The sequence below is a fragment of the Diadema antillarum genome, unplaced genomic scaffold (genome assembly GCF_040938485.1).
Source record: "Diadema antillarum isolate AM-2024a unplaced genomic scaffold, OU_Dant_1.0 scf00000167, whole genome shotgun sequence".
Taxonomy (NCBI): domain Eukaryota; kingdom Metazoa; phylum Echinodermata; class Echinoidea; order Diadematoida; family Diadematidae; genus Diadema; species Diadema antillarum.
This window is the reverse complement of record NW_027271056.1, coordinates 1,071,606-1,143,694: the sequence shown is the minus strand read 5'-3', so window position 1 is coordinate 1,143,694 and position 72,089 is coordinate 1,071,606. Positions and strand designations below refer to the sequence as shown.

General features: G+C 39.3%; 2 protein-coding genes and 1 pseudogene across 2 annotated transcripts in view; 1 reads left to right on the top strand and 2 right to left on the bottom strand.

Moving 5' to 3' along the window:
* Window positions 1–3,867, bottom strand: part of LOC139722527 (zinc finger protein 830-like) — an 11,151-nt gene extending 7,284 nt beyond the window's left edge. Inside the window, exons 1-4 of the mRNA XM_071633814.1 lie at window positions 3,752–3,867; window positions 1,354–1,453; window positions 557–716; window positions 1–56 (exon numbers count right to left, since the gene is read on the bottom strand). The exon at window positions 1–56 is cut by the window's left edge and continues 14 nt beyond it. Of these exons, the coding sequence (XP_071489915.1) occupies window positions 1–56; window positions 557–716; window positions 1,354–1,453; window positions 3,752–3,861 (426 nt within the window). The 5' untranslated portion in view covers window positions 3,862–3,867. The remainder of the gene's footprint in view (window positions 57–556; window positions 717–1,353; window positions 1,454–3,751) is intronic.
* Window positions 3,868–3,937: 70 nt separating this feature from the next.
* Window positions 3,938–8,925, top strand: LOC139722597 (protein N-terminal glutamine amidohydrolase-like). Its single transcript, XM_071633898.1, has 6 exons — window positions 3,938–4,014; window positions 4,458–4,557; window positions 5,118–5,171; window positions 5,991–6,136; window positions 7,355–7,482; window positions 8,816–8,925. The coding sequence occupies exons 1-6, from the start codon at window positions 3,938–3,940 to the stop codon at window positions 8,923–8,925; spliced, it is 615 nt and encodes a 204-aa protein (XP_071489999.1).
* Window positions 8,926–13,454: 4,529 nt separating this feature from the next.
* Window positions 13,455–61,787, bottom strand: LOC139722595 (uncharacterized; annotated as a pseudogene).
* Window positions 61,788–72,089: the final 10,302 nt, after the last annotated feature.

The window sequence follows — 72,089 nt, the reverse complement described above, 5'->3', positions numbered from 1 at the left end:
TTCTGCGTCTGATTCCTCTTCTTCTTCCGACGAATCCTCATATGCAATACCAACCCCTGTTGGGCACATAAGAAAGAGAAAGTATTACTAAGTAAAAGACAAAATAGTCTGAGAAATCACATATTTTTAGCATGCAATTTGGAAGACAGAGAATGGTTCTATATACTGTAAAACCAGAAATGTTAGCATGCATTTTGATTTTGCAAATTTTGCAAGAGCTAAGATTTGCAAAATTAAAATGAACGCAAAAGTTCTCGTCTACACTATATGTACTAAATGCCAGTGGCAATTTGCAAAAATGCCATGCTGTGAAAATATCTTGCATTACAGTATGCAGCATTTTAATAGACTTTGCCTTGATGATTTCATAGGCAGCAAATTTGAGATGAAATGGGGCGGGGGGGGGGGGGGGGGGGGGAGGGGAATATAGATCGTACTCCCAATCTAGAAAACTGAATCATAGCAGTCTAGTAGATGGCATGTAAAATTAACTTCTTGGGTTGTTTGTAGGTATGCCTGGCTAAAGACAGACACCCTTGATGTGGCATAACGGTACCTCTTGGTTTCTTCAGTATGCCCCTCAGTGGCTGAGTGCCTGTGGATGGGTCTGCTTTCCTCTTGACCGGAGCGATGACCTGAGCCTGGGGTTTGGGTTGGATAGGCTTGTTGACCACAGCATTTCCAGGAGTTTTACCAGCCTTGACAAGGAGTACATTCTGTGCAGTCATAAAGGAATGAATAAATGAAAAAGAGATTAATAAGTAATGAACAGAATGAAAAAGACAGGTGAATAGGGTGAACAATGAAATAAGAAAATGTGTTTGCAAAATGTCTACCTTCAAATATGTATCAAAGTAGATATTCATGTACATCATGAAATAACAGAAAGTCAAATCAAAGTCTTGGTAAACAATGTGATACAGGCTGTATTACAACTTATTTCCTTCATGCTCTACATGAATGAAGAGTAGAATCAAGTCATCTATAGCACACAGAACACCCTTCCATCTTCTGTATTTCTGCGATTTTAACAGGTATGCTAAATCCTGACAATATATCTAGACTAGCTGTAAGTAGTAAAATAAGTATGTATACACACTTGTTAAATGTTACAGAAAGATACTACTTCCTTCTACACTTGGACATTTACCTCAAGTTTCAAAGTGATAAATATTTTAGTGCATTTCTACATTCATACACATGAATGCTCAACACTTTCACAAGCACAACTGTTTTTTTTTTTTCACATTCCTCAACTGCAGAATAGATTTGTTTTGACAAGTATTTTTGTTCTCCTTTACAAACTATCTTCTTAGATTTCAAACCATCACAGTAAATCATGTCTTTACTCACATCTCTGTGCTTCTTGCCCTGGATGTGGGCATTCCACAGGATCTCATTCTTGACTGGCTGGTTGCAAACCACACAGATTAGCTGCCCAATGTTGTTGTATGTGTACCAGACGGTTAAAGAAAAGTCATCAGTGCCACCCCTGTGAAATGATTGACTCTATCTTCTACCATCATAATACTGTCAAGAATCTGCACTCACTTTTTCTGATAACCCTGTCACCTCTTTCTTGCATATTTCTAGTTTATTATCTTAAATTAATTACCTGGGTTCAGTAACTGGCAAACAAGGTAGAAGACTTGCCTGGCCCGACCGTATTATCACATATAGATATGCATTGATCATGAGATCCACTATCTGCAATGGTATGGTACAGACAAACCTTTTAAAGCCAAGACTCTAAGAGGGACTTTTGTGCCAGTATCATGTAGTATATTACATCATCACATACCAGGTACCATATTTGGGGGATTGACAGACTAGCTAAGAGTAAATTACCTTGTACATCACAAATATATCTCCTATAAGACAGTCGATCGCTTGGAGGAAAATGACCATGGGCCTAGAGCACCTGTGATACTGTATAAGCTGTTAATTTTGCGAGGGTTTAATTTTTGCGAATTTCACGAATCACTGTTGGACCGCGAATGTAACAACACATGAAAATGTCGCCATGCGCTGGTGTAATAATGCACAAGTTTACGACAGCTTCCTGTCAATTCGCAAAAACAACATCTCACGAAAATGTCAATGACCTCCTCATTCGAGAAAATATCTGTGCGCGAAAACAACAGCTTATACAGTAAACAAGATCAATACAGCTCAGTAGATATCTGGTTGGTTTCACAGAATAGTCCCATTATCAAGCTTCATCCCTGTATAGCTTTACATGTAAGTTGCATCAAGGGAACTATTGCATCAATTTGATGTGACATTACATACCAGTACAGCTTGTAAGGAAACCAAAACCCACATATTATTATGTGGATAGCTTTAAAGCAGAAATATCAATAGAATGCATAGTAAAAGTTTGAGAAATATCAGACTATATAGATTGGAAAGTTATGAATTTTTGAATTTCGGTGGAGTCATCGTTGGATAAGAAACTACCCTGGTACACTTCATGACATCAATTTGGGCAACAATATACAAAATATAACAAAAATTCAATGTATTTTTATTTTTCTAGCTTAATGAAAGAAAACTGGACTTTCCTCTTTTAGAGAGCAGGGGGAACAACATTACCCTTGGCCTTAACATACGTCAGTAACAAGTTGATGGAATGTGTTCTTTTTATGAAAAATGACATTGTGTGGAATTTTCCTGAATTGTTGTCCATAATGAAGTCATGAATTGGTACTCAGTAGTAGTTGTTTTCTTTTTCAGCGATGACAGCACCAAAACTTTATAACTTTTGAAGAAATAGCATCTAATCCAATTTTCCTTAAAAAAAAAAAAAATCACTGATGTGTTTTACTTACTAAACATATAATTGCTTTCAGTAAATCTCTACATTTGGGTTTGGTTAATTTTAGAACTCCTACTTTTAAATCACATGCAGCTGCACCAAGGTTCAACCTCCAGTGCCAAAATTTGACTGTGTGCAAAAGTATATTATATTCATGTGCACATTTATGTTTCTACATATACCAGTGGTTGATTTTTGGACAGCATTATGCCTTTATGGTCGAATTGTGGGCAGCTTGGTGTAAGTTTAAATTTTACAGGATATTCAAGACTCTAGGCTAGATTCAAATTTTAATCAACAACAATAGGCCTACCGCTACACAGTTATGATGGTGACACATTTATATTCACACACCGCTGCATGTTCCTACTAAATAAAACCCTACCAGGTACCTAACCCTATATACCCTTAGGCTATACCCTAAACCCAATGGGTGCATTCACACTGTGGTGGCGCAGCGGTGGGGACTATATCACGATTATACCGCCAAATCATGATATCGGTCCCCTCTTGTTCTGTGTGTGCGTCTCCACTATGTGCAAAGTCTATGGAGGTTGAAAGAAGTCCCCGGCAATGACGAAATGAATGGCGGTGAATGGAGTGGTGGACTATTTCGCGATATATTAAATGCCATATCTATATTTCCCATACTGTTATCGACTAGATAGAGGAGACAGATCTATGAAAGTGTAATGTCCGACACACAGCATTTCGCGTTAGTGTGTCAGATAACACTAGCACTGTACTGTCTATAGATCTAGCAGAACAGAAAGGACAGACTGCTTCCCACTCCATCGCTAACATCATTATGAACATGTAGGACTAACCCTTATCTCACTTGCAGGAAACTAGAATGTAAAAATTAACAACGAAAACGGTTCTTCTGTGTCAAATACTGCCTCGTTTCCATTGGATCTTCATTGAAAAGGATATTTTGCTAACGGTGATTCAATTCGTTTGGTTGCAGACTGCCTTGCGGTCCGCTGCTGCCTCATCAACTCTCGGATGTCGACCTTTTTCTTATTGCCACTGGACGCTGCCATTTTGATTTGAAGAAGAGGCCAACACTGTCATTGCTGCAACACATCACATGTCGACTGCTGGCTGGCGAAATTCAGGATGGCCCAGGTTCTCAACTCTTCAGTCAGCAACATTGTACCGCCGAGAGATGAATGCCTATATACAAAATGTTACTGGTACGATATACTTTTGTAGTCCAATCAAAATGTCAGTCGTGTAAGCGATGATTTCTTAACAAACTTTTCACTGGTATCGGCGAGTGTATGATGTCGGTCTTGCCATACTGTAAGTCCCACATACGTCAATAGGTGTTTGTCTTGTTTTGTCTTGTCTCTGCTGGCAGGCCCTGGGACTCTCCCATTGGCCCATCATAGTCTAAACAGGGGAGATCTACTACATGTAAGCATGTATATCTATTAATAGTTTTGGCTATTTCCTTTTTTCTAACACTTTCAAACCCACATAGTTTTTTTCCCCTTTGTCTTTTTGTCTCCATCACAATTTTTATGAGTTGTCTGCCTATATTATACAGTCCAGCATTGTGTAAGTATCCCATACAGAAAAATTGAAAGACACTACTTCACTAGTCACATAAATGTCTCTTTTTGTCTTTTGATAGTGAAGAAAATGTGTGGAAGTTATGTGACCACATTCAGCAGCATTCAACCGATGAACTCCAGAGAGTGTATGCAGTGTTTATTTCCAACCAAGACAGAGTGGTAAGTTCCTGCTATGGAATGATTGCAGTTGTTTGTCACACCACATTGAAGACAACAACATCCAATAAAACTGTACATCAGAGTGAGTTATAAGCCTATGGGAAACCAGATACCACTCACATCCCTCATCAGACTGCTGCCATACACATGACATTTTCTTCAGGTTTCATTCTCTTTCCACATGCAGATGAATATCCAAATATGATCTCATAAAGTTACATCGCTACTGTTGATATCAGATGAAAAGTAGTATCAATATGTAGATGGAAATTAGATTTCATAAGTTACTTCTTCTACTGGGCCTTGAGCACGTTAGCTATGTGGAATTGGCGCATTGTAAGTACCTGGTACCCTGTATTATTATTATTATTATTATTATTATTATTATAAAACTATTTTCAGTATTTAGTGTACATGGGACTTAAAGCTCATACATATCATATGTGCATGTGATGTTAGTATCTTTATGTTGAAATTTAGTGTATGATGTTATGTTTATTTTAAAGTTCTAATTATTTTGCTTTGTTTTCTATAAAAAAAAATGCTTATTTTCTCCGAAGATTCCTCTGTGGAAGCAGAAAGCTGCTAAGCAGCCCGGTCAACCAGTCTTATGGGTACGTCAGGAATGGAGTCTGCGAGTATCTCTCACTGACTTGTTTCTGTCTGGATATTACATTTTTTTCAAGAAGCTCACTTTGTCTCTTTTGCTAGCTGATACCGACATTGAACTCTAGAACACTGACAGATATGTTTATTATAAAGTGCTCTCACTGAACTAATGAACATGATGATAATAATGATTTGTTTACCTAGCAGAAAGAGTGGAAGGCAATATTTATTGCTACAATGCTTATTTCCGTCAATGTATGGCAATTTTTTAATCAGTTGAGAGACATCTTTGTTTGCTTTTTTCCTCATTCTGGAATATTTTCTTACAGACTTCACACTGTAATTTCTTTTCTGTTTTTTTTTTTTGTTTTTTTGTTTCAAACTAACCTTTGGCAGTCTTATAGCTGGCTTGCATTGAAGAAATAGACTATCAGAATAACATATTTTTTTTTGTACCAAATATATATGATATCATTCGGTTCTTCATGAGTTAGTGTATGTAGGCAAGTCATCTTGATCATCTATCATGGTGATTACCAATCAGCCTTTTTCTCACCCGTACCTAGACATGATCTAAAGTAACTAGGTAATTGAGCTTGCTTCTGATTGTTCCTGTCAATTTAGGTGTATGAATATTGAGCCTGATACATCATTTGTATCCCCTGTCAAAGGCAAGAAGCTGTTCAGAGCAAGGGAGTTTTGTTGGTGTCAATCAAAATGCAATGTAGTTTGACAGACAGGAATATGTTTGAGACCAAGCCTTTCACAGGCTATTGCATTCAAACTTTTTTTTGCGTGTGTGTGTGTATAATTGTTCTTTGTAGGACTATCATGTCATCCTCCTGTACCACCAGCCAGCAGGGAGCGACATCTATGACTTAGACACTGTGCTTCCTTTTCCTGTCTCCTTCCGAGAGTACGTGGAGAGAACTATTGGCAGTAATGAATGCCTGAAGGAACAGTTCCACAGGTTAGTTAGACAGTGAACCTTTCAGTCACACCCAGGCATCCCAATGTAACTTTGTCAAGAGGAATCAAAGATTTTGAGACAAGTTAAAGGGATCGTAAAGTTTTGGTTGAGACCTAATTTCAGGTTTCTAACATTTTTTGGTGAAATAATGAGAAACCTCGTATGAAATATGAAAGAGCATGTAATTCTATGAGGAATTAAACGTTTATTTGATGAAAATTGGTTTTGAAATGGCTGAGATATCCAAAAAAGAGCGATTCTAATAAAGTGTGGGACCCACACTTTACTACGATCGCTTTGTTTTACCTTGTTTTTCGACGTTTCAGTCATTCCAAACCCGATTTTCATCAAATAAACTTTGAATTCCTCTTAGAATGGTATGCTCTGTACTATATCATAAGTGTTTTCTTAGTATCTCGCAAAAAGTTAAAAGCCCAATTCTCATCTCCACCAATACTGTACCATCCCTTTAAAGTACCAACAGAAGGATGCAGAAAGAAACTTATAGGTCATCAGTACTCTGACAACTTATCTTCATTGGCAAATGTTGTCTCTCTTCCCTTTCCCCAAGTCTGATTGTACACACTGGCTCATCACACTGAGTAACTCCTCAGTTTTTAGGGGTTGGGCTCATGAAGTGTCCTGATTACAGCTTACATGTAAATGCTCTCTGATTATGAGCTCAAAAGTAGCTAAATTGCTCCATAGTATTTAGTGATAAAGTGCATAGTTGTTGTTGGCCAATGGCTACACTAGGTAAGTGTATAAATATTCAATTGCATGATAGATTTCAGAAAGGGTATGCAAGTGTTATAAGTTGCTACGCATTCAGTATGCTGTAGAAGTGGAAATTTTTGCAGTGTTGAAATTTTCGCGCATTTCGCGCAACCGGAATCTAGCGTGAAAATGAAAGCATGCGATTATTTTTGCTTGCCATATGTTCCTGTGCGTGATGTCTTGGTTCCGCAGAATTAAAAACATGCAAAACTCTTCTAACCCGGCCAAGCGCGAAAAATTAGTTGCGCGAAAATATCCACTTTTACAGTATGTGGTTGTTCAGAAAGTGTGGTATCGGTTGGTGCATTTTTCTCCTGCATCAAAGTTTGGGTCACAAGAAGTGATTGTGGCGGACAGACAATTAAAAGTGACGCAAAATTATGTATGACATTAGTATATTTTCCTTGAAGGCCAGTACCATTCTTTCCACTTGTTTTTCAGATTTTTCAGGGTAGTTCCGGCAGCGTCATTCCTGAAGATGTTTGCCTCTGATCGATCCCACATGAGGAAGGAAGACGGAGAGTGGCAGTCTCCTCCACCGACATACCCTTGCATAGTGGCACAAGATGGTAAATGCTGTACTACCTGCACTTTCTATACTGTTTACCATGATGAAATGCAGGGCTCGACACTAACGGTGGCCCGGTGGCCCTGGGCCACCAAAAACACAAGTCGGGCCACCAAAATTTCAGAAATGAAGAATTTGGTGGCCTGATCGGGCCACCAAAAAAGGTCGGATGTTTGCCTTTGGGCCACCAAAAATAAAAGTTAGTGTGGAGCCCTGTGTAATGGAATTTTTTTCCATTGAATTAAATGTACTTGGCTTGGAAAATTGAAGTAATTTGTTGTTTTTTCTCCCAGTCATTTTTCTGTATAATATGATACGTATGATTTGTCGATGCAAAATCTGATTAGTAACATACAAAAAGGTTTAATATCTTTTATGAGTAAGTGCACATCACCACTCTGATCAGAGTATGATTAAATAAAACATAGTTTTGTTTGCATGTTTCTATTTACATGAGTCTTTAGAGAGTTTACTGAGCAAGCACTCTTTGATGATTTCTTGATCTTCACTATGTTTAAAAGCACAAGTTAACTTTTCCCAAACCATGGTATTGCATCTGACAGTAATTGTATCTATAATGTACTGTGGTAGAGTTCAAGGATTATCAAACTTGTTTCTCTTTGGTACATAACATAGTCTTCCTATTCAGCATTGCCAAAATATCAATATCACGACAACGCCCTCTTCAACAGATCTGTACACAGAATCTTGCTCATTAGTCGGGTTGCATAGTGAAATTATTGTTACATGGTGGATAAAAGCACCAAATTTGGAGACATCCCCCCTCAGGACCTACTCATTGATATAACCACCTCCATGTTTCAAATGCTTTGCTGATCATGGAATTCAAGATTTGATTCATGTTGTATAATTCCATGAAAAATCAACAAAATTACACAAATCTGAACCTCTTTTGTTGTTAATACTTCCTCCGATACATAATACAGTGTTATTTTTGCGACATGAAACTTTTGTGAATTGGAGCCAACAGTCTTTTTCACTGCATGGAACTTCCTTAAGTTGCCACTGGCATTCAGTGTGTTGTTTAGAATCGCGCACATTTCGCTTTCACAAATCTTAGCTCTTCACGAAATTTGTGAAAGTTTCATGCCCGCGAAATTTTCTGCGGAATGAAAATCAGCGTTCATATTATGAAAACAAAAATTTTCCAGAGAGCTCCTACTCTTATATCAATGAGTAGGTCCTGAGGGATTGTCTCTCCAAATTTGGTGCTTTTGTCCGTCGTGTAATGATAATCTCAAAATTTGACATTAAGCGGCCTAACTACAGTACATATCAACCTGTTCGAAATATTGTATCTGCTCTCTGCACAGGAACACAGATGAACCTGGACAGCTACATCAGCATGGAGTGGGGAACAGGTCCAGGGGAGGTCATGACCTTACAACAATTCTGGTCAAAGTTCAGTGCATCAGTTGGATGAAGGATGCGCCAATGATGTCGGGGAAAGCAGTGAATCCACCATGCCAGAGGCACTCGTACTCTGGGGAAAGCACATCTTGCAAGAGATAGCATGGTGAGGCGATGGGTGTCACAAATTCTTCTGTGTGTGATCCTGTTGTTTGAAGATACAGGATACCGAGTAGTGAAAAACTGGACCATCGCTGATGAGCATGCTAATTTGCTTGCCAGCTGTTAGTTTCGAACTGAGGCTAGCAAGAATTTGTAAGCGGAATTTTGATCAGTGTCCTTCAAGGAGATGAGCTGCTGAAGCTCAGTGGGAAGTCAGGATATGAACAGTGGCAGGCTAAGTCTACAAGTGGTACCGTTTTGTCATCACTGACCACTGTTTTGCAGCAGTTTGAAGAGCAAAAACTTTGTCCCTCCAAAGCAGATATTACATGTACCACTGGACTAATTCGCAATTGCATGACACACATTGAATGTTTTTCAATAAATGTATGTAATTCCACAGATGTAAAATGTCAGTTGTGTGGATCTATTTGCAATATCACACAATGAGATACCAGTGCAAAACTAAAAATTTGCAAATGTTTTGCTTTGTATAGTTTGTCCATATGAATTTATTCTACAACTTTGTGCTATACACATGTTGCATGGCTGATTGGTATAGAAATGTGTGAATTCATCTGACAAACAACATGAGAAAGATAATTTCACACAGTTTTCACCTTTACAGTAGGTGACAACACTGATATAATACTAGTGCATTGTGGTATTGTGAATTTGATTTGACAAGGAACTATTAAAATGAAATTGAACATCTACATCATACTTCACACAGTTGGTATAGCATCTTAGTAAATTACATGATAGTTCAGAGCCTTGTTTTATGAAGAGTTGAAATTGATTTTAAAGTTGATTTCTATCATAAGTATCTTTTGATAAAACAGGGCCCTGCTTTGACAATTGCGCAGTATGGAAGATACAGGGGAAATAGTGTGCAATATCATGATACCTTGAATCTACCCAGTTATTTTATTTTTTTTTTAATGCAAACAGTGATGATGCTTAAATACAATACACGAAATTGCAATAGATTTCATATGTGGGTAGTAAAAACAAATCTGGTTTCAAACTCTGTACGTCACCAATTTCCGTTAATCTGGTATTCGATTCCTAGAGATATTTGTTCACGCAATAGCCTGTCCTCTTTTAAGAAATTTTTGAAAATATACCTTCTAGCAAATCACACATAGTCATAGTCAATTTATCATATCATTTGTCTTATGTTTTTGTTTTGTTTTGTTATGTTATGTTTTGTTGTATTTGTTGGTTTTCCGTCCATGTCTACACTTTGTACCTTAAAAATCAATTATTCTGTGCATAATCGTAAGGGAACTTACTTCACAAGGCCTTTTTGGCTTTTCTCAAGTTCTCTTTTTTCATTTTCACTGTTATATGTAAATGATTGATTATCCTTTTGTGTATTGTAAAATCCAATACTGTTGTATTGTTTTATCCGAAAATGAGATGAATAAACGAATTGAATTGAAAAAAAAAAAAATTAAATTTATATTTCGTTTACATCGCCACAAATGGAAGGCCTTATACATACAACTTCTGTGTTTCCACAGGGAAATCACAATGCTAACCACATGGCACCAGCGTCTTGTTTAATTCAGTCTATCAGCCTTGTGCATGATTTTGTGTGTACTGATCTGTGAATGTCCGTAATTATTGATAACAAATATGACGAAGCTTTTCATAAAATATCAGCGAGTTGTTTGGTCTTGTTTCCTTCCAGTGTGAATCCTATCCAACTCTGAATCCAGTCAAGAGGAGGTATATCTCTGCCCCAGTGTTCCCAGTCATATTTTGGTTATTGGAGTTTCATTTGCCGAGCATACTTCACTCCAGGGTGAAAATCATGGCTCCTGGCAATAAACTGGTATAAATACATCAAGATCTATTGTGCTATGGATATAGCATATTGATGATGGCGTTTTTATTGCGCATTTTTTCTTACTTGTCTTTTGTGTGTGTGTGTGTGTGTGTGTGTGTGTGTGTGTGTGTAAATGTGTTGTTACTTCGAACATGTATAATTGCATATATATACGTGTACAAATGCATATCACAACAGACACCCATATATACATAAATCTTTCTTCATTAGTCTATGATGCATGTGTGCCTGCACACACACACACACACACACACACACACACAAAATTCCCACCACCTATCTAGAAGAAAAGAAACTACTATTACCACGTGCCAAGGAAGTCACAAAACATTTAGTGAATACTCAACATACACACACAAATAAAGGACATTAAACTCACGTCAGTTTCCAGTACAAGTACATGTTAATTCATTTATTCCCTTCTTAAATCCATTTATCTATGACGCCATGATTGCTCTATAAATAGTCTACAACAGCTGTGCATGGAAGCAACTTCCTACACAAATCTGTACTGTTTAAGAGAAGCATTAAAAAAAGGGGGAAAATGGCCTTATGCTGAATCCCATCCATCCAGCATGTTTACAAAAATTTCAAAAAGATTAAAAGGCTTTAAGAAAAGGACAGATGCAGCCACTAAAAAATGAAAATAATGCATGTAAACTAATCCAAAAGCACAGACTGACCCAGGTCAAAGTTATTCTGTATCACTTCAGGGAAAGAAATGTTGGGAGCATAAAGTAATATTTGTCAGAATATTCCAAGTCAGTCCAGGAGAAATTCCATGAACTTGCATTAAAAAGTATGAGTTGTCATCTGAATTGCAAGCAAATCCTGCATTGCTATGAAGGGGATAACTCTATATTGGAGAAATCTAACTTCTAAGGAGTAGCTGAATATGACCCCCAATACTTTTGTTAGGGTCTGGGTAGATTTGGGCCCAGTTTTCATATGGGACACTTTACCAACTTTAGCTGCATTGTACACAGTCATCCCATGAGCCATATCTGCTTCCTGTCAAAGGTGTAACAAACATGATTATTAGTTTTGGCTTCTTCATGGTTGACTTACAATAGACGATGACAAAGAAATTACAAAATGAGAGAATAATGGACCAGTGGGAACCAGCCACAGGAACCACCAAAATAAGATTGTAAGGGCCCTCTAAATGCAACTATATACCATGCATATTGTTACTATATCTACATCGGTTGTTAATCACACAGTGCTAGTATGCCCATTACAGAACACACTTGGTGTTAGCATACAGCTTTCTGATTTTAAATTATACAAATTACATATTCACGTAGCTTTTCTGCTTGATAGCGTTTCTCGTGCTATCTTGCACTCCACTTGCATATACAACACGCTGCCACATATATTTTTTCCCCCCGCTAAAATCCCCTTACACCGGTAGAGACAACCCCCTTCAGTTCAGGGCACACTAATTCTCATTTAACACAGGCTTTGTTAAACTGTTGAGGCCTGGCATTGTGTGCACTTTACAAGAAACTCCATACACAGAGTAAATTCCTTTAAGCAATTGGTAACAGTATAAAAGCACTAATGCCATGGGGCTAATCAGGATATTTGGACTGTCATAACCTTTGTCAATGCTTTTAGCGGTATTTTCCCCTTGCCCTATGCTTTCTTGAAAAACTTAATCCCAACACTGAATTCCTCATTAAGTGAAGCTGAACAACACAAGCATATGCTCATTTTCCTTTTCAGTCTGCAACAAAACAAGAAGCATCAACGGTTATTTCACAAGATGAGCACTATCAATCTGACAATAAGAGACTCATCTTGTGTCACCAGTTTTGAGTTGCGTGCCGAGTTGCAATGTACTCTGCGTCCTTCACTTGCAACTGATCTTAATCCACTTTCATGAATCAACTAATACACAATATCACCTCACAGCAAAATTGGTAGTAAAGTAGTGACCTTGACCACTGTGTGCTGTTTGTCAAACTTGCTTCAAAAGAACAAACTTTTCCAGTAAATTTAAAAAAAAAAGCTACATGTATTTCTTGTGGCTTGCTTGCAAAATGTTATTACTCTCAAGTTTTTTTTTTTCACTGTATACACTAATGAAATACATCTACAATAAACTACACTCACATACTTTTCTTTGATATTTCCGGTTCATCTGCCCCCATATAAAATTTGACAGCACAGCAGTATTGCCGACCTGCTCGATTAGCACTTTGGAGGGGGGAAAAAAAAGAGAATATTTGCAAAATGAAAAAACAAAACACAACTCCAAGATCTAGCCACTTCTCTTGCATTCAGTTATGTAACTGCCTCTTTTTCCTACGCATGAAGAAAGCACAACAATGCAGTAAAAGAATAATTTTTCTCTCGGTAAACATTTTCATTCACACATATATATTAGGCTTGTCACTTTTTCCCTTAACCAGGCCAAACTGCCCCTCTCTACACTGATGAACCAGACTAGTCTACGACAAATTCTCCTCATGGCAGAGAAAACTTCAAACGAGTAGTCCAAGAGTTGAGACATACATGACAAACAGATAACGCTATCCTCACAACATCATATTGAGGACCGCATGCCCTCAATATGGCACTCAACATAGGTTAAAGCTCTGGAGGTTACTTCAGCAACAGTAATATTCGTTAAAAGCATTGAGGGATGTTTGTTAGCAGCTTGGAACACCCTGGAAATTTACTAACACCTACTCACAGGATCTGGCCGCGATCTCGGCTTGAATTAACATCGCACATCTCTTGCTTGTGAGGCACCCTCATTCTACACTGCTCCACAGTCTCAAGTTGATATCATTCACGTGATTCAAACACAGATGATCTTCTAGCTGAATGTCTGAAACAATTTACTACACTCATTCTCATGTATAAACTGTCGGTGATACCCACACAAGCACCCAAGTACCGGTAGCACTTTGAGCAAGTTAAATCATTATACACAGTATTTCTACAAACCCAGAGATGTCTTTTTATAGGATTCCCTGTTGCTATTTCCTTTATAAATTTGCTGTAAGAAAACAAAAACGAATGGAAGATTTGCTAGCATTCAACCAGTAATAACAAAATGTGTATCTTGTGGCTTATCATACTGGAATCTAAGGGCTATAATGTTATAAACTTTTTAAAGACAGCTTCACTCTCAGTAAATGGAAAGGCAATACATATGATAATTGGAAAATCAAAATTCCAAAAAATATAACTGATGTTGGGGTAGAATATACAGAATTACAATGTGTATGTCATCGACAGTCGGTAACTTGAAAATTTAAGAAAATACGGGAAATTTCACATCATGCACTATATTGGGTGAAAGGGTGGCTGTACATAACTGGCATAAGAATTAAATAACAAGTTACTCATAAAAATACCTGAATTCATGTCAAAAATTTCAATTTTCAATTCTCATCTGATGATCTCTGGATGTAAATTTACAAACTCTTTTACAAATGGTTCTGGCCCTGATATGTTTTCAAAATCAGGTACTGTTAAAAGTCTCTCCCTCTCTCTCTCTCTCTCTCTCTCTCCTCTCTTTCTTTCTCTCTATTTCTGTCCGACTATTTCCCTCTACTTCCCTATGATATATCTGCTTCTCAAATACATGCAAATATACATGCAATGTACACGTGATGTCATTAGCTAGTCTAATCAATGGTTCTCTACTTTTCTGTTTTACACTTTGCGCAAGATATCGAGTACTGTCACTACGTAATCTACGAGAGGTTTATGTCCCGAGAACTCCTGCTTCTCCCATATGGACACCTGGCTTGAATATGACCAATGGGGTAAGCGCGTTACGAGAATGGCACTAAAAAGGGTGTGATGATGAGAGAAAAATGGAACAGATTTGCCATCTGTCACATGATCTAACCTAAACTGCATCAGTGCCACGGGAAAAAGCAACACTGTATGAAAAGCACAGTCCATCTCCCAAACAAAATGACATACAAAGGTTGAAATATATTTATGATTATTTGATTGTGTTAGAGTTTTGCATTCTAATCTTTCAGATAATTCTTAAAGGGGGGGGGGCTGGGTCCTACAAATGTGCATTGTGTCTCGCAGAAAAAAATTTGGTCCTTTGAGCAAATGTGCAAATGAGTGTCTACGTAAAATAGCAATCTGTCCCTAGTTATGCTTGTCTACCAAACTTCTCACACAGAGTCAACAAAAAACTAAAGAAATTCAAGATACCCCACTGAAAGCTTACAATAGCTTTGGTATTCCAGCTGACTTTGTTCTAATCAGTCTTGCAAGCACATGACCAGGCATTGAAAATTCATGATAATAGCATATGTAAGAAGAGGAAAAATGAAAACACTCAGTCACTTTGAAGTCTGTTCGTTACCCACAATACTTGACACAGTGTGAACAAAAGAAAGTGATTCACGTTTTTCAATGTTACAGCCTCTTGATCAAAACACAATTTGGTCACTTTATCATCTTTCTTTCATCTAATCCTGAATGCATGCTTTCCGGATTTACTTGCTTTTCTTAAAGAATAATTTCAGACAAATAATGTGGTATCTGACATAATATGAAATTTCTTCTTCTTTGTGGTTAAAAAGACAAAAGAAACCTGGGGTAAAATGTAAAACTTTAGTGCAATGTGTACTCATGGTTTCTGTTTCCTCTTCAAACTGTTCTTATTCTCCAAACTATCTTTGAAGGAATCTAAATGACAGTACACATTTTAGCTCATCCAACATAGCATTCTGAGTTTGCTTGCATCACCCACATGTGGTGAGACCACAGGGTAATCATTACCAGCAATACCACAGTTACTGCAGTAAGTATTTCTCTGATATACCACAAGGCAACTAGAATTCTCAAGTAAAACACATTAGTCCTTAAAAGCTTTTTAAGAAGGATATGGAACTCCATGGAGTAAAATCAGCATTTTGCTCAAATGAATCACATAGATAAGATATGGTGTCAGCATCAACATACTAGCAAATGTTCACTCATAATGTAAAAATCTCAAAACGCTGTTTAAAAAAAATCCAAAACCAACCACTGTATTACAAGACATCAAAATAAAGTATTATTTTCCTGTGCTGATAACATGACCTGTATGGCCTTCCTTATGGAAAATTTCAGGGGGCAAAGGTTTTAAATTTCTTCCTCTTTTGTATTAAAGTCCATTATACCGATACTGTGTATGTGTGAGGAACATAATGCCTAATGATATGTCAGCCCAGCCTCAATAGAGATATTGGTACAGACTGGTCAATCCCGGATTATCGATCTAACTTGTGACAGAAGAATTCCTAGCACAGCTCTGAGAAAACTGGTATGTGAGTGATCACATTTTGATCACTCACTGCACATTCAACCTCTCTTTATGTGTATACCATTGTCACTTTTCTTACCTTTTTTTTTTCTTCCATCAAACATTTAAAAAGAGTAATCTCTATTAGCTATGTGCATTGATTTATGAATGTTCACAAATTTTACATTGTTTGACATTCATAAACTCCCTGGTATTCCATGTCATTTTTATTCCACATTAAACAAGCAAGCTTCCAAAAATGCCTTAACTTTTACAAATTTCCTCTCCTTTACACACCGTCTGTTAAACCTTTTCCCCCCTTGGATTTGTGTATTCCTTTGTGTCATTTTCTCCCTCGCTCTCTCTCTCTCTCCCCAACATTAGTAAACATTACATACATTCATCTCTCTCTTAATCTGTATCTTTTTTTATTCTCTCTGACTCTTCACCCAAGCACACAGTAAAGACTCTACACTTCTTTTGGCATCCGGGTCTCAATGTCCACTCGACATATCGGGCAGCGCTTGTTGGTCACCAGCCACTGGTCAACACACTCGGCATGGAAGAGATGCATACAGGGGAGACGTCTGGAATGACAAAGACAGGAATACAAATTCAATTTCTTTTCTTCATCAAAAAAAAAAAAAAAGATTAATGCTTAAAATAGATGACACAAAAACGATGGACTTACATCTAAATCTACACGTCTGCTTACACGATATATCAAGACCTGACTATGTCAATGAGGTATGTTTTGCTACCAGCAAATCAAACTGGTTCTGGTTGTGAGAGTTGATGTAAGCCCTCGTAACTTAGTGATTGAAAGAGCCATGTGGGTAAATCTAGGCATCAAGTCCAGTTGAACAAATTTCACAGAAATGAACAAGTGTGTCTTCTTTGTGTGGCACAATGCGCATAATTAATGTCGTTTGCCGACTATTGCTAGTCATCTGGGGCAAACCTTGAGGGGTCAGCATCATTTGCCCATTTTCTGGTGTGGATACGTGGGTGGACTACTTCACTAAGATAGCACCCTCCTCTTTGAGATGAATGTATGAAGTGGGATCTGTTGTGACTCCCTCACACACCAGACCTCCATTTAATGTCATATCCAATGGACACAATAAGTGTATGATAAGCTACAAGTCATACTGAAGTAACATTGAGGCAGATCATTCAGAATGAGACAAGCACACAATTTTTTATGTGAATATGTAGCTACAATTCCTGTTGACACCTCTAGTTTTAATTTAACATGCAAGCAACGCCTGCATTTGCTGTAAACTATCTTTCCTTTTTTTTTTTTTTTGCATTACCTGACTTCCTCATCGTCTTCAAAGTATGAAAGGCAGATTGTGCATTTCTCCATGTCATCATCTTCTATCTTCACGGCGCCCTCAACTTCACCAGTTTCCTGACTGCTGTCATTCTCCCGTTGATGGCGCTGTGAAGCATGCGATAAGGAATGGGAGGAGCAACAATGAAAAATGAATCCAACTCTTTCAATACTAACACCAACCTGTTAATAAAGAATGTTAATGGAATTGACAAATTGCCTTATTTACGTTGATGTAGGGCAATTTGTCAATCAGTTGCAATAAACAACTTTTTGAGACTCTCTAAGCTGTGGTGAAAATGAGGGCTGTTTTCTTCCTTTTTTTTAACCATATTATGCACAAGTTCCAAGGGAACAAAAATCTGATGTCTGATTTCTGGTATGCAAATAAAGCATGCTTGATACAGGTATCATACATAAGAAATATATATTTTTGATAAAATATTGCGATCACAATACATAACTGTAGCTAATGAACAAGACCCGTGCTCAACCAATCCTTAGCATGGACAGATCTTATGGCAGAAGGATGTACTAACACAATATTTCATTTTTGTCACCCTCATCTATTGTTTCTTTTTGTTTTGTTTGTTTATTTTAGGAAGGAGGTAGGCATAGAATGGAACTTACCAGTACCAGAAAGAGTACAACTTAAATTTCATAATTAAGCAAGAAACAAAAGCCCCACATACAACAAATAAATCCTTCAATATATTACACAAATGCTAGTGCCTTTGAGAGATTCTACATGTACTACAGAAACAATAAGGACATTAAATCACACATTCGACCAGACACTCAATGCCTGAGGCTAAGATTGTCTATCTTCGCATCTTTTGAGGCTAACTGTTGAGGAAGTCCTCACCTTGTATTTGTGCGGTAATGTATTCCTCTCTATCGTGCTTCGAGATGCCCCACGATTCACCTGCCTAGATGATCTCACCCAGCTGCACCAATTCCTGCGGGGAGAATTCAACGTGATGTAAGTTTCTTGGAAGGATGTACAGATCGAGCACAAGAAGGGGGTTCACACATCGGTCGGCAACTGAGACTATGCAGTCCTGGGGTTATTACTTGTCAAAAGGTAGCAGATTTTGGAAAAATCTTCCTTACATAAGGCACAGTGTGCAGAGCTGATACTATTTGTAGACTATTGCTTGTGACCAGGGGCAAACCACAAGGGCTCAGTATCATTCACTCTGTTTTCTGATGTGGCTGTGTGGGTCTTTTACATGCACAAGTAATGGCTCCCTCATATACAGGACCTCTATTTTATCATGTCTTCCTCAAGGGACAGAGTGTTTTGTCACTTACTAGAGGGGGTGGCATGATTACACACAACATTGCTCAGCTAGGTTCAATGGGACTTGAACCCACGACATTTGATTGCTAGACTGATGCTCTGCAGACTGAACCACTGGTGAAATCATCCTGATGGTTTGTCACAAAGAGAAATGATCCTGGTGGTTAGAGTCCACACACTTGGAACAAGAAACCATGGCAAGCTTACCTCATACATTGGGCTGACCCTGAGTGCTCTCATGACAGACAAGGGGTGTGCCTGGGTGAAGAATGGGTGGACTGGGTGTATGGGGGGAATCTCTGGAACCAGCTGCAAAGGACACAACAGAGGAATAATATGTCATGAGTACCAAGTGCTGTGTTGGGTCCATTTGCCTCATCTTCAGTAAGTTGGCGTCTTGAACTTTATTTTTGTTTTCACACCTACCTGCATGCTTATTCTCTCCATTTGAAACTGGTTTTCATAGGTGTATAGCACATGACATAAAAATGATTTTCATAGGTAAACCCATAGTGTTCGAGACAACTTAACGCCCTTCTCATTCTCAACAGACGATATATTGTTGAATACCTTGGGCGTATATCATTTCACATCCATGCCAAATAGTGACATTGCAAAATATCAAACGCTTGGAATGATAAATAGGGTCCTTGAAGAGTAATAAGTAAACAGACAAACAAATAAACAAAACAAAATTCACAACTCCAGGAGATATCATAGTAGGACTTCCTACAGAACAGTACACCAGTGCAACACAGTTGCTTGCTATATCTTGTCATAACTACTGATAACCCATTAGTACACAATGTCCCTAACATTTTGATGCATTGGTTTTCAGAGGATTAATGAGCTTTAGATTTGAATATTGTATATCTCCTCCTCCCTTGTCTATTATTTGGGTGAATAGCATATGTTTCCCTTAAATTCATTTTGTCATCTGCTCTGTTTTTGCTTCTTCTTTAGAAGTGATGTGGTTGTTTTGATCTACAGATCTAGAATGGAACATCAGATTTTTTTTATAGAGATCACCTTCAATAGCTTTAACTTGACTACCTTCATCTTGTGCACCTCTACGTTTTATAGACTAATGAATGAATGCATCAATCTATCACTCACCAAATTAGAGATGAGAGGTGCCACAGTGGTGCCAGCCATGTTGGGGGTGCTGAAGGGGTCGGGATGGGGGGCATTGTGGTGGTAGTGGTGGAGGTGGTGATGTAGGTGGCGGTGCTGGTGCTGCCTCCCATCCGCTCCAGCTCCAGTGCCAACTTCAGTAGTGTCTCTGTAAATCACATGACAAAATGACATCATAAGATGTGGGAAAGGCAACTCGAGTTCTTGTCTTGACAAAAGCCTGAACTTTTCAAATTGCTATCTTTTGCTTACAGCTGATACAACATCATATTTTCCTAAATGAATTTATCAAACAAGAGTGGTTTTGAAGTATGACAGTGTACTATCATGAAAAGAATATGTGGACGTCTGGTTCATGAATTACACCCACATCAAGATCTCAAGAAGAATGCACTATTCATCACCAGAGTGAATGGGGAGCATTGTTTCATATCACCCATCAAGGACACATCTTACATCGAAATAGAAGACAGGTGGAAGGAAATAGATCGCATGAATTATTGAGCACATTCACTTAAACTTTATCAAAATGTCACGTAGTGAGTATCAAAATGGTCTACCCACTGAGTATGAATAAGGCATTGATTCTGTGCTGAGTCTATGTCTTGAACAACAATATTACTCTTACCTTACTATATACCTGTATATATACACGTAAGAGAAAAAAAATGCAAGGTGATTGATAGTAGAGAAGAATATGTAACTCACCTCTGAGACCTGAGGACGGGGTGTCTGGTGCAGAAAGGTGAAGGCATCTCCCTAGCTGCTCTTGGGTGACCAGGTTGGGCCTGGGGGTCACGATGGATGCGGATATGGCCCGAATGCTGCTCGCCTGGTGGGTGTTGCGTCGGCAGCTGCTGTGCTGGTGGCGCTGGTTGCAGCTGCTCGGGATCTTGTTGCCGCTGTGGTTGCTGTTGTTGTTCTTGCTGCTGCTGCTGTGGCTGTTGCTGTTCAGCGAGGTGTATGCGTTGCTGCTGCTGCTCGGGGCAATGCATGTGCCTGCTAGGAACCATGAAACTGAGCTCTGGCATCATGCGGCCATAGGAGCGGTGAGACATGTGCTGCACAGGCTGCACCTGGAGGCAGCGGCGTTGCATCTCCACCAGGTACTGCTGACGCTGCCGCAGCTGCTGGTGGGTGACCGATGCCGATGGGGACTGCTGGGGCAGCTGGATCTCTGCCACCAGCTGCAAGGGGTGTGGCCGGGGATGGGGATGCTGCAACTGGCTGGGGTGTTGGAAAGGTGCTGGTGGAGGGGATGTCGTGGTGACCAACTGAGGACCGCACCCCTGCTGCTGTTGCTGATGCTGTTGCTGCTGCTGGGGCTGCTGTGGCTGCTGCTGCTGCAGAGAGTGGGTGGGGTTGTGGGGGACTGGCCGGGCAGGACCTTGAACCATAGGCCGATGGCGGGGTAGGGAAGAGGAGATGACATTGGAGGTAGAAGATGACGACAAGGAGCGCGAGGAGTGGTTGTGGTGGGGATGGTAGTGATGGTGGTGATGGTGACCCAGTTGTTGACTTCCAGGCACTCTACTTACATGTCCACGTTTGTCACCTAAAAAACAAAAGAAGAAATTCCAAATTTTTAAACTGCTTTCCTCTCCATAAAATGTCACACTACAATGAATGAATTAATTCTCAGAAGTGTTTTGTCATAGGATTCTTAAAAGCCATCTATCAATCATTCTTGTGTGAGGCTGTAGTAAAATGAAACATAAAGCACTTCATTTACAGGTACATCAACTTAGGGAAGGATCATGGATGGGGGCTAAGGATTTGCTCATTCAAATAAGCAAACCAACTGAGACATAGAGAAGACTTACAGACATACAAATCACGTTTGCATTGTAATCAGTTGGAAAATACAAGTGATAATCCTGTGCATATATGCTTATACGAAAACAAACAACAGAAAACATGTATCTTGTTCCTCAGCAGTGAAATCACTATTCCATCATCAGGTGTAGTCTCTTTCAAAGGCCTTCACACTGTGGTTAGCCCTGAAAATCATGAACAAAGAGCGAGAGAGGAAGCGGAGCTTGAGGGCCTTTTGAGATCTGCAATAGTGATTATCAATCAAGACCTGGAGGGAGCCTAAACCAATACACCACTCCTACTGAATATTATTCATTTAGTCACTTTGACTAATGATATGGTTCCATCCGCCCATCCTCAGTCAATGCAAATGTGTACACTTCTTCAAATGATGCTCTGCTGATTGGTAATGATTTTTGCCACCAAACACTGATAGAAAAATGTGGAAATTCAAAGGTGTAAGTCATGAAATTCAGACAGATTTCCAAAGGCTGTCTCACTAGCACTCAGCTTTGGCTGTTGGTTTGAGCAGTCTCCTGTAATGACCCTCTGCTTGCTACTCCTACTATCGCTACAGCAGCATGACCTTTCGTAATGGCTACTCTCAGTGCAGTTTCAATTTATAGACAGAAAACTACAACATGGGCAACACTAACCTCTACTGTGCATAGAGCCCTGTTGCAGACCAGGAGAGTGCAGCAGACGGTCAAGAAGGCTTGGCCGTGAAAAACACCGGCTACCACTCTCCCGTTGGGCATGGCTGCAAGCACTATTAACTGCCTGCGAGCTCCCCGTTGGCAGCTGGGCAGACACACCGGGTTGGGACTGGGCATCTGGCTGGCGCTGCCTGATGCTGTTGAGAGCAGACAGCTCCACCCCTGCCTCGATGTGACGCCGAGTGTCCCTTGCCCACTGGAAGAAAGCGTTGGACGTTGAGGCGGATGAGGCAGAGGAGGACAATGAGGAAGATGTGGAGGTCATTGGCTGGTCGTTGTTGTTATTGTGCTCCTGGATGCTACTGGACACTCGTGCCTATCAAAGAGAGTCAGAGTTCATACAAAGTCATATAATATTTGAACAGAAATGTCTCATGAATTTGCTTTGACCTAGTACTCAATTTTTTGTCACTTCTCATGAACTTCATCATCACTTTGAAAGTAATTTGAGAATGCAGTCTTCCTGTATTAAACTACTGGAAATCAAAGCCATTGTGTGGCTCTGTTACAACAAGCAAGATGTCATATTTACTGCATGTCCAATTGCAGCTCTTCTGCCAAACACTTGCAAAAAAAATAAAAAATGCTGTTGGATGTGTTCACATTTTCACAGAGTTCACATAAGTTGTGTATTTGAATTTCAAAGGAGGAGGAACAACAGCAACAACAAAAAAAGATTTATCAGCAGAGGTGCCTATCTCTGCATAAAAATCATACTGATGCACAGAGAAAACCCTAAAGCATAAAAAAAAAAAGATGTTATGAAGGCAGCAAAATACTTTTGGTTGAAATTTTGGATACTACACATTTTAAGCATGCTGAATCCAATGTTGGACTAAAGAATCCTCCAGACACATTTTTCTCATGAAAACTATATTTCTATACTTTGAATGCACGAAAAAAAATCATACTCAATAAAGTCAAGTAAAAACCTGTAAGTTGTCATCTCCATAAAAGATGGTGGCTGCAAACAAACAAACAAAATAAAACAAGGCAAAACCCCCAGGTACCTCCTCTGATGAATCATGAGTGGTCTCGCCCGTTTCCGGTTGCTCCCAGCTGTGTCGAGTGGAGGAGAAGGCCGACCGTGAGCTCCCAATCTCCTTGTTCACTGCTGGGTGGTTGGCTCGGCTGCTGGACAGTGCTGGATGCTGACAGACGGGCCTGAAGTGGTGGGATACAGAGCAGAGTTCAAACATATGATCTCTTCATCTCTTTATCAACATGTTTACTGGAAGCACAGATCTCACCAGGAACACATGATGCATTGAACAACAAGCAAACAAAAACATCTTCAGCAAATCTTTAAGTAATAGCAACTACATGTATCTACACCATCAATCTGCATGCTACTATGGCAATGCATAACCTTTACTGGCAATTTCACAGTACAATGTAAGATCTCATTTGCCAATCAAACTGACTGGACCATTCAGTTGTCTTTATCTTCAAAATCATGTGTATGTTGATTTAATCTAAATTCATATTTGCCTCAGATACTACACTGTGCTATGAAAAGAAAATACCCCTCAAAAGAAAAGAAAAGAGAAGAAAAGAAATAAAGGAACACACATGAGTGTTAATCTGCATAAATCATTCAAATATATAAAGATTGGTGAGAAGCACTCCAAATGGTGATAATACAGCTGTTGCCTATTACGAGTTCCAAAGGGGAAGACTACATTCAATAAAAGTAAAAAGACTTACAAATCTACAAAAAGAGATTCAAGGAAGACATTATTTACATAAGAAATTGAATCAGTTACAATCACATTACTGACAGATAAATGAAAGGATACTACTCTCTTTTTGTTATCTCCTGAGATTAATGCATTCTTCATTAACGGTAAATTCCATGAGCCAAAATGACAAATATGTCATCTTTCCCAAAGGGATTGTGGTACACTATGGGAGCATGACAGGAAGTAGCTAATGGCAAGGGAAGGTGCACATCAGTCTGACCCACTCCCCTCCCCACCTCCTCTGTGCACCCCTATTCCCCTTACCCCACCTTTTCATGATGATGAAGATGTAGATACAAAATTCTACCCCTGCACATGAAGATCTCTAACTATTCTAGAGAATGAGATAAGATCTTTATCATGACAACAAATCCACATCCTTCATCTTCACAGGGATTTCTTTGCTTGTGCGATATGCCACTTTTCCACTTACTCAGTTCATCCCTCTGTACAGTATGCATGTTCTCAACTTTCTGCACTTCACATCTTTTTCTCTTTCTAATCTCATACACGTTACTTTATATGGTATGTTTATATAACTCACAAAATGGCGCAATGCACATTGTCACTTATTTTGATAAAGTTTATTCTCATATCTAATTCCTTCCCAAACCACTTCTCTCTTTTTTTCTTTTCTTTTTTTTTTTGCTAAATGACTCATGTCACACTATCCTCAATTACATATTTACATAAGATAAGATGATAATTATATCATCTCGTTGCTTTCTATTCCCACACCCAACACACATAAAACATTGCGAAAAAGCGCAAGCAGTGTGTGACAGTGTGCGTGTCATCTGGTTGAATGTTGACACACGAATGACCACTGGTTTCCCACTCAGTCATCACCACGTTGCCAAGTTGGCAGGAGTCCAGGGCAAGGGGATGCCCCACAGCGAGTATCACATGACTCACACCACCCAACTTTTTTTTTTCCCCTTCTCTCTTTCTTTCATGATGCATCCTTCTCACTGATAACATCAACATTGGTTTTAGCAAGAGGTTGTCCATTATGTCACTTCCTTTTCCTTTGCCTCTAAAAGATCTCATTCCACGTAGATTCTGTCAAGGGAAAACACCATGCCCCAAGGACAGAGAGAGAACTATCAAATGGTGCCATTTTCATGGGAAACTGCTTGGAGGTGCTCCCCTAGACACATCACATGTATTCTTGTACAAGCACTGGTGGTGGAAAAGCTACAAAGGACTACAATACATCCATCTTCTCTGTAACCCTAGTGGAATTAGACGAAGTGATGTACATGCAAACGTCATGAACCGGTGACACCACAATCATACCGATACGCATTTATACACACTTTAAATGCAGCCATCTCTTCGGCTTCTAGCTGTAGACTTTCAAAAGCTGAACAACACATAGGCACTCACAAAAATGCACATCATCACGCAGAGTTCTTTAACAGATTAACGCAAATGCATCCCTAATGCTCATTTCCTAATCACGGCTCAGGCCCTCTTCTCATTTTTTTTCCCCTGAGGCCAGAAAAAGAATTTAAACTTTGACATACTTGTACGACTAAGTTTTTCAGGAGGGGGTTGCTTTTTTGAAGCTTGCTCACTGGAGAACACCATTCAAGATATTGCAGTCAAATAAAGACTTGCATGAACTTTTAAAGAATGTGACCTACCTGTTCACTTGGTGAGGGTGATGGTGGTGGTGGTGGTGGTGTCTCCTGCAGCTGGAGCTACTCACGCTGATCGATGCATTGGTTGGACGAGAGCAGCTGCGGCAACCCTTGGCCACAGCGACCGACGCTGTTGCCCCCACCCCTGACACACTGGCCACACTTTGGTGGTGGTGGTGGTGGTGGTGATGGTGAGACCCACTGGAATGAGGCACTGCGGGCGGAGAGTCTGGAGAGGCCACGGGCGGGACATCCGGTGTCGCCATGGAAGAGGATGCAGAGGAATCGAGGGATGCTCCATGGGGAGGAGCGGGTGGATGTTTCCCGGAGGAAGAGGTGGGGAAGCTGGCTTCCGTGGAGCTACTGCTTGGACCAGCTTCTGTGAGTTTGCAAACACAGGAAAAGTGAAGATGTGCTCCCGGGCTGATGAAACTGGTCACTGCATTGTCAAGAATTGCAGTACATGCATGTACTATCGTTGGGCTCGATAAAATGAACAGGATAATCTCACTGGCTCGCACTGTTCAAGGACAAAATCATGTGACATGCTGTAACCAAACCTGATATCATAACAAAACCTATAGCTCTGGCACCTGAGTTACCTCACTTCTCATAACATATCCATTTCAAAGGTAAATGAGGGCATGTAGACATTATATCAGAGGAGTTTCCATTGGGGATCTATTTCAATTTCAAAATAAATCATGGACCATGTGACATGTACCTTATTACTTGGCCATTCTGATGTTGATTGTTTGTTTTTTTGACACCAACATCTTCCTGTCTAAATAATAAGAGCCATCAACAGTGATCTGTCATTCTGTGTTCATGAGAATACCACTACCTGATGGTAAGACATGAACTGTAATGAATCATACCAACATCATGTCAGTCAGCTAGGACCATTCACAAAATCTTTTTGCGAGTGTTGTCCTGCAATTCATGACCTGTTACATGTTGCTGTTGATACGCAATGGGGATCTAAAGCAACATCCCCTCCCCCTAAAGAAAAAAAAAATCGTAATATGGGAGTAGTTGAAGACTGAAACTTTGCTTTGGATCTCATTCTGATAAAGCCACTAAAGCCTGGTGACTTGTAGCGACAGAAAGGCAAAAGTCTGTCAGAAAGGTGAACCAGATGAAAGGCTGCTTGCCAAATGTTCTAATCCCTTGTGGACTCAACACTGTCACAGAAACAATGAGCTCCATACGATAGAATAGCACTAGATTAGCTGCACTTCCCCAAAGAGGTCACACATTTCCTCTCCTCTGTTTAACGACAGCAGGGATCTAGTCCGGCCTGTTGCCGCTGCACTCGATCGGCAAACTTAGGGCGGAATGAATGCTGTCTGCTGTACATGAGGACTGTGGGAAATTGTTCACACCCTGCAAAATGTTATACTCCAGTGTTTGGAAAAGCGGTAATGGCTCTCATGTGCCCAGCATCATGAGAACGTTGGGAAGGAACTGACTGGGTGTAGCCTGAAGTAGCTAATCACAAAGGGGTCCATGACACAACATTTAAAATCACTTCCAAAATCTAACATTCACTTGAAGTATTTTTTTTTTCTGATTGAAAAAAAAGAGAGAGTTGCCAACACTTTCCGAGTAATCGAAGGATATCTGGATGAAAGTGGAGCACATTGCTGGTGTGGTGTGGTGTGGCCTACCATAGGACTCCCACAGGGACATGCAGGCAAACCCATTTAGGCACTGCAGGGGCTCGGAGGGCAATGCCCCTCACAAACTCCCCGATTTATATAAAGCACCGAAGACCTTAAAATCACAGAGAGTGTCCTAGTTTTACCCAATTTTGGGTGCTTCTGTCAAATGATACCCATCTGATGCACCATCAGGACATTGAGCCTGAATAAAGATGGTATCATCCCCATGTTAAACGACACATTCATATTCAGATCCCAAGAAAAAATTCTAAGTAAGGAACATTTGACCTTCGGGTCAGGAAGTTTGGAAATTAAGGTAATAGAAGGGAATCTCAAATAAATCAACACAAATTGGCAGCTATGCTTAAAGGCATTCAGACACTCAAACAGCACATCCAAGAAAAGAAAATATTTTTCAGAAATGCTTAGAATTTCTCAGAAGACAATTTCAACTTTTATGAATTTTGAAAGGATCTTAGAATAATGCCACTCTAGAATATACAGTCTGTCCACATTCCTACATTCAAGACTTCGAAAATAATCATGTTTCTCATCTTTTGTGTACATAGTAGTCACATAACCATGCAGGTATTTTATAAAAGGTCACCTGTGCAGATGTTATGGCCCTCATATCTGACTTAACTCACTGTCACTTACCTACATGTGTACTGCTCTGAGTTCATTAATTTCATCTATTACAGTCTTCTCTCTTAGAGCTAATCTTCCCTTTAACAATGAAATAGCCTCTTTTTTTTTTTAAAGTGGTAAAATTGTAGGAAATGCCAATTAAACTTGTCTCATAGGACACCTGCAAAACTATACTTGCATGCACTGGGATCAAAGTGGGATTTCAAACTCTCTCCATTCAATGGATTGAAAAAGTTGCAAACTTTGAGGGACACCTGCTCTTGGTAGCATAAAGAAAATGTTATGTGTTTTTGTTTGGTTTTTTTTTTCTATGGAATGGCAACTATCACAGCCTCCAAATACAGACACAATATTTGTGAACGCAATTATCGAGAAAACTGCTTACAACAGATCATTCTGATTGTGGATATATATACCAGTTTATGCCCTGTTTCTATCTGATCTACTTTCTGTTATTGCAGACTGAAATACAATGTACTTTGTGCATGTATGTGTCTGTGTGTGTGAATCTCACAAGCTACAATGTACAGTGTAGTTAAACATACGGGCAGAAGTGCACAAAAACAGTGTGTTGGCAAGCCACATCTTAATGCGTTGTAGACTAAACTTACCATCATCTGATTCTGTCAGGTCTACCACCACTGGAGAGCTGGATTCCTTCTTCCGAGATTTCACCCCACTGAGGATATCAAACAGAAGCCATTCAAATGTCAACACCACAGACACACTTCCTATCAATACAAGTACACAAGCACACGGAGATGCCATCATGATCTGCACCTACACTGTCATACAAATGTTAGCCTCTACCTGTAGCATTTTACACACATCATGTAGCACACTTTTTAATGTATAGTGTATGACCCAACACTGAACAAGCACAATATATCACAAAGCCAATACCCCCTTCCTTTCCATCCCCCTTCCACAAACAAGTCCCCCTGGTCAATAAAAATAAGAGTAATCTCCTGACAGACAGCATACCTATGTTTTTCTTGTAACATGTAATATACCAACACTGTAATTCCATGAGCATATACGTGATTAATCATGTGTAATGCAAGCTGTCTTCAAACATTGGTATGCTTTCTTATCATTTGAAAAAAGAGTATTTTACCTCTACACACTTTGCACATGTACATTAATCATGCAAATACAATGTTAGACAAATTCACACAGATAAGGAAAACTATCACTGGAGCAAATAACTTTACAGCAGGTGTACAAATTAAATTCTCAATATTACAGACTACACAAATTCTACATACATACTGATCACACATCTATGAATCATGAACATCATTACTGCCAGACAAAAACAGATTAACATAAAAGATACACTTGAAGGAGCAGACTGAAGAAATTATGCCATTGAGGAAACACGGGGAAATGGACAAGAGAAGTCATACTTCTACAGGAAGCTGCCATGTACGACACGCTCATTATCACAGGGTAAGGGTTGGCATGGCTTACTTACCTTTTGTACAATGGGAAATCTTTGCGAAGGTGACCAATGACCTCTACTTCGTCATCGCTACTGCTGGCACTGGAGGGAGAAAGCAGCTCCACCACCATATTGTCCTTACTTGACCCAGATCTCTGCCTGGATGGACCAGGCTTGTCTGACCTCCCGCCGTCTGAAGATGTCTCCGCCTCCCACCAGTTCCTCTTCTTGCTAGACTTCCCCGGTCGGGTTGGAGTCATGAGCAACAAACTGGTGCTCGGGAGGCTGGGGTCTATTGCATCATAGTCCGACATACACGCATTCCCGTAACCATACCCCGGAGAGTCTGCACAGTTCATGGGGTCATCAAGAGTAACAATATCAATGTCCGAGTCTTCCTCGCTGCTGGAATCCACGATTGTAGTAACGTCCCCAGCACGCGACATGGAGCGAACGGTGTCAGAGCCAATGGTGGCTCCGTGACTGCTGAACGAGAACTGGGATTCCACATCGGAGGTGTCCAAGCAACCGGGATCCTTCGCCTCAAAGGAGTTCTTGCAGGGAATCTTGCCCTCTGCAGTGGGCTGCCTTGCCACACTACCATCCCCGCCCTCGCTGGCCAGAGCCGAGGATGTGCTGTCGGCATCCGAGTACGAGTGGGCTGCCCTCGCCTCAAAAGCAGAGTTCTGGCTGACGCTGAACGTCGGAGAGAGTGCATGGTAGCCAGACTCACCACGACTAGATTGGAGGAGGGGGGTCTCCTCCCCCTCTGGGGTCCTGGCACTACTGCCTGGGCTGAGTGCCCACATGGCATCCTTCTTCAGCTTGGCATGTTTACCGTCTCTGCTGTTCTTTCGCCTCCTGCCCAACCCCTCTCCCTTGAGTTCACTGGGTAAGTTTGGGTCCCTACCCTTCTTCCCGCTATTCAGACTCCTCCGGGTATCACCAAGGGCACAGTGGCTGACGCTTGCACTCATGGCTGGCTGCACGTGGCTGAACTCACCCAGGCTGCGGCCATCAGCTGGGACGTCAAAGAAGAGGGCATCTTCCTGGAATGGGTTCTGCGGGAGTGTGGACATGGGCATCATGTTGAAGTCCAGATCATGGGAATCGTGGGGATCGTGGGCAGCGATCATTGGGTCGTTCCTGTGCTCGGGGTCTATAGCACCTGGAGCCAGCTCCACAGGTGAGGTAAGTCCATCATCCATTTGCCGATTGATGGCATTCTCAGCAGCTTGCTCTAATTCCAGTAGATGGTACGGCGATCGGCTGCCTTGGTTTGCTTCCACCGACACAACATCCACGGCATCCTCGTTGGGTGCCATGAAGAATCCAACACAAGGCTCATTGCTCAGGGAAACTACAAGTTAAAACAAAAGTAACAATGGATTGAAAAGGGTGATGTGAATGATTCATTGGCGAGTTGAATCATAAGGCATTAAATCAACAAAGTACTGAGCACAACACTGACTGGATGTGCACTACTCCCTACCTTCAAAATGTGTGAATCATCATATCAATCACTGCTTCTCTCATATCGAAACTTCAATAATTAATGACACATGGGTTGATCTGGCAGCATTCCCAGACGGTAATCACAATAAGAATACAAAATGTAACATTTATATGTATTTTTCTTTGATGTTGTTGTACTTGTTTAGTAAACAGGAATACAAAATGTAACATTTGTATGTATTTTTCTTTGATGTTGTACTTGTTTGGTAAACAAGAATACATGCATTCATGAGATTCTTAGTATGAGAAAACAAACAAACAAAATGCAGTGTACTGAATTGTAAACAAAATGGCAGGATTTGTTTTACCAAATTTGACATGCAACTCCCTGTGGATTTTAATATAACAGCACAAGATTTCATAGAATGCAAGTGCATCAGTCTTGCTTCAACTCAAACTGCAAATACATACTAAGCCATTAAGAAATGCAATTTATGATACCATGAAAAAAAAAAATGTTGCCACTCCTTTGATTTCTGTTTATCTTCGAACTATCATAATTTTTAGACATGACACAAACTCAATTATCATGACAAACTCAATTATCATGACAAACTCACACAGTATGGGGAATGAAATGACCATATTGAAACCAAGAATGATTACATAGCATTTTTTTTTTTCATTCCAGGAGCTGAATGGACCCTCCCCCACCCTTTAACAGCAAGCCCTGCACACATTATACAAAACATTTCAATAGCACATATTATTTGTGCATAGGAAGGGAGGAGCTTTGGAACTACATGTATGTAGTGGCGTGCATTGACAATGGGCAGAAGTAACCCATACACATCCCAGTATGCAAACTGCTATTTATTATCACTACGAACTCATTGTGAAGTAAAGTGTATCAGAAAAAGATTATACTATGCTACCATGTATGACACTTGGCCATTTTTGCAGGGAATATTAAAACAGCAGTAACACATGAATTCCTTATGGTACGGCTACTGTTCAACTGGTAATATACAGAAGAGCATGGAGCATTCACAAGCTACATTGTAAACGCTGAACTGTTGCATCATACAGTGTATTTCAACAACCATGCGTTCATTCCTCTTTAATCTGAACTGCAACACTTTGAAAGATAGTGTAAATTCCTCTTTTGTATGGTCTGTGATGAAACAGCATAATGACTAAACAAAGAAATACCCCAAAACAAAACAAAGCAAATAGGAAGAGACTATTTAAATTTCTTATATTTGGCCTTGAGAACTGTTCAAATTAATATGGAATGAATGGTATAATGTACTGTGCATTCAGCCTGGTAACTTTTTTTTTTTTTTGGAATGCAGCCTTCAAGGCTTGCTTATGATTTGTTTTTTAATATACAGACTGAACACAGGCTCATTAAATGACTGTCTAACAATAACCTGGTATGCAAAAAGCATGCTAGTTACACAGATTTACAATGTATTGTAATACAATGGAAAGAAATAAGAGCAAAATGAACTATATTTCAAACTTCAGTGTTTGCAGAAATATCTGTGAATTTGAATACATCATAGCATTTTTGTCAAATAATTTGTGCTGATATGCAGCATGGTGGATTATGGACAGTGTGACAATATCAGTGAGAAAATCTGTGTTATACAATGTATGTCACATACATTAGATTGCCATGCGGATAGCACTTGACAAATTCTCATGATGCAATGAAATCACGCCATAGTATACAAAATGGTACCTTGTATTAAATCACCAATGGATGAAAGGCACACATCTATCAAACACAGCATGTCCCACTGCAATTTTTCTGCCTACATATGCTTTGTTTGGGCAATACAAATAACCTGTTTTCATATTATGGTTGTGTATACAAATATGCAGTAAGTCATTCATTTCTTTACCCCTCCCCCTGAAAATGCATCAAAATAAGTGTACACATCACTACTTTGTTATTGCATAAAGATTGAAAATATGTTTTGTATGATATCTCTAAATATCTTATTGGCATACAGTTGGAGGAGTTCTAAATCTTGGGATCCCTTAAAGCCAGTCAGCACTAGCCATTATTTTGATGCCAGAACTTTTTTTTTGTAAAGAGCGCCAACTATCAAAACTTCCAGTGGCCGGGTTACATCCAAAGAACTCTATTTCTGTGGTTACATCGTTATTTTATACTGTGGTTGATTGCCGCCTGCCGGTCAGCGCACGATCTCACAGCAGCTGTGCGCAGAGCCGAGAGAACACACACAATCAGTGCATAATATGGTGGGGTACCGAGAGCCCAGCCTGGCCCGCCCGGCGCGGCCTCGATCTTTCGGCCGTCACATCGCGAGGGAACGGGTTATTAGTCGAGAGAGAGATCCACGACAATCCACTCACTCAGCCCAATGACCTACTCGCTATACACCAGCGCAGCTTGCATCTCCTCCCACTGGATCCAGCATTTACCAAGTCGTATCCGCGACATAATCCAGGGATGCCAAGTTCAAAAAAATTTTATGAGTGAGATTTTCATGACTCGGCATCTCGGCATGCGAATGTGCGCGCGAGCGAAGGTGTGGGAGGGTTTTTCTCCCCTGTGGCCTCCCACGGTAGGGAGCTTTTTCAATTTTTAGCTCTTAATGGTGCGATCAGGTGCATACTTAAGTGACTATTTTTTACTTATTTTGAAAGACAAAAGGGAAATGTACCTTCATTTGCAACTATCACTTTAATCTTTTGAGCTATACTCATTATTATAGGCCCAAGTTGCAGACTTGGCCCGATGCGTGAGAAAAATGGGTGTCATGCGTGAGATCGTGAGATTGCCCCTAAATGCTTGAGTCTCATGCAGAATGCGTGAGACTTGGTAGCTCTGCATAATCGCAGATTGAAGTTTGACACAACGATCAGAATAAACGATCTGAGTGTTGAAGACAGTGTTTGAAAGCACTGAACAGATCGCGAAGTGATAAGTGACAATGTATAATGGTATGTACCATGGTACATGGTATACATATATGTACGTATGCACTGGACTGCGCAAGATAGTGCGGGATCGAAGCGAGCCGCTGAGCTGCTAGGCCATCCCCTAAGTTTACGGGAACCTGGTGATCTGTGTGTTAAGTCTATGAGGATATCAGAATTCAGTATGGAACGGGTTAAGTGCTGCACGCCGCTCGGCATTATGGGAGAAATGCTGGGCACCACAGAGAAAAATGAGCCTTATGATGGCGCTAGACATGTTTCTTCCAGTGCAGACCCACTTTAAATTTGGCCACAAATTGCGGGTGTGTAGACTGAACAGAAGTTGGTTATTTCCAGACAACAAGCTTTGTTTCCCTTTTGCATACAGAATCAAAGCAAAATTTGGTAAGTCAAGGGCATAAGTTGAAAAACTCAGACAGATCACCAAAGACCCCATTACTGGGTTTTGGCTCTTGCTTGACCAGTCTAATGTAACAACCCTCTGCTCTCTCCTCTTGCGATCACTGCAGGGAGAGGGTCTTTGACAAAGGCTAATGCCACAGAGACAGGTCACCCTGAGGAACTACAATGGTAGATGGTAGGTCACCCGATAACATCAATGACAGAGTAAATTGTGTCACTTACATGTATGGCTACAGAGATATACTGCATCTTAACAGAGCAAACTCATGCCATCGTGGAATGCTGGATGCGATTACCAAAATCATATAGATTAATACAGATAGTGTATATACACAAATTTGAGATGCGAATGTATTTTTCAGAATAAAACCTTTTTGAATACCAGTATACATCTGGTTGCACTAACATTTTGTTTTCCTATAATGCTAGAAAACTGATAAATCACTTGAAAAAAAGGGAAAAAAAAGAAACAAGGCCTCAAATTACATTACTATCACAGCATCAAAGGAAACATCCACATAATTCCTGGAGTTCTGCCAGGCTGTGTAAATGGCAGATTATGGCCTATGCCTCCACATGGCTCCTGTATACGGGAATAATTGTGAGTTGGTAATCTCCCTCATACATACTCCATTAGTTATAACCATGCAGTGCACTTACAAGACCACATTCAAACAGGGTGTGTGTGCCTTCTGCAGGAGTGTATCCCACTTGTGAGGCATGCCTAGCCTCAAAAACAGAAATTACAAGTATTGCTGGCATTTGATTGACACTCGGCTCCAAGAAGTGGAACAGCCCAGAATCTCAAAGAGCATTCTGGTCTTACATTTTACGAACATCTTTTTCACACTCTTGCCTTGCAATGAGACCTACATTTGTAGCTGCTGTGAAACAAAGTTGTTCCGCTGTGCCTACTTATTTCCTTGTCTACTGACCAATACTTCAACTAACATTTAAATGTCTACATTCTCTCAGTCTCTGTACAAATTGCTGGCTAACATTCAATTCAAATTATGTCCATTTTATGCTATTAAACTGGCATTTGAAATATTTCTTCACATCTCTCCAACTTGGCCAAGCAGCTCCTCAATGTTCATGCGAGTTCCACATAAAGATTTTTATGTAGAGACTGTCATGCCTCACTGAAGAAGAAGAAAAAACTCAAATTCATATTGTATAAAATCATAATACTTATCATTTGTCAATCCATCTTTAGACTAAAACTATTAGCAAATATGACACATTTTGAACGGACTGATGCATGGTGTACTACTGGCAGGAAATACTTTTTCTATGTGGGACTATTAAAGCAAACAATACTCTATGCCCTATAGAAGTGGAGAGGAAGGGGAAAAAATAGAAAATTTGGTGCACAGCTTATCGGAAGTTTGCTAAATTGTCAGGGCGGCCCCAGCTCTCCATTCACACACAGAATACATGTGTCTGACAGGGTTGGCCCCAGGTGGTGGATCAATGTCATGGTGCTAAAAAATGTGGGGGCACCCCAGCTTCTACAACACACAAAGCATAATTGGTTTGCATTCATGCAGCATATAAATGATACAAAGAGGCAGAACAGCCCATGTATGGGAGATCTGGGAGAAGCAGCTTTTTGCCAACCCTGATGTTACCGGCAATCACTGCGGGTCATCACCTGATAATGTAACGAACCAGCCCATGTGGCCACCTATGAGCCAACAAAGCTCAATATGATTATGCGCGAACATATGAATCAAAAGCTTGTAAGGCAGTTACCATGACAACACAGCCAGTTGGGGCCTGCGTGGACGAATCTGAGCAGGCAGCCTGAGCAGTATAAATGGTCCAGTGTTCGGTGTTTGTTTGTTTGTTTGTTTGCTCGTTTGTTTTTTTCAAATAGCTTTTGAATTAGTTCAAGGAAGCACAAAATTTGGGCTGCAGTATAAATGGGGTAACAGAGGCAAGAGGCCTGAAATCAATGCACTGGGAAAGACCACCTGGTAGGGAGTGCTCATCCACACGAAACTGGAAAGTTTCGCTTTAGAACGTGTGGTCCTCTGTAGCTGGTGGCATCAAAGAACTCTTTTTTAAAGGACAAGTCCACCTTCATATACATAAGGATTGAGAGAATGCAGCAATATTAGTAGAACACATCAGTGAAAGTTTGAGGAAAATTGGACAATCCGTTCAAAAGTTACAAATATTTTAAGTATCTGAGCAGTCACTGCTGGAAGAGAAGACTACTACAGTGTATGATGTCACATGCGTACAACTATATAAGGAAAATAAAAAGAGAATTTCACAAAACTTTACTTTTTGAATAGCTTTTTGAATAAAGTGCACATTTCTTCGACTTGCTACTGACGTATGTTAAGGATGATATTATTCCCCCTGCCTTCTGAAAGAGAGAAGTTGAGTGTTCTTTTGTTATGCGAGAAAAATAGAAATATGTTGAATTTTCTTTATTCTTTCTTTATATCGTTGTACTCATGTGACATCACAAGCTATAGTAGTCTTTTCATCCAGCCGTGACTGAGCAGAAACTTCAAAAATTCATAACTTTTTCACAGATTGTCTGATTTTGCTCAAACTCTCACTGATGTGTTCTACTAATATTGCAGCATTCGCTCAACCCACATGTCTATGAAGGTGAACTTGTCCTTTAACAGGGAGCAAATACCTAAAGCACATTGTGGTACTTTCACAATGGGCTTGGCTGCAATCAGAATCATTATCGCAGTAGAGTTCAGAAGTCCAAAAGGGACCGCCCCTGCAATTTTGGCATAAACCATGGATGACAAGTGATGTATTACAGTTCACAGTAAAAAGCATGCAAAGTGTTTGCCTACACAGTGCATTGAATGTCAGAGCATATTATACTGTGATACATTGTACCAACCAACCAGTGGTTTGTCCAAATTACCCCCACCTACTGTATCACAGAAACATTGTATTGCATCACACAAATCACTAACCAGTCCATGGTAAGTCCAAGTACCCCCTGTCCTACTGGCAGGGATTCAAGTCCACAACCACTCAAATCTGACTGAGAATCAGTCACTTCCCTTTTCACACTTTGTTCTCCAGCTAAGCTGTAGCACATTTGAGGACAGACCTTTATACTTTGGGCAAATCAGTTTTTAAAAGCTTAGCTGTACCTGGGTGTTCCCCTCACCCTTTCTTTTCCGTCTTTCTTCAAAAGTGTCTCTATGTTTGCGTAAAAATTATTTCAAATTTCTTGTTTGGTGAGTTCCCATTATCATTCCTTGAAAAACAGAATCATCTATATATCATTTAATCTCCTCTGATCAAACAAGAATGTCATGCACAGTGTGTTTATAAGGAATTCATGCATAATGCACACCATGGTACAATATGATGTACATGCAATGTGCATTCGCACACTTGACAATATTGAAGGTATTTGGTGACTACCAGAAACCTACATTGGAGAAGTAGATCAAATGAGCAAATTATATCCAATCTTCCCCTTTTTCACCAAGAAGAAGAAAAAGAAGAAGAAAAAGAAGAAGAAGAAGAAAAAAAAAAAAAACCCTGCTTGCAGTTATGAATTTCCTTGAACTAGATACCTACAACATGTAGGTTTAATTAGATGAATGGCTATTACATGTATTTTCTAAAGAGAGTATGTACTTGGGGATTTCAGTACTTTTACTTGACTTCTGACCCGTTTACAAGTTTATGCACTAAGTAATTTTCAAAGTATGGAGAAAAAGTGTAATTTCAGCATTAAATAACTAGTTAGCATTCTAACCCGGCCTCTGCACCTGGATTGACCTTATGATGCTAAAATTCCCAAGAGAATCACTGTCAGACAAAACATGCATAGATGTACTAAGTTTCATGATGACACCTTATGCCACTTCCGAGATATGGATGAAAAGGGAAATTTCTAACACTTTCACTTGACCTTTGACCTTCTTGGCAAAAAAACTTCCCTCAGAATCTCTACTGGGTAATACATGTTTCACACTATGTTTCAAGAAACCATCGTGCAGGCATACAAAAAGTTTGTAAATACATGTACATTGTATGAGGGAAAAAGGAAAGTTTTGAGGAGTTGACCTTGACGTCATTTGACTCCTGACCTTTGACTCAATGACCCCAAAATTCCCAAGATAATCACTGACAGTCAGCACATGCATTAAGTTCCATGAAGATACCTTGAACCATTTCCAAAATATGGTGAAAAAAGTAAAAATTTAACACAACTTGACCTTTGACGTCTGACCTCACGACTCAAAACTCTAACTAGAGAATCTTTTAGTACATTAATACACTAAGTTTGAAGAAAATACCTTCAGGCGTTTCATAGAAGGGGGGGGATAGTGCATTTTCAAGCATTTGACCTTGACCTTTGACCTTGTACATGTGCACTCAAAAGTTGATTGACAACTTCACACACTCCTACATGCTACAGTGTAGGTTTCATTAGGATACCTCCAACATTTTTTTAGTTACACTCTCCACAAAATTGATGACGGATGGACGGAACGACGGACAATTTGAAAGCAATGCCTCAGGTGACACTTTCATGATGGAGGCATAAAAATTAAAAATGTGAAAATCTCTAGCATAGGAAAAGTAAGTTGTGTTGTTAGACCACGCATTCCAAAAGATTTTGCATGTAGCAGAGTGTACACTGTAGTCCCATTATAACAAACTCAGTTATAAAATTCCCATTTCAACTAATCATAGTATGGCAGCTTCTCTTTGTTGAGCAGAAAAAGTCCCTAACCAGCACTTCAATGATCAATTTTCTTAAAAAAAAAAAAAAAAGAAGACAACATGGCCACTGGAATATCATGCTGGTATGGAGTGTGTGTGAGTGTGTATGTGTGTGAGTGTGTGGTTGCCCTAACAACACATTTGAGCACTACATTTGGGGATTCATAAAAAAATCCCCTTGATGCTGCCAAGTCAAACTTGTCTGTGTAATAAGTGCTATTAAATATCTCGAGACTGAGGGGCTGAGAGGCTTAAACAGGCCAAGCTTCTTATTTGTGAGACTTCAATGCATAATGCATTGAATTGATGACACATTTCTGCTTTGTGTGCACAGGGGGATCTCTCTCCTCTCATTCTAATGTCTTTTCTTCCTGCTCTATAGCAAACAGGCAAACCAGCTGTGAAAAAGAGCATTGCAGTAGTCTGAGGGCTAAAAAGGCCATATTTTGGAGGAGAAAAGTATGTTGACCTTTCCTGCAAAGAGGCATGTGTAGTAATACCACTTTTGGGGGAAAAAAATTATCATGAGACTTTTGGTATTTTGGGCAAAAAAACAGTACAAAATACTGCCAAAAAAAGAAAAAGAAAAAAAGATTTGGCATCTCTGCAAAATGCAGAGATCAGTGGTCAGTTTGAGAGCATAATTGTAGCACTGCTCGCTGAAAGTTAACAAGTACAATTGAAAGCAACCTTCACTTCACTCTAATTAGTCTAAAATGAGTGGAAATCTGATTGTCCTGTTGCAGAAGAAGAAACTAAAATTCACATTTCAATACATGACACTAAAACTCTTCAATTGTATGTGTGATACTGTATATGATGTGCTGCTGCTATTTATTGTGTATAGTACAACACATGTGAAAGCCTACATTGTGTACGAGTATTTCAGTTTTGTTTTGTTTTTTTACAAATTTCGCATGTTGACTGATATTTGTGAAAAGGTCCAACAACTCATGAAACCATTGCCACCATAAACTTTAAGGCCTGAATTCACAAAGGTGGTACAATTGAAACCATGGTTTAAACCATGGACAAAAGCCATGGAGCGCCACGTGTCGCACAAAATATTTCGTTACGAATTCTGTCACTTCATAGACGAAATGATTATTTTGTAACGAAATGACAACATTTCATCGACGAAATGATAATTTCGTTAACGAATTTGCCATTTTGTCAACGAAATGACTGATTTCGTAACAAAATATTCTGTGCGACACTTGGCGCTCCATGGTTTTTGTCCATGGTTTAAACCATGGTTTCAATTGTACCACCTTTGTGAATTCGGGCCTAAATGTGTAGTAAGCCCTAAAGGAGGGAAGTCATTTTTTTTTTTCCTGAAAAGGGGAAATATTTAATTTCTCATTCTGTCATTGCGATTCTCGACAGCAAATCTAATCACTAACAAAATTGTTGTTTTAAGTCCCACTTCATCCTAAAATGTTATACAATTGTGAAATAAACAGTTACACAGGTATGTATGCAAAACAAACAATTCTAACAGAATGTGTACCAAAAGGATTTCCTCATAAGAGGTTGCTAAAATGTATCACTTGTATAAAAAAAGAACTGTTCAAAGAATTTGCTTGTCTAAAACTCAGAAAACTATTTAAAGTACGGCAGTTTGTAAACATTCAATCACACTTCAATTAATAAGTTTGAATACTGTAATACTGCCATGTACATTCAAGATGATTTGTCATCAGCATGTCTCAGAACAAAGAAAATGAAAGCAGTGCAAAGTATGGCTTCCTGCTTGCTACAGATGGCACAAAAGCATATGACACAATTGTTTATTTTCTTCTGGAATATTGTCTTTATTACTCCTTTCCAGAAAAAAAAAAGCTTCTCTATCATTATACGTAATTACCAACAAGATTCAGAATGATCAGCAAACTTTGAGCAATCCTCATAAACTCCGCATTGTGTGAAAATACTCTTAAATGCAATCATAATGCTGATTTTCCTTGTGAGTGCACTTTAAAGGCAGCGCTGAAAGATTATGTTGATGAAAGACTTCCTCTGTCCTAATTATGTGCAAATTGAAGGGAAAGCTGTGTTATAAATCCATGCCATGAACGTGATATAGAAGGGGGGAAAAAGTATTTCTAAACTTTTAAAAAATCAAAATATAATGTACAGGTTTAATATCATATTCACAGAATGAATTGCTTTCAAATTGTGATGCTCTTCATGTACATTCAGTGCACAGGTTGATTTTTCAATTTACCTCTACATACATGTAAATATGATTTTTTTTTCCCTCTTTCATTACAACTAGCGTTAAAAACTCAAACTTTAGAAATGTTCACCAAACAGGTACAGCAAAATACAATGCACAGTAAGAATATGTGATGTATAGATAGAAGTCATACATTCTCAGACCACATTACAATGGATGTGGGTGCAGACAAATCATGTGTCAGTGAACCTTATAAAAAAAAAAATTCAACATTGATGAAATTGCTTGGGACTAATTTCTTTTTTTTTTAAATTCAAATCAAAGATATGGCTTTTCCAAACAGTGTACTCTTGAATACTGAGACACCAAAAGAAGATCATATTTCAAATAGAGAAAACAGACTACTGTACTTGCAGAATACAACAGTTTGTAGAATATGCAGTTGTACAATACAATTGTATATATGTACCTATACCTTTGTACAAGCGTGTATTGTAAGAATGCTAGCTACAGTCACTTGTGTCTTTCTATGTTATATCTACTGTCTTCCTGCAATCTGCAGTGCTGTGGTATACTACATGTCAGACTTTTTTCATGTACAAAAATATGCATACAGTCACTATAAGGCTGTTGGTTACAAACATTTTTATCTGCACACTATGAAAACATTTGGATATCCCCCACAGGAAACTACAGCGTACAGCTGTACCTGTCCATTGCATACTCTGTACTGCAAATTTGCATCTGGTCCAACACTGACACAGCCACAAACCGTGAAGTGTACAGCATACCCATCTACAGAGCACCCATTATTTCGAATGCGCTGCTCACTGACAAACTGCAGTGGTGTGTTGTTGCCTCCACCCATGACCCGCAGTGTGAACTACACTGTTGACCGTGCTGCATAATTGTCCAGCCACAGGCATAGTGTGCCTGTCGCCTCTGAAGTGATAATTCAGCGAAATGCACTATAAGAAATAATGCAGGCCACCATCATATCCACCACTTTTGTGACCTAGATCCTGCCCACACACTTGTATGCATAATCTGACCCCATTTCAGCCAAAAGTTGTATTAAAGCATGACGTGACCTACAGTCCTATTCTTCAGTGCAGAGACCGTTCATACACTTACACTTCTGTGGCTCTGAAAATCTATCTACTCATATCATTTGTAATACAAGATGGCATGACAGCAATTAAGAATAGGATCTCCGACAAAAACAAAGATAGCACTACAAAATATTTGCTCATCCATTCTGGCCTGGTTTCTTTAAATACATACTGGTACAGCAGTGAAAAAAAAAAAAAAAGATACTACAGCACAAAATGTGTAACTGCCAATGGCTTCTTTCCACTCAAGGTATTGAGGAGATCAATCATTATAAGTAAAATACAAAATTTGTACAAGTACAGTTCAAAATATGTACACCGTATACACATCTCACGTGATTTGATAAAGACAATATGAAACTGAATATTCAGTGTAACACAATACACTCATCTGTACACAAATACAAAAATGTATGTAAAAAAAAAACTGCACCCATGAAATGATGTACAACCAGTATTGCCATGCATGAAAAATGCTTGTGAATAATACCGGTATCAATTTGTGTTAGGCTTAGCTCAGACAAGAAGTGAGCTATACACAATGTATACCAAACATAGAACCAACCCCATACATGTATGATTCCTACATGTACGTGGGACACAACAATGCTGTTGTTGACCAATTTGCCCTTGTCAAATCTCATGTCTGTTCGATGTCTTTCCCAAAATGACAAAATTACACGATAGTGACAGCAAGGGGTCCTTACCATTCCCACTTCCGCCTCTTTGCTTCAAAACAGGACCTTTCTACAGTCGCTTGCATGGATAATTCATCACGACAAGAGATAAAAGTTTATTCAATTTTATCAAGTGCATTGGGTGACCTTTTGAATGCATATCCATTGGCCTATTTTTTTCCTTTTTTTGAGAACTGTTGCCCTTGACACATTTTAAAGTAGAGGTCAGAGATACAGCGTTAAATCCTTTTATTTTTTCGATTCAGAATTGAACTGGAGCAATTTAGCTGCAGGGTGCAGATGACTGGGACTCTCAGGCAACTATTCCAGGTCTGTACAAGGTATACAACACAATACAAGGCCATTCATCTACAGTACCTTTTGATGGAGTTCAGTGATATTTACAATGATCCCTGGTTTCTACCTTTAGCCCTTCCCTGCACAGGTGTGGAAATGATTTCCCACTTCATTTACTTGTATGCTATCCATCACAAAAAATAACACGGTTTTCAGATCTTGTACCTGCTACACTGTAAATAACATTTGGCGAAAATGTACAAATCATAGCTACATCTTATTGACCACTGATTGTAACATTTGTGGCATTGGACGTGGTGGAGAACTTGGAGCATACGCAGGACTTTCCTTAAAATGACGTCATGATGTCAGCATCCACATCCAGGACATGAAATCATAAAGTCCCTATTATCAAAACCAGTTGACCTGTCCAGCATGTGTACAATCCTGTATTGCACCGTGAACTGGCACAGAAAGATTACAGCTGCCTGAACTATACCATCCCTTTAACCATCACTTACTGATGACGATATGATGGCCCTCGAAGTCTGTAAGACGAGACTAAGGATCGCATGGCACCTTACTCCTTCCCTGTAGAATACTGGCATCCTCTCCCTGCTTGCCTCACCACTGATATCACCTACCACATCAAGGAAAAGCAGCGACAAACCCAGGGCACTGGCAAAATTTGGTGACCCCAATACAAAATTGAATTTCCACAACTGCAAAGGCATGGAAGTGGAAATGGAGGGGGGGGGGGATGATATACAGTATAGTAAAAAGGGTTAAATTGATGGCAGTTTACAAAATAGCTCACAAAATCCAGAGTGGCCCCAAACGGGAAGCTTGCATGGGAAAGGACTCTCCAGCTTTCCAGTTTGGGGGGGGGGGGGGGGGGGACTGAGCTGCATTTGTACATGGCCAAACATACACTTTGTATCGTACCTTCACTTTTTAGGTACCAGTGTGCCAGTGCTTGCACACATACAGTGTATGGTATGCAAACATACAAGCATGTACGCCCTGCACATGTATCATACAATATTGCACATCAACTGCATTGACAATAGTGTGCGACAATTCATTACATTAGGCCTACCTCCCTTGGATTGAGAGGCACAGTTACTTCAACCACATACAAATGTACATGAAGTACCGTACACGTACTCTCCACTCTAGTGATAGTCTTTTAAATAAACATTCTGAACTTTCTATTTATACAGTGTAGCTGATTATCCACTTCTCATTTTGCATTACCAAGGACATCTACCACATAAACGTCATACACCCATGTATGTACATGAAGCCCATAATCAAATACAGTTGAACCTCTATTATCCGGCCTCCCTTTATCCGGATCTCTCTATTATCCGGACGCAATCTCGCCGTGATTTTTTAAAAAATAATTACGGGAAGAAAGGGGGAGTAATTCCCAACTCCTTGAGAGCTCCTACCCAAACACACATGAATTACATATTATTTCCAATATGATTAACATACATTGCATCAAATTTCCTTCCAAATTGCTTACCTTCAGACATTTCAACATCCCGAAACATCCCCAAATGTAACAATGAAAAGGTTGCAGTATACACATTACTACATGTGGTACTACAATGGGCTACATCAGTACGTGTGTATGTATATGTACACGTATATAAAAGCATTGAGTCCCCCGTATCCGGCCAAATCCCTTATCCGGATGAGCCCCGGTCCCGACTTGTCCGGATACGAGAGGTTCAACTGTATGTAAAGTTCTAGTCTACAGCGTGTCTGCAAACCTCACATAGTTACATTCAGATCTCATGCTGTACGGTTGCCAGTGGTAAATATGATGCGTCATATGGGCAGAAAAAATATAATGACAAAAAACAACAACAAAGATAGTGGTATCTTGATATATTAAGTAAAGTGAATATCAATGATGTACTGATAAAAATCATGAGACAATTTTCATAAATTTATGGCTGTATCAGTCCCAGTGCAGACCCACAGCAACAATTACTATACTCAAGGAAAAAAAAAATTATCAATAAACACCAATAATCTGTGCAATGTAGACAGAATCTAATACACCTGTGACTTGCTATTTGATAATGGTCACATTAAGAAAATCAAATATTCAGTGATTTTTCTTCTTTTGTGCAGTCACATTATGCAATGTTGAAGCAATGAATACCTATACTTCAAGGCAACTGACTTGGCATTGCTGAAAACACAAATCTTAATTCTTATCGATCCTTGCGAGTCCCATGGAGAGAGAGAGAAAAAAGAATACTTGGCAACGAAATGTGCTGAAGACCATGTTCGTGTGCCTCTACTTTATACATACTGTACTGACACAAACATGCATTCAACATAGTAGGTGAAGCAATGTGTTTGTGTTTTGTTTTGTTTTCACATATTTATCCAATCTATTGTCAAACGTAGGTCCTAAAGCTTTTCCCTTGTCATGACAGAACTAGCACAATATCTACAGGTTGTATGTGTGCAAAGATTGTGTGGAACATATTATGTTAAGCTATTGTTTGTGACAGCATAGAGCACATTATACATGTACATACAAATTCTTAAAAATACAACTAATTTCCCACATATTGAAACCTTCATTGCCAATCAAAAACTGACTAAAAAAAACAAGGAAAAAAAAGAAGAAAGAAATTAGAATACATATCAGATATGGAGGTCACAACTGCTATTCTGTGGTTTACTATAGCAGCACTGCATCTCCATGAATACACTGTAGTTCTAGAGAGTCTGGCTAAGCAGAAGTTCCAAGATATGTCCTCGTCTTGTGTTTGATATTAACCCTTCACTACAGGAGGGACTGCAGACTTCCTGGAAGAAAGAATTATTATTCTGGAAAGCCTCACAAATCATTTTCCCCCTTAAAGACCCAATGGCATGGTGATTCATGCAATGGCAAGACTGGTCCGATTTATCGAGAATCCCTATAACGAACTGTGCGTAGCTCCATCACTGATCTCTCTCAGGTACACTTGTACACACAGATGAAGCATCTTGATTGGAGGCGAATGTTACCGATGAGCGTAAGTTTTGAACACACATAGCTGTATGTAAGCCTGGATATGTGCATCATTTACTATTAAAACGGTCATGCAGGCTGCATTAGCTGCATTTTTTTATGTGAATATACCCCAGTGGGCAGCAAATGAAGATCAATTCAATGGAGCAAACCTTCTCTCTTCATGCTACTGAGTCTCTTAATCATCTCCCTAAATCTCTTAGCAATGTGGCACATCTCTTCTACTTCTACCTGAAAAAAAACCTAACAGCAACAACAACAAAAACAAAAACAAAAACAAACAAAAATCTTTTCATTTAGTTCAGATGCTAAGATTTGATCTAAATGCAACATTTAATTCAAGAGAAACTGTGAACAAAAATAAACAAAATTGTTGCACCATCTTAAACAACTAAAACTTCTTGCAACTTTTATTGGACTCTAAAGCCCCCGTTCCACTATGCCGTTCTCGCTACGATTTGACAATTTTCTCAGGTCGGGAAGGATCGGGTAAAACCTGAGCCGATCTGGACACAGTACGATGTTAGAACGCTCTAAGTACGCTGCAGTTACGACTACCAAGTGCTTGCTACGCTCTTACTACGATGATCGGGAATTAGACATTGCGATCTCTGCCGCTGCCGGTACGCTTTAGAACGATGTAGCTACGCCTGTTAGTGCGATGTTGCCGATGTTATCCGATCAATGCACGCTGTATCTACGCTCTGAACGATCTATACGATCTTATCACGCTGTTACCCCGTTCAGAGAGCTGAAAAGTGCCCGATGTGCCCCGATGTACTCCGATTCGACTGTGGGTCAGCAGTCAGTCAACTTATTAGCATGCAGAACCGAAGAAATATACTGTGGACCTCGAAGATTCATTCTTCTTTTTTTACTTTTGATTTTCAAAGTTGTTGTTGCTTCGTTATTCTCACTACTCTTTCTTCATCAGCGAGCCCGTGCTTCTGTGGCTCCAGTGCCCTGGTTATGACCCACCATTTCCCTCTCCTCTCCCCTCCTCCCCCCCCCCCTTGTCCACCTCGGACTTACTACCTTCTTCACTACTATATCTTTCTATCCTCTCATCAATTTTTTCCTTACAAGAGAGCCGCCATATGTTTGTTAATGTGCGTCCGTATGTGTGCATGTATGTGTGTATTACTCTGTCTGTCTTTTTTTTTGCTACCGCTTAGGGAAATTTGTTGTTGTTTTTTGCAATTATATATTTTTCTCTATGAGGGGACTGCATTCTAATACTACAAGCTCTGCTTTTTAGCAGTCCCCTCCATTTCCTGTATCTCTTTTACAATGTTATTCTGTTCATCGCATTGTGGTACTGGTTTCATGACGTCTGTGTATATGAGCGTTTCTTTGTATTTTTTTTTTTATAATTTGTTTGTTGAAAGTGAAATAAATCAACTTGGTCTTGAACTTTAAGAGCCTCCTCAACTCACGGTTCTTTTGCAGCAATGCATTGTATAAACAAAGACGTGCTGATTTTTCAAAGGATTTTTCTTGATGTCCTTGCTTTTATAGTCCGTCTTCCTCCAGTTGTAGATGATTTCATATTCTTCAAAAATCTGCTATGTCCTCTTCCTCCTCTTTCAGCATCACGTGCAGTCTCTCTTTCTTCGCCTTTTGGGTAGCTGCTTCGCTGCTTTCTTTTCTTCTTTTTCTTCATCTCTTCTTCTTCTTCGAAAATTACAGCTAAAATTACTTCCCGTTCTTGTGCCGATGTTACTACGCTCAGAAAGACCTTGTTACGCTCATCCCGCAGCGTTTACGCCGTCATTACGCTCTCCCCGCTGCGTTTACGCTGTCACTACGCTCTCCCCGCTTGCCGTACGATTAAAAATATGTCAATTTTGATCGGGGAGATCGGGAAGAAATTTTGAACCGGTTCAAAATTTCTTCCCGATCTGAAAAACTGCCCGCTCCAACCCCGACCTCCACACGCTGCTGCTACGATGCTTCCGATCCCCGTACGCTTTTGCCGCTCTCTCCCGATCTGCTAGATCGGGACAGATCGGGGTCCAAATCGTGATAGTGGAACGGGGGCTTAAGCCACACAAGAAGACGTCTAATAGAACAGCAATATCCATGAATAAATGACTACTGATAATATACTAGTCTGAAGAAAACAAATAGTTTGTGGCTCAAATGCTACATTGTAGAAGACATTCCTCTACAATGATCATAGACAATGCTGCTAGGATTAGGATGCCACGAATTGTAGGAAGCTATTAACCATTGTGCACAACTAGTATCAACGGTTCATACCGAATTCCCAGCTGGTCAGACATTAAGTACAGTATCTAGTTAAGCATAATTAAAAGTAGCTTAGCATTAACGTTTGACTTTCATCAGTTACCTGTATTACAGGTTTCATTTGAAAATAAGAAAGAGTCTACGACCAATGTGTGCATTCTCTATTCAATATTCTACATTCCATATTATACTATGATAATGAAATTGTGATTTATTTAATAAAAGTGCTCAGTATGAGCTTTCCAGCCAACAGGCACTGTTTACAGTGCGAGTCCTACACGAGCCATCCACATACTGCTGGCAAGTTTCCAAGTGGAAACAGTACTAAAAAACAGCCTGAGGTTATGGTTTCATGGGAGATGGAGAGTCACACTTGCATGGATATCGGAGGCATTTCTAAAGCATTTCAATCATTTAAATACTTAAAAGAATATTTTTCTTTCACAGCACGCAATGAAGTGACTTGAAAATAGCTGTATGGTAGACTTTTTTTAAATTTATGTCTTTATTGGTTTTCATAACAGTTGCATAACAAAAATAGATACGATCAGAAATCACAGTGTAATAAAGTACTGTTAAAAAGGGTTTTTTTGTCACACATCCTTGGTTTGCAAAACAGATGATCTCTGAAATAGAAATAGCACCTAAACGCCCCGGGCCATCTTCAACCCTTCGAAAGCAATCATTTCCTTCTGTATTTTAAAAACAGAGATCACACGCAAAATCATGGAGCCGACAATGCAAACCCAGAAAGCAACAACATGAACAAACTAGAAATGTCACTACAGCGACTGGTTATACCCCCGCCAAACAACATTTCATAAGCTTTGGTCAAAACAACATTTCATAAGCTTTGGTCAAAAAACTGAGGAAGTAGTTAAATCCGCAAGATCTTTCCTTGATCTTCTGCCATTAATATGCCGTTACCATGGCAACGTACTTTCGGGTACTGTCGAAAAATGCGTCTTGCACATCTACAACCAAAGGCACACATCTGTACCAAGTTTCATGGAAATTGGGCAAAAACTGAGGAAGTAGTTTGCAACACAAAATTTTCCATCACTTTGGCTCATAATATGTGAGCTGTTACCATGGCAACATACTTTTTGTCACTGTCAAGAAATGTGTCATGCTGACCTATATCCTAAGACAAACATTCAATATGAATTCCATGAGAATTGGAAGAACACTGATGAAGCAGTTTTGCCATGAAGCATTTTGCCCTATATTTTACCAATAACATGCCGTTACCATGGCAACGCACTTTTTGCCACTGCGGAAATATGTGTCTTGCACATTAACATATTCAGATGAACATCTGTACCTAATTTCATAAAAATTGATCAAAAACTGTGGGAGGAGTTCGCGACGCAAGATTTGTACCCATTTTTGCCCATAATATACCGTTACCATGGCAACATACTTTTGGGTACTGTCAAAAAATACGTCTTGCACATCTACAACCCAAGGCACACATCTGTGCCAAGTTTTATGGGAATTGGTTGAAAACTGAGGAAGTAGTTCGCGACGCAAGATTTGCAACGGACCGACCGCCCGACCGACCGCCCGACCGTCCGCTGATTCCTATATACCCCCTTCAAACTTCGTTTGGCGGGGGTATAAAAGAAAAAGGGGGGGAAGGGCTTGCAGCTTGCATGATACACTGTGCGAGACATACATGGCTGTGAGTGAGTTGCACACAATAACACACAGGGAATTTGCATTAGTACCATAAAACTTTAAAGCAAGAGGTAAATTGTACACTGACCCTAATATGTAATACTGCACTTTGCATCGAAATTTTGTAAATACTCCTATGGATCACTGCCCTTCAGTGTCACAGACTCACTTTGAAACTGGATCACACTTTGGTTTACTAGATGGGTCCACTGAATAGAAATATTAAAGGGATAGTACAGTTTTGGTTTAGATGAGAAATAGGCTTTCGAATTTTTGCAAGATACCAAGAAAACACTTATGATATAGCACAGAGCATACCATTTTAAGAGGAATTCAAAGTTTATTTGATGAAAATCGGGTTAGGAATAACTGAAACATCCAAAAACAAAGTAAAACAAAGCGATCGTTACAAAGTGTGGGTCCCACACTTTATTAGAATCATTCTTTTTGGATATCTCAGCCATTTCAAAACCAATTTTTATCAAATAAACGTTGAATTCCTCATAAAATTGCATGCTCTTTCATATTTCATATGAGATTTCTCATTATCTCACCTAAAAATGTTAGAAACCTGAAATTAGGTCTCAACCAGAACTGTACGATCCCTTTAACCTGGTGTAAAAATGTAATCTTTATTAAGAAAACTTGAATTTTCTCTTAATATACATTGTACTTGCACCAAACTGTGCCAGCTTGAAGTTCTGTACTGACTGGGTGCCATGACAATCAACTGCATCAGGTACTGTACATGTAATTTTGCTCACAGAGAGTCCTGGACCTGTGCTTTAACACAAATGGTACCTATGACTGATCAGGGCATACAACATATACTGTACAACTGCTGTCCACGGTGAGTGTTGCACAAAATAAATGCACATCCAAGAGCACAGGGCTCGATTCCTGGGTCTCACTGCCCATGAGCAATGTTGTGTGTAAGCATTCCGTCCCCTCCAGTAAGAGGCATAAACACTCTGTCCCTCGGATAGGACATGAAATGGAGGTCCCGTGTGTGTGTTAGCCACGACACATGCACGTAAAAGAACCCACTTCATTCATTCATCGCAAAGAGCAGGATGCCAACCCGGTGAAGTGGTCCCCATACCCACCCTCACAAGAAAACGGGCAAATGATGCCGACCCCTTGTGGTTCATGCCAGGTGACTAGCAATAGTCAGCAAACGGTATCAACCAGGAACACTGTGCCATACGCTTGAATGAATGAATGAATGAATGCACAAACTTGACCTACAAGTTGTACGTTGTATACAAATACTTCAACTAGTTGAAATGCAGAGACATTTGAAGATACAGGTTTTGTAGCAGTCACCATTCTAAACACATAGAATTGATTTTGGAATCATTATAAGCAGGGTAGCATTAGAGTAGAGGCCACACTGAAATATACCAATCACACCTGACTTTTTTCAGCAAATAAACCAACTCACTGTAATTGACCAAAAAAAGGAAAAAAAATGAAATCCCGGTCATAATATATATGTAAAATTAATATGCTTGGCAACCTAATGCAAACCCTCATATCTTGCCCCCACTCATAGCCACTTGAAGAGAGATAATACTCTCAGCGACTGGGTGACGGTTTTCATCTTTAAAGTGTACTCTAAAGCTTTGAGTACTTTTCAGTGGACATCACACAGTGGCTTTTCAGATACAAAGAAGAAGACTTTAAAAGCGCTGGAGTCAGACAAAATCAAGACACAACTGTGAAGGCCTGAACATGGTTACTCTACCTTTACAGGTTAGAGCTTTGTTTTTATTGCCCCATTTAGATGTCAATCTATTCAGATGTATGTTTCAACAGAAATTTACTGATCAGAACATCTACTGTGCAGGGAAAGAAATTATCAGATATTCCACTAGAAATTCTGGTTATCCTGTGGCAATTTGGGAACACTGAGAAGTTCAATATCACCTACAATTGTAGGGGCAATACAGAAATTCTGAGTAATCCTGAGAATTTAATAATAATGATAATGAAACAGCATTTGTATGGCGCCATTTATCTGTAAGAAACATTCAAAGGCGCCCAGCTCCTAAAAAGTGTCGCACATCATTCACAAAGTTGCCGGAAAAGATGAGTCTTCAGTGCAGACTTGAATGTATTGAGGCTGCTGCAATTCCAAAGCTGAACTGGTAGTGAGTTCCACAGACGTGGTGCAACAGAAGAGAATTTACTCCTAATAATCCAGACAAATCACAAAATATCTGAGTTTTCTTCTTCTTCTTCTTCTTCTTCTTCTTCTTTTTCTTCTTTTTTTCCAAGTACATGCAGCTCCTCTGGTATTCCCACGATCAAGGCTATTTCTTATGTCATTTTTTGTTAATCATTCTACATGTCCTGTTCAACCCACTGAAAGAACATTGCCCAACACCAAACATGTTGTTTTATTTCATATAAGCAATCAAGCACTTGCAAAGTAAACATACATGATGGCAAATATATTATTCTGGATTGCTATTGTACATTGTACATGTAGACATATAATATCATTCTACAATATGCCTGTCGCAAGTAAGGAAACCCACTCCAAAATCCCCCCCCCCCCCAATATTCTGGAAAAGTTTGCCTTCTGATAAAAGATAGAAAGTGTATTTCTCACAGGTACAAATGTATGATGACACATTGATCAAAGTACAATGCCTTTCAGATTTAGCCAAAATACATTCACATTTAAATGAATAGTCAGTCAGTATTCTGTAATTTTGTACACATTCAACAGTGATGAATATCAAATATTTTTTTAGTGCAATTTGCTTACAGAGGTACTGCAGACCCAAAAGGAATGTGTAGTTCGTTTTTATATCGTCTACCTAGGAGAGGAAATAAGTTTTGTGACACATGCTATTTTGATATCATTGTGAAGTGAACAAAGAAGGCTTCATGGGGGGGGGGGGGGGTTTCATTTACAAAGACCTTCAAACAAAGTTTAACATTGTACAGGATGGGTAATGAATGCGAACATACCTAGTGGTTCCCTAACCAGGTCTTCGGTCTCCACTGGCGATGGGTTGATCAGCTCAGAGCCAGACGGCATGAATTCCATCTCAGACGGCGGCTCGCTGTCCACCGTGGAGCACTGGTCAGGAAGATCAGCAGTCGCATGCACTGACTCACAGCCTGTCCTGACCTGAGATAGAGGGCCCAGAGAAACAGGGTGGGTGGGGTGGGGTGGGGTGGGAAGAAAAGCAGGAAGGACTAGGCTCAGAGCTCAGTATGGGTTTCAATAACACTCGAACAGGTCAGCATACTCATCCTCCCTCTCTTATGGGGTCCTCTTCACAAAGGATAGGAGCTTCATCATGTTTTCACTAAATGAAAGCTCAGATTTAGAAGTTCGGATGATTACAGGTCCCCAGTAATTGCATTAACCTAAATAGCCCTCTCGTTTTCAAGGTCTATGAGGCAGCCGTAATCTGATATATAGATTTGACCATGAAATCTTATATGACAAGACAAAAATAACTAGCTACACTGTAGACGCAAAAAAAAAAAAAAAAAAAACCCATACAAGATTTTAATATCCATGTACCATTAACTAATAATACAGTGCATGATATACACAGTATGATACAAACTGCAAGCACTCTCCTCTTTCTTTTCTTTTTTCTGTTAGCACTTACAAAACAAAAATATCACTGGAAGGTTTATGCTTTCATCTTACTGTAACTTTAAAAAAGAAAATGATATGCTAAATCATTTTACAAATTAAAAAAATCAGAATATAATTGAGAGCAATCCTCTATCTGTTAAGGCTGACTTAATATCGATAGAGCAAACTGAAAGAAAGCAGGGCAAGTCCAAGATAACACGCGCGTTACGTATGGGACATTCAGAGACTTTTATGACCTGAAAAATAGTGTTAATGGCCTTTGATCATATTGAAATTTATCATGGTGATTGATATCTAGGAGAAGTATAATCATGTAAAAAATTGAGAAAAATGACCTTGACAATTATATTCTAGAAGAGAAAATATGTGCCGTTACGTATGGGACCAGAAAAATTTTGTTTTTTTGAACATTTTTTTCAACCTCAAAACTCTCTGAAAGTATTTCATTCTACAACTTGTAACTCACTGTGATGAGAGTCACAACACTCAAGATTATCACAGGTAAGTTTCATGTCATTAGGCAAAAAGCTCTAATTACAGGTTCTAATTAAAGGCAGACATGACGTGTTACGTATGGGACAGTTACGTATGGGACACTTTGTCCCCCATTCATTTAGTGTGTGGAGAACCATGTTATTGGGTATTTTGCATAATTATTGAAGTAAAATCAGTTGAAACTACTCAAATATTGATCCAAATTGTCAAGGAAACAATGTTCCCCAAATATTCACCATCATAGTCATATTCAATCATATTTTTATATTTTTATGACCAACCTGAGTATGCATGCCCTTTGTCCCCCATTCGTTTAGTGTGTGGAGAACCATGTTTATGGGTATTTTGCAAAATAATTTTGCAAAATACCCATAAACAAAGTTTTTGCATAATTATTGAGATGGAATCAGTTGAAATTACTCATATACTGATCCAGATTGTCAAGGGAACAATATCCCCCAAATATTTACCATCATTATCATATTCAATCATATTCTATATTTTTCATGACCAACCTGAGTATGTATGCCCTATTTTCATCAGGATAGTTACTACTAAAAAATTGAATAGTTTAAAGTGTTTACTTCCATTGATGAAGGGCAGTTTGCCATTTAGTTTCAATAAAAAAATAACTTGACACAAGAAATATTAATTTTAATAGATAAGCAATACCTGATGCGTGGAATTCTAATAATCGAGTAGATGTATGATGTCTGTCTAGCAGTCAGGTCATTGATTTGAGTCACTCCTCAGTATGTATACCCATGAATTTTGTTGTGGCTACTATTGAAAACTGATAAGGACAATTTGTGTATCACTTGCAATAAAAATAAAATCATTTTACTTTTTTTTTTGTGGATATCTCAACCGTTTCAAATTGGATCTCCATCAAATTAACTTTGAATTCCTCTAGTCTTAGAATTGTATGCTCTTTAGTAATTCATATTATTGGTTTCCAGTCATCTCATAAAATGTTGAAAACTGAATCCCCATTTCTACAAAAACTATACCATCCCTTTAATGCTGATTTTCATAAATGTATTTTGCTATCTTCCCTTCCCCCTTTCTGAAAATTGTTCATTCAAGTACATGTATTGTTTCAAGTGTCTATACCTCAAAAAGTAGCTACAAAGATGGGATGCTTTCTTCAGGATGATTGACCATTTGTGTACTGAGAGACCTTCCCAGCCAGCTACATGCATTTACATGCAATATATATGAGGATGTCCCATACGTAACACATTTGTCCCATACGTAACATTATTTCAATGCCTAATAAAAAATACTTCTTTTACTGTTTTTTCTTTTTTCTATGGTATTTAATTTCTCTAAACAATAAATTAGAACTTTCCAAAAGGGCATTCAAATAACCTTAGCAATTTCAGAAAAAACCTAAAAAAATGACCTCATTTTGTTACGTATGGGACATCTCATGATAGGACACGAGCTAATTTGCATAATCATTTGCATAATCCCTAAATTTTCATACCAAGTTAAACTATTTGATGAACTTCTTATGTCCACATATTAATCAAATATCATTTGCTTTCCTTTAAATAAATATGAATTTTTATAAATGTCCCATACGTAACGCTGTGTTTTACATTTATGCAAATGAAGCCCTTGAAATTTGCATAAATTTACATAATATCATTTTTTCCTCCATGGAAATCAAAACTTTAACTCATAAGCTTCAAAATGATACTAAATATGTCAATATTGAGCAAAGATGAAATTTTGCCTTCTGAGGGGACCTTATCTTGGACTTGCCCAGCAGTGGAAATTAAACTATGAAATCAAAATCATCAAACATGATTTAAGACTACTTCCAAAAACGTTGATTATCATGGCGAATTCTATGTCTCATTGTATGTGACGAAGTTCAGCAACAGCAGGTGAACATCGCACACCTTACATTGCACCTTTGATTTCTTCACAAGATACACAATTATCTTTACCCCAGCATCATATGATTTAAGAAAGATCAAGAATGTTATCAGTTTCACATACTTGTACTTTCACAAAACAGTGACATTAGTTACATACAAAGAGGCGAAATGAGGATGGCATCACCTCACAAGTTGTACCACTGAACTGTTCACAAAATCTCCACTCAATTTCCTTTTACTGAAATTAGATAAAAGAATAACATATCCTCCTTTCCATTGCATCAAACCATTGTGGAGTGCTTACAAATTCCAGCTGTGGCAATGATGTCTGTTTAAGAGGGGTGTAAATGTTGAATTATTGACCAAAAGTTTGATACATTGTAGTATGCATTCTTTTCTCTTGCACAAACCAGCGTAAGGAAGTAATATGGCCATCACATCAAATCTGCATTCAGCTGGTGTGGTTGTGACCTACTGTACAAATGCACAGTGTATCACTGTCACGTACAAAATTACTGGAAACAGGGCATATAACATTCAAATTCTGTACTAGCTTTCTCAAACTGTGTCTGATAGTCATGAAAATTCTATACAGTTCTGTTTCAGTTAAATCTATGAATGTCCAAAAAGAACATGGAGAACTTCACTTTAAAACTGGATGTAAATGTTTAAGTAAACTTGAATGATACAAATGATTATGATACAGTGTATACTATTGATTTGGTAATGTAAATGGTATGAATTAATACATGTACAAGAATTATTAGACTGGCTCGACAAAGAATCATTCAAATACATGTACAAAGTTAGCATATGAAGGCATATGAAGGCGTGGATTGCCTTCGAGGTGACATACATTTTGTAAAAACAAAAATGAAGCTGCCTTATACCGTATGTCCCCCCAAAAAATTACGAGGGCAGCCTCCGCAACGACAGCTTAAAAATAGTCAATAAATTCAAATACAAATTATTTCAGGGTATGAAACTATAACTCACTGCCCACATCTTACAGAAAACCCCATTGATTTGCTTCAGTGGTCAAAGAGAAATGAGGAATTTTGTAGAGCATGTCAGAAATCTCTTCCCTCCAAGATCTGTCTATTGTGTTCACCCATTAAATGCATTTCCAAGAGCATCCAAGTGCTAAACTTGGAAGAATCAGACTCATGACATGCTTTACAACCACATTTCTCTGTGACCGCTTAACCAAATTGAATGGGGTTTTCTTCAAAATAGAGCTAAGATGTTATATTTTAAGACCCTGAAGTAGCATTTCGACAGTTCAATCATATTGGGTGTTGTCAATGTGAAAAGTGGATTGTAATTTTTTGGGGGCCATACTGCACAGCAAATGCATGAGGAACTTGTTACCAGGTACACTATACACGAGTGAGAATGCTATACCTCATGTGAAAAAGCTATCTGATATACACAATGTACTGCAAAAAGAACGTCAGCATGCACTGTAATAGAGGGACTATTCAAATGGCCTCCTTGGAAAACCCAGTTGATGCGAACTGTCAGTAATGGTGTCTTGCCAAAGAACGCAACCATTCTCAAACTACATTGTATTTGTGTTTTTCTCTTGCCTTGCGACTTTCTTACAGTATGCAAAATTGAATGCAAGTATGTCTCTGCTGATGGAAATCTCTTTCCCTATCACCGCAATGTCTTCATTTTCTAAACTCTGAAAGCAGGCTGAAGACTGAAATTCCCTAAAATTACAGTGCAAAACAAGAAAGTGAAAGAGGTATTTCTGGCTGACAACACTACTGAAATGCAGGGTTGCTGACCATATTCATTTGTGCCAAGTTCTGATCACTTCTATTGCTAAACTTGTGAACATGTGGCAATTCCTGCCATGCCAGTCAAACCACAAACTGGCCAAATGCGGAACTGACCATCAAGAATTGTAACACTGACCAACTGCGCGCAAAGCATGGTATAAAAAGAATGGCACATCTACGCAGTACCTTTACTTGGATCCTGATAAACTTTTTTTTTCTTCAGTTGCATGATATACTATTGAAAAAATCTTAGCTCATACATGTTCTTTGTACATTTTCAGAACTTACAATGTAAACCAAGTCTGCAAACTCTGACCAAGTTGAATGTTGCACCAAGTTAAAAATGCTGCACTGTTTCACAATGTATCCTCTTCCCCCATCAAATGTGCAAAGCTGCGATGGAAATAGTGGCTGTCTTCTCAATCTGCACCTGGCTCGACACCCTTCCAGTTGGCCTCACTGTACTAACCAACATGCCAAGCATCCAATGCAAAAGCAGCTCTGCGGAATTTAGTGCTGAAATTGAAAGCTTTGTCTTTGCTAAAACGCACAGTATATCATGTACAAGTACCATGTACACAGAATTCCCCTGTAACAACATTTAGGCAGTGTGCAGCTCACTGCGCAAGTGGCATGCACATGAATATGTTCGGCAAAGTGCACACACACAAGACAGGTTTAACAGGATCTGATAACGACAGGTTAAGGTCCTGTATCGGGTCTTTGAAATGCAGATTGAAAACATCTGATCATGTGAACTGTTTGGTTTTTTTTTAAAGAGGTCGCATTCTGTGTCTTCTCATATTGTACATTTCTTACCGAGATTGTTTGCATATGATCTCGCAGTACAGATTTTGTTTCTTTTTTCCTTGAAGGGTGAGTGTAAGCCTTAAATCAACATATCCCAATGAAATAACAATTACCATGGGCCCTCAACAAAAAGCTCAGAGAGAACCTAATTGCAGAGTCATAAACTTCATATAATTTGGATGAAATAGCATACAACAAGCCAGTTTGGAGTTCCACTTAGCACATGAGCAGAAAAAGGTCATTAATACCAACAGTCATGTTTGTTTTTTAATTCAAAGATAAGCATCTGTGATACAGACTAATTATTCATGTCATCTCTGTAAATAGTGCTTGCAGGTAAATCCCCCTGACAGCAAGCCCGGCATAAGAAAGAGTTTGTAAATCAATACATTCAATCCAAACTAATAGCATGGATGCTTCCCAAAGTGTTAAAGGAGAGACAATTATGGTCCCCTGGTCAATGCAAGATCATTTTGGTTTGAACATGATTGATGAATTTCATACACTCTTAATATCGTGCAAAGCTTCCTTACATGCACTATGTTGCTTTGAAAATGAGTAAAATGCCTACAATCAACTGTGAAAAAAAAGGTCATTTGTACTAATGTGTATATTAGCTAACTCCGAACAGACTTTAATATTCCCCTGTTGCATTTACAAATTGTACCTGACTTTCCCTTGGTCCTTGCCAAAAATGTCAAGTACAAGTTTAAGACAGAACACCCTCCTTTAATGGAAACTCAGTTTGTTATGTACACACAGCAAAAGGGGTGGAACCCCCTTTTGTAAGGCCTCTAAATTTGAACAAGAATGATGCCTGAAATAGCATCCCCACAGGGTATATCATAGCAACATGAGTCAAAGACACATATGGACCAAATTATCAAATTAAATGTAAAACCATGACAATGCATTCAATGATCACATGTTTGCTACAAAACGTCACCCCTTAAAATATTCTTATCCTGCATTAAGACACAGAAATTCACTACCACTAGGTACAGCTTCCTGCATTCAATATGGGGTTCTTGTAATGAATTATTCATGTTCATAATAATACAAAACACATGTAAAACAGTACCAGTATCTCATCTGACTTAACAAAAATAGACAACAATAACACCAAGCAGTAATGACATTCATAATGCAAGTAACAATTCATTGAGCACTGCCAAAACGAGGTACCATGGTTCAATTCGCAGAAAAGCACACTTATCAATTCTCACTCAATAGATTACAGAATACGGCATAAATGTTGCAGTTGCTGATCAGTCACAGGAATGAGAAATTATCAAAGACTACAGCTGTATACTGTAGCTACTAATGTATTGATTTGATTCCAATCCATACATCATTCTCCCATGGAAGACCCTGTGTAGACATCTTGCATTTAAGGTTTTAAGGAGCATAACAGACCTGTAGCAACGACTATTCAAAACATATGCAAAATAAAATTCCAGCCAAAAATGTATGTGAAGGTACAGTCGTATAAGATTATCAATGATCAAGGGTTTGCTTAAAACTGCTGCCTATGGTGCTGTACTGTAAGTGAACTAGTACGGTATTTTTCTCTTGACCGACGTCGCTGGTTTTAAGGTGTTCAATCTATTTGTGTGTACATGTATTTATCAATACATGTATATGTGAGTATAATGTACAGTACTTTCACCCTATAGATGTCCAAGATGACTTCAACAGATAAAGTTTAAAAAAAAGGGGGGGGGGGAAAGCACAGAATGGTAGCAGTTTCACCAAAAGCAGACCTAGAATAAGAAAGTTATCGCGATAATCTGAAAATGTTCAAAGTGTACATTATGCCTTCAAAAAACCAGTCATACTAGCTACAACCATCTTACGATGTCATTTATGCAAATTAGATGTTACCGGGTACTGGTCATGGCCTCACATGCTTAGAATCAGATTAAAGGGAAGGTAAACCCAAAGAACAATGTGGATTGAGTGAAAGCAGCAACATTAGTAGAACACATCAGTGCAAGTATGAGGAAAATCGGGCAATCGATGCAAAAGTTATGAATTTTTAAAGTTTTGGTGTTGGAACCGCTGGATGAGGAGACTACTAGAGGATATGACGTATGAGTGGACAACAATACAAAGAAAATATAAAGGAAATTCAACAAAAATTCGCTTTTCTAGAATTATGAAAGAGCAATGGACCAACCGCTTTCAGAAAGCAGGGGGAATAATTGCTACCCTTAACATATGTCAATATAAAGTTGATGGAATTTGTAATTTTCATGAAAAATGGATTTTTGCAGAATTTTCTTTATATTTTCTTGGTATTGTTGTCCACTCATACGTCATAACCTCTAGTAGTCTCCTCATCCAGCGGTTCCAACATCAAAACTTTAAAAATTCATAACTTTTGCATCGATTGTCCGATTTTCCTCAAACTTTCACTGATGTGTTCTACTAATGCTGCTGCTTTCACTCAATCCACATTGCTCTTGGGGTTTACCTTCCCTTTAAATGATGTACCAGTGGTACATTTGTAAGCAAGTGCTACAGTATCTCATTTTAACTTTCATGGAATCAGATTGTGTGCTTAAAAAACACAACTATTTAGGGGCTTGTCAGGTTTTGTTGCCAACATTTTTACCAAAGGTTGTCGGTCTTACCTGAGGTGGGTTTGCAGAGGTAGTGTCTGGCCAGAGTGTTTCACTGGTCACATGACCCTTTCCCAAGTTCACCAGCTCTGGCTCCATTTTCCTGGCAGCTGGACAAAGGAGTCCTGGTAAAAGAAATCACGCAGCAGGCAATGTAGGGTCCATGAATCTGTAATATTAACAAAACAAGTTAATGCTATGTGTGTGTAGTGCTTGTACATGTGCACAATATTCCCATCATATAAGCAAACAATTTAGTAACAAATGACACCATAAAATATATAAGATCTGCCTTTATAATCATATTTTGGGATGCAACATGTATTGTCACGCTTTGTGCTTTTTCACTAAATAGTGCCATACTGTTCAAAAGGCCTAAATTTTTTCATAATACTCAACAAGTTATACCGTTAAGATTCAGGGACTTCACAGTTTATACTACAATTGTACATTGTAGATCTATCTAAACTTACAGATGTAGTGATGAATTCTCCTTTCACATTACTGGCTATGAAGACAAGAAGGGTGCTAGCATTGGAAAATGAAAGGCAGAAGTAGACAGTAATTACGAATCATCAGAGATCAGTTCATTACAGTACTCTTCTACTTGTAAACAAAGATTCAATCCTTCAAATCATAATTTCAAAGATTGAACATGTACAACGTATATGATTCATGATGAGATTTTATGATTCCATTTCTGAGCACAGATGTTCTAGCATTACAAATTGTTATCTAGAAACAAGCAAGGCTCTACCCCAGCAAATGACCCTCTGCTTGTAAAAAACAAACAAACAAACAAACAAACAAAACAAAAAAGGAAAAAGTATACAAGTTATACAAGGAAAATATTTATTGTAAGATATACTTTGGATGTCTACTTGCAAGTTAGATACTTTAATTTTGATGATTTTTGTTCAGACATGTTAGTCACTTTTGTAGTTACTGTTAGTGTGTGTGTGTGTGAGTGTGTGTGTGTGTGTGTGTGTGTGTGTGTGTGTGTGTGCGTGCGTGTGTGCGTGCATGTGTGTTTTTTAACATCTATACCTAACTTTATTCTGAATTTCATAAGGTGGCTCCATCACTAGTACAACTATGTGATTATTTACGAGTCAAAAAACTAGTAAACCAGGCATGAGGCCAGAAATGTCCACAATGAATTTACTGCATACGCAACACTTTTAAAAAGAGCCATGGTGATAATCCTCTCACAATATGTACTGCACGTTACCACTGCAAAATTTTCCTTGGTGTGAAATACATGTATGCACGTAACATCCATTCTTGCCATGAGTTTTCAGGCTAACAGTGTACAATGTGAATATGTGTCGAAGGCATGGTTACTAGAGCAGTCAAGCATACTCATACTATACAAACAGTAGCTAGTGGAGCGCATACACAGAATGCACATAGCATACGTGTCTGCTAGCATGGTTGTACACTCACATTTTCAAAACATTATATCATGACATGAATCCTCCAGCAGCGCTGACGACTGATCAATTAATAACTACTGTGGTTTCCACTTTTCATATCAACTTGTTCGCTCCTGGTATTTGGATTTCCTTTTCCTTTTGTAAAAAGGAGTAAACTAATTGAACAATTGCAGGACATTGTCATGGAAGTTCAATGTACACCAATGCTTGGCATACCAGTATGATCTTATGAAAACTGTTTAATAGTCTGCTTGTAGAAGGTTGGAATCTTTCTGGAAATCCTACCGAAAACTAAAGTGGAAAATGAAGGTAAGCAATTGAAATCATTCATAAGTGCAGACTTTATGGTCAACGACAGTTAACACATTGAGGATGGGCTGATTTTGCTACAACACATATTTCCCATGGACCCCTGCCCGAGTATACTCGGGACTCGTCCTCAACGGGTTAAAGTGCAATTTTCAAATTAGGGAATCTTGAACAGTCAGATTTGCATTACCACAGTTGGATACAATGTAATCAGCATTGTGTATTTGAACCTACATACTCATCACTGATACATCATAAGCAAGTTCCCCCCTGAAATGATTCTTCATCTATGTACAATTATTGTACATGTACTGTAAGCCTACAGTGGATATCACTCAGTTGTCCTAGACTTTTCTCTGAAGGTGGATTACTGATGATTCATATCTATAACATCATCTGATTTAAATATTTGATTATTGATTTACTTAAGTTAAATTGACTTTTTACCACCTCCCCCATTCAACAACATATTACAAGTATACGACATTCCAAGCCTACACATTTGTGAGGGTATCATGTAAGATTGTACGTACAAGTTTTACATGTACGACTCCATGTACATTGATACATGTAGTGTACCTGAGATAACCAATCTACTGGTACACTTGTGTTGTATGGCATGGATGTGGAATAAATAATAAGGAAATACTGTATTCTGTGGAGGTGTACAAAAGTTGCACAAAACATTTCAACACTTCAAGGGAAAGCTGATCAAAAATGATAAAAGAAAATCCTTCTGTTCAAAATCGGAACTCCATGTCACGTAATATTTGCAAATTATCTACTAGTACACTTGTGTAGTATGGCATGCATGTGGACTTAAGGAAATACTACATATTCTGTGGAGCGATACAAAGTTGCACATGACATTTCAACACTTAAAGGGAAGCAGTCCTGAGATTTTCACTGTACTGATAATTAAGAAGAGTAAAAAATATAAACTTTCACCAATTTATACGCTTGGACATCAAAAATTGTCTCCGTACGCGATTTTTGAAAAATAATTCCTGCAAGCGATCGTGAAAGAGCCGGCAAAAAGATGCTACGTAGTGCATGCCCTACTCACCAAGTTGACAGCCGTGCCTCTAAAAACCAATTTAAGTGTTCAAATGATTAGTTGCAATTTTATCATATAATGTGAAAGTTTGTGGTTTTATAATTTTAAACAAAATATTTCAAGCTTAGATATATATAATTTACGAAAAATTAATATTGTAAACATAAATTTATATGTATTTTTAAACCAAATATACCATGAACTTGACATCAAATAGGCACGGTCTTTTTCTAGCTTCCGTCCGTGTTGCATACTTCTTAGCGTAGAAACCACTCTCGCGCGCAAATCCTTACCATACCAATGTATACATACACAGTACACTCGACTCCGTCCAGTCGAATTTGGCATTCAAACCGAAGATAACCTGTGCATGAGAGAGTCGAATTCTTCAAAGAAAATATTGTTTGTATCTCAATATTTCTATAAGTAGTCAGATAATCGCCTTTCCTCGAAAAAAAAAAATATGACGTGAGCCGGGAAGGGTAAACACAGGGGGTCGTAGGGATATGATTTCGCTCCACTTTGCCGTGCATGTCCAGTCGGCACCGGCAGCAGCTAGCTCAGTGGCACTGTACTGCAGTCCAACCCCGGCTGCAGGCCCACGGTAAATTAAACATAGCTAGCCACTTTCCTTACCTCTCTACGCTTTTTTCCCTCGGTTCTCTTCGAAGTCGATGCTTGAGGTGTTTCTGTTTTATAACTCATGTGAGCAAATGGTCAGGATTGCATCTGGTTTCAGGAGTTTTCTCGGTTTATAACCGAGGGCCACAGCCTGCCGGTCCACGTAAAAACATCGCTTCACAAATTGTCCACGCACAGGTAGGTCACAACACGATTTCGAGATTTTGTAGGCCCTAAGTTTCTTATGTTCGGCATCGTTGTACCGATATTTCCCAGTCATACAGCTAACCTTTCACGATACTTTTGTTGGTCTGGGACGGAAAAAAGGATTTTCCTGGGAAATTTTCTGCACGATTCGAGCAAAACTACTGATGTACCGGTAAGATAGTCTGACCAGACGACGCTGAATGCGGTCGCCCCTGTAGTGTACTAGCAGGCCTGTGTAGAATTGTTTCTACCTACAAATATGTACACTGTGTACGTACTATAGAACATGCATGAGTGGCGACAGGTATAGTCCATGGGCCAAGACCCGAAAAATGGGTTGTTGGTACCATCTGAGGTGGCACAACCTTTTTGGTGTCAGTTTGTTTGTCGGGCATAGATATGCTTATCAAGCTATGATAGCACTTCCAAATGAGTAGCTTAGTCATAATAAATGAATTTTTAACCAATTTGGTCTCGTATTTATATCCCTATACTTCTGAATCGAAACTAAACCGCTATACAAAGAAGAGCACTGCCTTCTGTATGTCCACAGGTGTTCTGTTGTAAACGCGGGGCGCTTAGTCTTTATTCAAGGCAGCGAAGGGAATATCCAAAGGGTTATGATGTCCACAGCTGTCACGCGGTGCGCTTAGTTCTTTATCTAGACCAATGTACCGTTATCATATCTAAAGTTCCTCATAAAAGGGATTATCCATACTGTTTTTATACTACCCTATCAACAAATACATCAGTTTTAAACAAAAATCACTCTGTTCATTTACAATATCATTCATTATGATGTATCGTAGTGTACCGTTACATTGTTTTTGCATTATCTTATATTGTTGGAGGGAAATAAAGCGACATTGGCGTGGTATCAGCGTTTTCACCGTAGCGTTTTCACCGGAAAATGATAAATGATTGAAAAATACGGTAAAATTCACTAGGAATTGCTTTTGTTTTTGTTGTTGTTTTTAGATAAAAGGATATACACTGTATCATACGCTTTGGATATTCCCTTCGCCGTCTAGAATAAAGACTAAGCGCTGTGGACATCATAACCTTTGGATATTCCCTTCGCTGCCTTGAATAAAGACTAAGCGCACCGCGTTTACAACAGAACACCTGTGAACATACCAAAGAGCTGCATTTTACAGCTCTATGGAACATACAGAAGACAGCGCTCTTCTTTGTATGGCGGTTAGTTTCGATTCAGAAGTATAGGGATATAACAACGAGACTAAATTGGTTAAAAATTCATTTACTATGACTAAGCTACTCATTTGGAAATGCTATCATAGCTTGATAAGCATATCTATGCCCGACAAACAAAATGACACCAAAAAGGTTTTGCCACCTCAGATGGTACCAATATCTGGCCTGGCCCATGGACTAGTAGGGCTGCAGCTGCGCTTGAGACTGGAAAAGTGCGAAGGGCAAACCGCGTACGGGGTGCGTACGCGTATCTACTGTAGATCTATCATCTAGTTGTACCGTCCACACGTGCGAATATAATACACAATACATACACACACACACACAAACACACACACACACACACAACGTAGAAACAATGTCAAATACGAGTCGCAGTAGCCACCGACGTCTTCATGCATCCGGGTAAACTAGGGAGCGTACGGATAACGAGCAGAACACGGCTGGGAAGAGTTGTGCATCGACGACGTACGCACCCCATACGCGTATCTACTGTAGATCTATCATCTAGTTGTACCGTCCACACGTGCGAATATAATACACAATACATACACACACACACACAAACACACACACACACACAACGTAGAAACAATGTCAAATACGAGTCGCAGTAGCCACCGACGTCTTCATGCATCCGGGTAAACTAGGGAGCGTACGGATAACGAGCAGAACACGGCTGGGAAGAGTTGTGCATCGACGACGTATGACTCTCCGCCAAGACTTGCTCATTAGCATATTCACCATGCAGAGTCACACTTTTTCAACCAAAATGTACGAGCTTATTTGGTGATTTTAAAGTTTGTTTTTGGTGAAAGTAGTTCATTGGAGGTACCAACAACAACATATTTTTTTAAATTTCGTGAGGACTGTGTCCCTTTAAAAAGCTGAGCAAAAATGATAAAAGAACATCTTTCTGTTCAAATCAAATCTCCAAACAATATTTGCTCATTATATTCAAAATTTATACAGGAGTCTGTTTTCATGTGGATCCTATGAGGATTACATAAATTTACCAGCTACAATTATAGAATGGGTAGCGAGAATCCTGCGATCTGATTGGTCGAGAGCTATGTGTTCATTTTTACTGGCCGCACGCCGAGTCACAGTGGTAAACATGTTATCGCGCACTTAGCAAGAGTATGCGTACTTGTAACAAAGGTTCGCGCACTAAAGCAAGCGTTCGCGCACTCAGCTTGGCCATGCATCCAGTAAAAACTGATGCATGGCTGGCCATGCATCCAGTAAAAACGGTAAGTACGGGTATGCATGCCCTTTATGGCAAGCCAAAAGGAAATGCATCCAGTAATTTTGTCATCGGGTAACACGATAGAAAACTGGGTTTTTGACAAGAAAATTACCCATTCTATAAATCAAATGACGCACATGTCTTTTCGTGCGTCAGTCGGAATATAGTGTGCATGCGGTAACTGTGGAATTCAGCCTAAACCCACTCGGCTTCGCCTCGTGGGTTAAGCATTCCATAGTTACCTTATGCACACAATTCCAACTGACGCACTCAGACCTGTGCGTCATTTGTATACTGGTACATACTATCTAGTCAATGTCTTGTCAATAATCTAGTATTTCATACCATTGATTCTTGGCAAGCAGCAGTTAGTATTTCCGAGAGCTACTGAAGCAGGCTAACTTGTAAACCTAAGTATACTGTTCAACCTTCAACGTCTAGATCTAGTCCCGCTACTGTAAAAGTGGATATTTTTGCACTAGTAATTTGTTGCGTTTGGCTGGGTCAGATGAATTTTGCATGTTCTTAATTCTGCAGAATCAGGACATTACTTACAGGAACGTATTGCATGCAAATACAGTTGAACCTCTATTATCCGGCCTCCCTTTATCCGGATCTCTCTATTATCCGGACGCAATCTCGCCGTGATTTTTTTATCTTTTTTTAATAATTACGGGAGGAAAGGGGGATTCCCAACTCCTTGAGAACTCCTACACAAACACACATGAATTACATATACTTGATACATTTCTTAATAATTATTTAGGTAAATCATCCCAAGAATTTATAAAAGAAAATGATTTCATTCTTGCAAACACGAACCTCTATTTTGGGGTCTGTTACTGAGTGTAACAATGAAAAGGTTGCAGTATACACATTACTACATGTGGTACTACAATGGGCTACATCAGTACATGTGTATGTATATGTACATGTATAAAGCATTGAGTCTCCCGTATCCGGCCAAATCCCTTATCCGGATGAGCCCCAGTGACTTGTCCGGATACGAGAGGTTCAACTGTATTTGCATGCTTTTATTTTCGTGCTATCTTCTGGAAGCGTAAAATGCATGAAAATTTCCACTTTTACAGTGTAGTCTATACTGGTAGTTATAGCTATGTCTATCTTAAAGTATTTCGACAATCATGCATTTTAGGGCCTTGTCTCATCGGTACCCCAATCCATGTATGCCATGGTGATATCCTATGAACCACCACACACTGAGCAGCTGGTGAGCAGCTGGTGAGCTTCTCTTATACATGTATGGAACGTGCATTTGAAAAGTAACATAACATGTTACTTTTCAAATGTTACAATATTATTGTACCTGTACATGACCACTGTAAGGTCGCTAAAAGCCCGCCTCACACTGTGATTTTGACTAGCAATACATGTACATTGTAGGTACAGTTGCAATGTGTTTCATTAAACACTGAGTGACATCGATGTTGTTGCTCTCCATTACAGGATTATCACGCTCTGAAAAGCTTGATAATTCTGCAATGGAGAGCAACAACATGCCATTGTATTTGCTTGATTTTAAGCCCACCGCACACTGCAATTTCTTGCAATGCAATGTTGCATCACAGAAAATTGCCATATAGCACAAAGTGTGAGGAAGTCTGCAATACAACAGCTTCCGATATTTTAACACCATAGCTAGCCATGTTAATCATGGAAATATTTTTAAGCCTCCTCCATCCATACGCTGTCACACAAACCACCCGCGCAGGCGAGGTGTGTGTGTGTACAAATGTATGTGTGTATTTGGGATCGGGATCCCCGAATGAGATTTTGGGGATATCTTTTTCAATTTCAAAGAACAATTTCACCAAGGGCATTGGACATATGCTCTCTTCAATAGGTTAATTAGCGATACCCTCCTTGAGATATAAATAATCATAATGTGCAGTATCCATTCTAACATCATATGAAGACTGAAAGTTTACCACTGTTACGTTCCATTGTATGCCACGCACAGCTCAGCACCTGCCTACTCACCCTGCGCATGAAAGGGCATTTTAGAGCAAACGGCGCGGCGTACCAAAGTGCATGTTCCACATTGACTCACACACACACACTGCTGCATCCCAACACGAAATCCCACACACAGTACCAAATACATGCTGTCACAACGATGTAAAAGCCACAGTACAGTGTCTGACAGGTAAAGTTTACTCGAATTCGCATGCACAGCACTGCTCAATTAGGGTAAATGGCATTATCGTGAAAAATTATCATATTCATTCACTTAGCACAGTAGAACTCTATCTGGTCATTGTGTGTGTCACACCACCTCCATTTACTTAGTGCGTGCACACACTGAACAAGTGGGGTAATTTTTCACGATAATGCCACGTAAACAAAATCTTGTACCTCTAGCATGGTCCATTTTCTAGATGCTAGTACTAGAGGTCTATAGGGTCCTCAAACTGACAAAAGTGCATGACTGTCGTATTTCCTGTGATTTTTCAAAATGAAATTTGAAGAATTTTGAAATTCCTTTTACATCTACAGTTGAACCTCTCGTATCCGGACAAGTCGGGACCGGGGCTCATCCAGATAAGGGATTTGGCCGGATACGGGAGACTCAATGCTTTATACATGTCCATATACATACATATGTACTGATGTAGCCCATTGTAGTACCACATGTAGTATATGTATACTGCAACCTTTTCATTGTTACATACATGTGAGAGGACTCAAGCGCATAATCTTGTGTCCACGTTCTTGCGATGATTTGGGGATGTTTGGGGATGTTAAAATGTCTAAAGGTAAGCAATTTGGAAGGAAATTTGATGTAATGTATGTTAATCATGTTGGAGGTAATATGTAATTCATGTGTGTTTGTGTAGGAGTTCTCAAGGAGTTGGGAACCCCCCTTTCCTCCCGTAATTATTAAAAAAAAAAAAATATCACGGCGAGAATGCGTCCGTATACTGTAAACGTCAATATTTTCGCGCGATTAATTTTTCGCGCTGAGCGGCTCAAAAACGTATTCGCGGGTTCTTAAATTCGCGCTCCGCAGCAGGTTACTTTACTGTAGTACACATTCACTGCTTTCATCCAAAGCCTCTGCTACATAGCTTGCTATGCCAGCGTACGACAAGCGACGTAGCGAGCGGCTCGACTGCGAGTACAAGCACTCAAATACGTAGTACAGCTGTGACTCTAGTACCGTAGTCACGGGGGACTGTAGCATCGATGCGTGCGGTGCACACATGCATGCTACAGTACACAGCAATCTAGGGTATCGTCTCTTCGCACAGTACTAGTAGCGTAAACATGCCTGTACATTGTACTACGTAGCAGTATCATCGATGAAGCGCACACAATTCATCCCGTTCAAAATGTGCGTAGAAAATTGTGAAGATATATTCGCGCGTTTTTGAATTCGCGCTAGCCGAGCGTAGCGCGAAATCCGCGAAAATTAATGTACCGCGAAAATTTCCACGTTTACAGTAATAGAGAGATCCGGATAAAGGGAGGCTGGATAAGAGAGGTTCAACTGTACTAACTTTAGGTTCTATCTAACATTAGACCTACAAAATGTAGCCTGACCAGACCGCTGTGCAAAGCACAGCAGTCTGACATGTACTAGTGTTTAAACGTTGTAAACGACCGTCGCTTTTGACGGCAAGACCACAAAAAAAATGTCTTTAATTTTGTTTGATTTTAACAGTAATACCACCCACCTATTGTATATCGTATTTTGCTGATGGTTGAGGTGAATTTGGTGTTGTTGGTATCCAAACCTTATGCACTTGTCAATGTAATGACTCACCCCACTACCCCCGGACATGGGTGCGTCATTTCCTTGTTTGGTCCGTCAAATTTGTGACCCAGGTGTTCGTCATTTTACCAGCTTTGTCCGTCAAATTTTTGACCGAGGGGTGCGTCAAAATCCCATCATTGTCGGTCAAAATTTTGACCGAGGGGTGCGTCATGGTACGTCACTTGGCTATGGAAAATAACACGCATTATTTTGAACCGAGGGGTGCGTCATGGTACGTTACTTGGCTATGGAAAACTGCACGCATTTTTGCACGCTACCGGTCCCTGATACATACCGGGAGTGAAATTACAGTGAGCGCTTTCCCGCGGCAAGTGAAAATCAAAGTCGGGAAGCGTTTTGGAATAAGAGGAGAAAATGCTTGCCAGAATCTGGCAAGCAAAGAATTTAAAAGCCACCCTTTCTCCTTACATTTTCCCTCCAACAAACCCATGAAATCATGCATACTCAATCTCAAACCAGGGACTGTTCAGCGATGTAACAACTTAGCTCAATCTTTCCTGTCGAAACAGCAGCAGAGGAACTGCCTGCCGCATGCCATTTTCTGCTCGCGGGATAGCCCGACCAGCTGGCCA

Excerpts from the sequence above, each read along its gene's own strand:
- LOC139722597 (XM_071633898.1), top strand. The coding sequence starts at position 3,938 with ATGGCCCAGGTTCTCAACTCTTCAGTCAGCAACATTGTACCGCCGAGA. Across the intron at positions 4,015-4,457 it reads CTATATACAAAATGTTACTG|TGAAGAAAATGTGTGGAAGT; the intron begins GTACGATATACT and ends GTCTTTTGATAG. Across the intron at positions 6,137-7,354 it reads CTGAAGGAACAGTTCCACAG|ATTTTTCAGGGTAGTTCCGG; the intron begins GTTAGTTAGACA and ends CTTGTTTTTCAG.